The sequence below is a fragment of the Lonchura striata genome, chromosome 9, assembly GCF_050655825.1.
Source record: "Lonchura striata isolate lonStrDom1 chromosome 9, ASM5065582v1, whole genome shotgun sequence".
Taxonomy (NCBI): domain Eukaryota; kingdom Metazoa; phylum Chordata; class Aves; order Passeriformes; family Estrildidae; genus Lonchura; species Lonchura striata.
In genome coordinates this window covers 4,268,965-4,341,053 of record NC_140711.1, presented here as the reverse complement: position 1 = coordinate 4,341,053, position 72,089 = coordinate 4,268,965, and the positions used below count along the sequence as shown (strand labels likewise).

At 43.0% G+C, this 72,089-nt stretch overlaps 2 long non-coding RNA genes across 3 annotated transcripts in view; both read left to right on the top strand.

The window, feature by feature from the left end:
- The first annotated feature begins 19,923 nt into the window (after window positions 1-19,923).
- LOC146766578 (uncharacterized) lies at window positions 19,924-47,315 on the top strand. Its single transcript, XR_014957159.1, has 3 exons — window positions 19,924-21,262; window positions 36,262-44,329; window positions 44,424-47,315. It is a non-coding gene; the product is annotated as an uncharacterized LOC146766578 (long non-coding RNA).
- Window positions 47,316-59,073: 11,758 nt separating this feature from the next.
- The window catches only part of LOC146766577 (uncharacterized), a 20,102-nt gene continuing 7,086 nt past the window's right edge, over window positions 59,074-72,089 (top strand). The window contains exon 1 of one of the 2 annotated variants that reach the window (XR_014957156.1): window positions 59,074-60,311. This is a non-coding gene — a long non-coding RNA (uncharacterized LOC146766577). The remainder of the gene's footprint in view (window positions 60,312-72,089) is intronic. The other variant, XR_014957157.1, reaches the window with a different exon arrangement.

Below are 72,089 nucleotides of genomic sequence, written 5' to 3'. Positions count from 1 at the left end.
TACCTGCAAGGGATGGTTTCAGTTAGCATTTAACATAGAGCAACAGTCTGATTTTCTTTGTCTTTCAAGAGTATAAAAATTGATTTTTTTTTTCCCCTTTGGCATAATATTAGTAAAATAAACTGCCTTCCCAGTTTCTCAGCTTTACTTACTGCGTTATATTTAAACCAGAAGGCTGAGAGAAGTGCAAAAAATCTGGGGAGTTTTCTGCAATTCTGTAAATCATGAGAATTAAGCTGATGTGTTTGAATGAAATTAAGCAAGGAACAGCTTTCTGGTAATGTGTAATGTGATTACCTGCAAGCTCAGAGCTTAATTTTATTTCTCCCAAGCATTTTTCTGGGCAGGAGACACTTTGCTCCAGTATCTGTGGAGCAGTTCTGGATTTTCTGACGCTGGAATGATTTTTCCTTTTCAGCACAAGTTCACTGAAATGTGGCTATGACTGGACATACCTGTGGTCTGCTTCTCCTTTTTCCTAGAGCCTTTCAAACTGGGCTGTACTGGATATTCCAGAGGCAGCTGAGAGCATCTTCTCCTGTGCCTGAGTAAAAATGCAACGAACCCTGGATCCAGGGAAAAAATTATGTCTGGCTCCAGATCAGGAGGCTGGAGGATAGCTTTATTAAAACTATACTGTATTACATTAATATACTATTCAAATAGATACTACAGTATTCTACATACTTACTTCTTACTTACCTAACTACAAACTCATGACTCTCTGCTGAGAGTCCAATCCAGCTGGATCCATTGGTCACTGACCCCAAACAACTTCACCAGAATCCAACCCAGCCATAACTGCAGGTGAACAATCTCCACACCACATTCCACATGGGCAAAACAAAGGTGCAGAGATAAAGATTGTTTTCTCTTGAAACGTAAACTTTAAGGAATTTAGAGATTTTAGAGGAGCAAAGATTTGAGTTAGAAATAAGCCTTACTAGAGTTAACTAAAATAATAATAATAAATTAGTAGGCCTTGATGAAGTTAGGAGTTAGTAGTTAACTAATAATTGGTTGCTTGTCAGCACAATGTTTAGTTAGCTGGGTTTATAATGAAGAATATAAAAACTGACAAAATAGCTTTTAGGAACATAAGGCAGTTATGGGCCTCCCCTCTTCTGAAACCAATTGAACACAAGAAATGGGGAGTTCTACCAAGAGTTCATTTGTCATATTTGCATTGAAAAGGTAGAAAGGTCAGAAGGAGGAAGACTTCATTTACTTCCTCATTTTGGGACCCCTCCCCATAAAAGGGACACCAACCCATTTCAAGGCTCAAACCACGCATGCTGAATTGCTTTTGGAGTGATTAGCATACGAAGCAGAGAATGGGATGTACCAAAATGATGAATATGTATTTGTATTTTGGGTATTCAATACTTGTATGGATAAAAAGGCTCTGTAATCACCTGGAAGGTGCGGTGTGGGTTTGGGAGCCATCCCACACACTGCCCAGCGTCAAATAAACACACACTTTCTAACTTTAAACTGTTAGAGAGTTTTTGTCCCTCACAGTTGGATATCAGTACTAGATCAATATCCATATTTTTTCAATAAATCACTCTCTGTGCTTCTCCCAAGAGACAGAATTGTGTCTCTCTCTCCAGAGAATATGAATGTCACACCTGGCTGTGGGGGAATGGCCACACAGGGAGTATGTGCAGTGTGGGCACACAGAGAGTCAAGAGAGCAGAATTAATTTCATTTATTGCATTAATTGCATTTTCATTGCATTAAAATGGCTTTTTCAATGGCATCCTGAAGTGTGGAATACCCTCAGCAAGGTTCCTGTGTTCTTGCCCCACTGGAACATTCCAGGTGTGATGGCTTGAGCATCACTCATGGCTTTGGCCATGGCCCTGCCATTCCTGCTGCCCAGGTAGGATTTGGATGTAAATGACAGGAATTTATGATTCTCTGCCTGTTCCCCCTCAAAAAAAAGTTGTTCCACCAGTCAGATGTGGTGATGTCGTATCAAGAACACAGATCACAAGGTGTTGCTCTGTAGGGAACCAACCCCTTGCAGGATGGTTAAGTAGCAGATAGATTCTGTTATGTAATTACTTTGCAGGTTTTGTCAACAGGGTGAGGTTTTTTTTAAATTAAACTTTACATTCAGTAGTTTATAATTTTGACTCCCTTGCTCCCTATACTCCATGAATATTCTATGCACAGATAAGTTTAATTTAAAAAGTCAAGAGATGCCTACCACAAAAAAATATGAGGGATTTGTATTGCTTTTTAAACATAATAATTACTATGCTAATATTTTTTACTATACTAATTGCTTGTACTAGACTGTTTAAAATTATTATTTACAGAGAAAAAGATTTTTGAAGAGAAAGAAATTAGCTTCTGCTTCTAAAGTGGGATACACAAATACAGTCAGAAAGAAATGTCACTGACTTCAAGGGCTTTGGATCAGACCCACATGAATAAAATCTGTAAAGCATGTGAAGTACATGATTAACCTTCAGAATGTGCTCAAATCACTCTCCTCAACAAAGCACGTAAGCACTTGCTTAAATTTCAGTATTTGATTAGCTGTCTGAAGTATTTGCAGAAGAAAGACCAAAGCATTGCCTCTTTTAGCTAATGTTATCTGCCTAATGTTGTCTCCTCAATTGCATCCACATGTGCCTCTTTTTTGTACAAAATGCCAAAATGTCAGTTTTTATGTTCTGTCTTCACGGGGCTTCTAAAGCAGTAACAATTTAAAACAGTAGGGGGTCAGAACAGTTAATACATTTTCATCAAAGCTATTCATTTTTAATTTGATTTCTAATATGTTTCTGTTATTAAAAGAATCTAAAAAGTGAACAGTAAACTTCAGTCAAGACATTGAAATTGAATTTTAAAAGTTAATTTTATCAGAACTCTAAATTTAATTTGAAAACAAATCCAAATTACAACACACAGTCCAAATTAATTTCTTTCTCTGGAAATCTTATTCTCATTGAAACATTTTTCAGCTGGAGAAGTGATTTACTGGAAAATGTCGACTTGACTCTAATGCTGATACATCACAAATCTGTTTTGAAATGAGAGCAGGCAATTAATGTTATTTTAATTCACTGTATTAAAACTGGAACAAAGCAATTGCATTTAGTTTTGCCAGTGATATTTTGGGCATTCATTGTAGAGCTTTAAGCATTTCTTGCTACAAAATATTTATGGAAAGAAGGCAAATATAATTATGTGCTTTTTTAAAGGATCAGTATTCATTTAGAGTTCTGGATAATGATTCTGTGGCTGGAAATTCAGAAAAGAATGATGGTTTAAGCCCAAAGAAACCTCCCAGAACCGCAGTGACACAATTTGAACTGAGCTGCCTGTAGTGAAATAGTGCCATCCTATTTCAGATGGACTCAGACAGCAACCTGCAGGCTGGTGTGAACAGGTTCACCTCTCTGTTTTCTTAGAGAACACAGAAAAGATAAAACCCTTTAGGTGAATGGGAACTTCTTAGAGAAGGAAAACTCTCTTGCCTTTTGCCCCTTTGCCTGCATCCACATGTGCTCACATCCATGGGTGCTGCTCCGAGTGATGCTCCCTCTGATGCCTTGGAGGGGCTGCCTAGAACAGAGGTTGGACAGGATTAAGAGACTAAAGTGGGTATTTATTAAAGGCCTTCACACAGGTCCACCTTGGGCAGTCAGAAGCCTCCAAGAGGCTACACCCAAGGTGGACATTGGGCACCAGTTTTACAGATAATTTTAAGTTTGGTCCATTTACATATCAGGGGTTCATCCTTCAATTCCAGCTTCAGGTAATGAAGTAATTTACCTGCAGTTTGCTCCCTCCAATTCACTTTTGTTTTTGCTTTTTGGTGCCTGAGGCAGTGAGATGTCCTTGATTCCCAGGCCTGGAGAGGAATTGCTGTGTCTGCCCAAAATGTGAAGACAGCAGCTCACACTGTGTGTGGAGTTTAGAGTTATACACTAAAGAACTGCAGGATTACAAATAGATGAAAAACATAAAAGCTGAAATGCTAAAGCCCTGTCCCCAGCACAGAGCTGCCTTTCCAGAGTGACAGTGCTGGTTGTGCAGCGCTGCTGGGAGGGAAGGCAGCCCAGCAGAGCACATTTGTTCACTGCAGGTCTCCTCTCCAGCACTTTATTTGCATTTTCTGCTCTAGACAGACTCCCCATCTGTTGTGAGGCCACATGCTGTGCAGGCAGGTGCTGGTGGCAGCCAGCAGAGCTGCTGTGCTCCCAGGAGAGGAGGAACTCGCCTGTGCCAGGGACCAGCAGCACACAGCCAGCACCCCTGGGATGGCACCAGAGCAGCCTCTGCCCCTGCTCTGGAGCCTGCCTCCCTTTCAGGGATGCTGTCCCCTCATGCAAAGGCTGCCAAAACTGCTCTGGAGGGAAAGCAGCTGCTGAGCCTGGCCACTGGCAGCTCCTGAGCAGCCCATCCATGGGGATGTGCTCGTCCTTCTGGAGAGGAGCCCACCTGGCCATGGCTCTGGCTGCTGGGGTGGCTGCACAGCAAGGAGCAGGCCCAGGAAGGTGAATTGGTCTTGTGAAAAATGATACTCACTTCCAAAAATGTAACATTTTTATTAAAGCCTTATCAAAACACAACAAAAAACTCAATAGAGAGAATATTACAGCACTGGGAGCAGAGGATTTTTCCCACCCACACAATGGAGGTGTCACCTTTTAACCCTTTAGCTCCCCCAAGTTCTGTCCATCTACTCCCCCTTCACTGTCCAGTGCTGGAGATCACTTCTGACATCTTGACTGGAGGTCAGGTTCTGTGGCAAGCACATTTCTCTCCCTCTCAGGATTTTCATAGAGGTGCACAGAGAGAAAGAAAGATAAAACAATTTCTATTTATGCTCCTTGTTTTTCCTATGTGGAATGTGTTTGGAGAATTGTTTGCCTGGGGTGATTGCTTGGTTGGATTATGATGAGGATTGTTTGAGCCTGATGGCCAATCCAACCCACCTGGGGCTGGACTCTGGAGAGAGTCACGAGTTGAGTTAAAGTCAGAGAAAGTAGTATGTAGTTGTAGTATCCTCCTTTCATATAGTATATTGATGTATTTTAGCATAGTTATAATAAAGAAATCATTCAGCATTCTGAATTGAGTCAGACATCAGCATTCCTTCCCATTGGGTTCACCTGAAGTTACAATAAGGTGCTGCCACAGGAAGAAGCCAATCCTCCCAAATGTCCCAAACCCAGGGCACCCCTGATAACAACACAAGGGGTAAAACATAACTGTGAGTCTATAAAACTTCTCTTAACATATCCATAATATTTGCCTTCTGATTGTGAGAGTCAGCCATGGCATTACTCATCTATCACAGTCTGATTGCTTGTATTGATCTGATTGCTGGCAGCCTTTTAAGTAATTTGTTGTGTTTTTCAGCATGCCTGTTGTGCTATTCAAGGATGTGAGAGATTAGGCAATTAGACCCTTACACACACAAAAAGTTGGAATCACAAGTATTAAATTTGTTCTTCCCCTCACTTGACCTTCTCCTTTTTTACTCTGAACTTATTGTACTGGCACACAAACCACATTTTTACTTTTGTTGTCCATCTCTCTCTTCCCTCTTGCCCTTATAAATCTACTACCTGTTTAGTGCAATGTTCCAGCTAAAAATTGCAGACAATGATTTTTGCAACCCCAGCCACCCAGAAACTCCATTTTTCCTGTGTGTTCTGAGAGAGCTAATTTACTTTACTCGCTTCAAGGCAAGCTCAATGCAGTATGGCAATATATATTGAGTTTTTCCATCTCAGTAAATGCAAAAGCCTGAGTTTTGGAACACTTGAAATGGACATAACTTGCTCCCACCAGTCAAGACACTGGGTTGCACCGAATGAGTGTCACATGTACTGATACAGACCACAAAAGGACTTGTCTGGCCCTGAAGGGAAAGCTTCAGCCAGGAAATTTCAGTGGGGTATATCCCTTGATTCCTAACACACATAATCAACATATTTTGATTAAAAGGCGTGAGGAGCTGGAATTGTTTCTCAGCAACTTTTATTCCCCCACCCCCTTTGTCGAAAATCATTATTAGAGAATTACATTGATCCATTTTGACTATGCAATTATAGTTCCCCCAAAATAAAAATCTTTCAGAACCAGCAGCATAAATGGGACAATACTCCTGAAATTTCTGTACAGATTTGTAGGTGTTTTTACGGCTGTCTGTACTTGTAGGTAAAAAAGACAAAAAATCTGATCACCAAAACTTTATGATTACTCTTCTCTTTTTGCTCTAACATAATCTGCATAAGAATTCAACAGCTACTAAAACTTATATTGCTCATTTGAAAGGCCTTTGAATTAATCCAGATGTTCTAAAATACAGGTGTCTATCCCTAGCAGATACTATGAGAACAACCATTACACTTATATCTTGCCAGAGGAACATCTGGATTTCTGATCTCCTGAGGTTTTAAGGTACTCTCTGTCATCACCTGCTAATGCAGAATTATATTTTCTGTCCTTCTTACTGCATGGAAATAGTTACAGAGAAGCTCTTTATCAAGGATGCAAGTCGGGAAATGAGTTTCTTTTGGGACAGAAACTCTTGTGAACCCTTTTGTCTTTTGAACCTGAAATGGAATAAAAGTCTGAAAAATTGCTGATATTACTACATTAATTTTAATTGTTTATCTGTCAGACCAGCCTGGAGGAGAGAGGAAGGAAAAATTACTTTTTACAAAGTTTGACAAAACAGATTTAAATATGGTTCCTTGTTTGGTTGGATGGTTGTTTTTTTCCTAGAAGATTTTTTTTACATTGCATTTAATTACATCTCCATGGGTTCATTTGCTTGGCAAGCTTTGAAAGAGAAAGAGTGAGAGAGCTGTCGTGCCAAGATGGTTTCTCCAAGTTCTTACTAATCCATGCTTCATAGCAGCTTTATCAGTAATTGGTTTGGGTATGTTGGCAATGGTTGATAGCTTTCAGCTGGGATTGTTCAGTCAAACACATTTCACATTTTCATAATCTGCAGAATGTTGTTCTCTTAGATCTTGTTTGTTCTTGAACTTTTTTTTCCCCCAAGCATTGCAATGTCTGGTGCTTGCTGTTCTGCTGTAATAAAATTTACGGCGTAGCTAAGGCAATGTTTAGGAGAGTAAAGCCCAGATGTGTGCTGTGCTTCTTACTAATTACAGAGTTCCACTCAGAACCACTGGGACAAAACAGGAGAACCTTATTATGAAAGGGGAAGTCCTCGTGAAGATGGCCCGGGCCACCTTCATGATGAATATTGTCCTTATAAACAGTATATTGTCCTTATAAACTGACATTTGATGAATACATTTCTGGATCCAAAACCCAGTGTAATGTCAGTGAATCATATAATCAAATCTATTTCATCCTCACTGCTGGTAAGGTGTTTGTTTAGTCAGCAGGTCTAAAAAGTGCTGTGACACACAGCACTAATTGAATTTTTGGGTAATTTCCCATTGCCTACATATGTCAGCCTCTTTCAGTGCTCTGAAAATTGTGTAGCTCAGTAGGAGGAAGTGGCAAAATCCCATTAGCCTCTGCTGAACTCAGTGATGGGATGGTTTGGGAGGAAACATTTCTCTCTATTGAAGATCAGGCTCTGACCATGCAAATAATTTTGGGTAGAGCCAACAATGTAAAGATGCTGTAAAGGGATGAGGGCAGGTTTGGGATTTGAAAGTCCAAGAAAGATGAAACAGAAGGAAGCCATTAATCTTTATGTATGTATAGACTTTGAAAACAAAAGATAAATAAACTGCCCTGCACTTTGTGCTAGGAAAAGAATGTCCTAGGGTAGAACAGGGGAAATCTGGGACAAAGCATTGAGCAGGGGAGTTGTGTGCTGGGATGGATGGCACAGGAAAGCACCACAGAGTTGTGGAATCTCTGGGGTGGGAAGGGACCTCTGGGGATCACCAGCTTCAACCCCCCACCCAGGCACTCAGGTGTGGGTCTCAGATTCAGTCAAAGAAAGAAACTGAGAGTTTCTATCCAGGCAGAAGCCTGGGAAAGAGCTGGAAATGAATGCAAATAATTCTTTATCTCTCTTGTTGTTCACATTGTTTATAGTTAAGTTCTATCACTGTGTGTCAAGCACTCTGCACCAATGCAGTGGGTTGTTTTCACTTCAGGACCAATGGAGTTGGTCCTCACGAAGCTCTGTATAAAAGAGTGGTGTATTTTAAATAAACAGAAGTTTTACTCTCAGCAACCTTCTGAGTCAGAGTCTTCTCATTCCCGTCCTACCTCAACGGTAATGGAGGCAGGCAAGAAAAGGCTGAACACAAGGTTTTAAATTCTCTTTTTGCTGACAGAAAGGGGAGAGCCCATGTTTTGGTGGCAGCCACAGAAGTACCAGGCTATGTGCTGGTTTTCTAAGGCTTCTTAAGTTCCTTGAGTTGATCTCTATTAAACCATAATTTCAGACTTTGTGTGATTAAAATTTTGCCAAAGGCACACTGGGGAGAGGCACTGGCTCCCTCCACACTGGTGGTTTTATCTCAGGCCATGGGCATTACCTCACACCAGAGCTGTACCTCCAAGCTGTCAGCCATATGAGGAGAGAAGCATGCACAAACTGAAAAATTACTTTTATCTGTCTTTGTGGTTACAGAACAAAGCCTCTTTTCCTTCCTAATTTTCTCCTTCCTTTTTCAATTTGACCATTGCTGTGAATAATTCAAATGAGCACTTTCCACCTGAGTTAAGGCTAACTAAAATGTTAAATGGGACTTTAAATGGCCTGTCTACCACCACTTTGTCATGTTACATATTACATCCATCCCTTTTTAACTGGAAAACCCTGTCCTGCTGCTTCCCAGCCTTTGGGGTGGCACAGGCAGAGCTGCATGTGCTGGGCATGTGAGCTGAAGGCTGCAGTCAGAGGGGATAAATGGATGCAGTTATAAATAAATGTGTACATTTAATAGAAATAAATGTGCACATGTGTACAGTAATTTTTGAAGAATATTATAAAGTGCAAGTTGAAGTGAAAAATCAGACAGTTGATGTGAAAAACCAGAAAAATCAAAATGGGAAAAAACAAAATCAAGATGGCCCAAAAATGGGACATCTCTGCAGAGAGCAGCCCCTTTCACTGTCACTCCTTTGTATCACCCGTGGCTGCTGCTCAGCTGCAATCTGTGGTGTTAATGCATTTATAGGGCAGCACGGTCAGCACAGTGGGACCAGAGGAATCCCTATTAGGGGTCTGTTCTCCCTGTAGACCCCTGGCAAGGGGCTTGCAGGACTCTGGCTCTGGGAACAAGCGTGGCTGTGCAGGCTCTGCCCACTCTGCAGTGGGATTTGCCTCTCTGCACGTTCCCCTCTGTGGCAGATGCTGTGCTCCTCCACTGGGCCATAGGCTGGAGATTTCCAGAGAGCCCGAGTGTGAAAAACGCCAATCACTTGGTTTTTTAAAATTTTAAAAGTTTAATAATAATAAAATGGTTATAAAAATAATCATACAATTAGAGTAATAAAGTTTAGAGTTAGGACAATTACAAGGCAATAAAAAGCAAAGAATTATGGACGTCCGGATGCTCTCGGACACTAAGTCACAAAAAGCATGACTTGTGAACAAAGGAATCACCCTTAAACCAATAGACTTGTTGCATATTCATACATCCTTCATGGTTATGCATACATTCTATTCTAAACAAGAAGCTCTGTCCTTTGTATGTCAACTGTTTCCTTTAATGCCCTGGCATCTTAGAGTCTGAGCAAGGCCTGAAGAAATTAGCTTCATCTGATAAGAACCAATAAATTCCTCTCCTTTGGAAGATTTAGGTGTTCCTCAAAGTGAGTATCTCATTCCTAAAAATAAATTTCCCCATATACATAGTCTCTATTTGAACATTATGTTGGAACCTAAAACTATATTTAACACACTACTTAAGAGAATTAATACAGCATAACTTTCTAACATTACACATATAATATTCATTGTAACATTTGTGAAAAGCCCATCATAAAATATGCATTTTTCACACTGAGTGACTTGCGTACCCTGCATAATTCAGTCGGGCTCCTTTGGGCTTCGTGCAAATTCCCTTCTGCTCAAGTTTAATAGCTGACTTGCATTCCCTCCTGTACAGCAGCACAGGCAGTAATGGTACACAAGGCACATTCCTCCCAGGTGATTTTGGCTGCTGAGGCCCTTATCCTTTCCCTTTTGAAAGCACTTAATGGGCAAATGGAAAGGAGGATCGCTGCTCAAGATGAAAATTACCCTCCCTGTTAGTGAGCCATCAAGAACTCAAATCATCAGGAATGCTGATAAATCCGTGTCCCAACAGAGGAAGCAGGAGATGGAGGAGTAGTCAATGGCTGCTAAGGCCACCCCTGGCATTGCAAGGCAGGCTGGCAGCTGCTCAAGCAGCCATCTGTCATTCCAGTGGTGAAAAAGGCTGTGTGCTCCTGGCAGGTTCAGTCTGGGTGCTGCTCGTGCTGCTGAGAGGCTGCTGCCACTCCTACAGGCTCCCAGTGACAGCCAGAGCCTGCATCCAGCAGGGACACGCTCCTACAACCCAGGGCACTGCAAAGCTGCTGCTTTTGGTGTGATGGGATCCCACCTCTCATCTGCAAGTCCAGAGCCAGAGGGAATTCCCTGCGTGGTTTAACGTTGCCTGTTTCATGGTGTTACAGATCATTTTGAGGTGCAGTGGTTAGAGGCTGAAGTAAAGTTGCAGAACACATGAGGGTGTTCTGGAAGTGGTTCAGCTCCACTTACAAGCTCCAAAAACATCACCGTGTGTCACTGTCGAGGCAGGACGGGAATGAATAGACTTGACTCAGAAGGCTGTGAAAGTAAGACTCTGATTTATTCAAAATACACCGCTCTTTTATACAGAGCTTCGTGAGGACCAAATCCATTGGTTCTGAAGTGAAAACAACCCACAGCATTGGTGCAAAGTGCTTGACACACAGTGATAGAACTTAACTATAAACAATGTGAACAACAAGAGAGATAAAGAATTATTTACATTCTTTTCCAGCTCTTTCCCAGGCTTCTGCCTGGATAGAAACTCCCGTTTCTCTCTGACTGAATCTGAGACCCACAACTATGAGAAAGAGGGCCACTCTCACTGAGGAATTTGGAGCCTGATTTAGGGAGCTGTAAAGCAGCTAGAAAGGAAAAAGGTTTTAAATGTCTGATGCATAACAAAGAGAAGAAAGGGAAAGGTGGTGGGTTGTTAGTCATTGACTGGAGATTCAGGGAAAGAAAGTGTAATAGAAGTTGAAATCTAAGTCATCAGCAAGAAATTTTAAGACTTGGGGTGGAGAGCTGCAGGTATAATAAACCACAAGAAATATGTAGCAGTTGCAAAAGTCCATTCCTAGGAAGTGGGAACAGTGCCAGTGAAAGAGGCAATTTTCAGTAGATATTTCTATCTCCCAGTTGAGGAAAGGCAAAATGATGCATCCTCTTCATATGAGAATGCAATGGTTTCATCGCTCACAATGAGGAGTGTGTTAAACCTCAGGTACAGAAATTCCACTTTTTCAGTTTGGTAGATGTAGATTAATTCACCCCTGTAGCTGTAAGAGAGCTGATTAAATACTGAAGTTATGGGGGTTTTTTGCTTGGTTGGGTTTTTTTTGTTTGTTGGTTTGGGTTTTTTGTTTGTTTGTTTGGTTTGGTTTGGTTTTTTTTAGTTTTTTTGTTTGGTTTTTTGGGGGGGATGTTTTTGTTTATTTGGGGTTTTTTTTGTTGTTGTTGTTTTTTTGGGGTTTTTTGGTGTTTTGTGGGGTTTTTTTGCTAGGTTGGTTGTTTTTGTTTTCCAAAGCTCCTAGAACCCTGGGAGAGTTTCAAGGCATGAAAGGGGAGTTACTGTTAAGAACTTGAAGCAGGAATGGATTGATCCATGCCAATAAAATTCGGGTAAATGAAAAATTGATATCTGACTCAGACAAAACAAAAGGAGAACAAATACAGTAATCTTGTAAGAAATGGTTAAAAGTATGTAAGTTCTTTAATAATTGCTGCTTGGTATTGGCTAGTGAAAAATACATCCTCTTACACTAACTTTTTAATAGTATTGTAAACTTACTTGATTAAATTATTCGTTTGTATAATCTACTTTTTCTTGATACCTTGGCATATTTGAGAAGCAACACAAGATGACCTCTGTTCCTATTAAGTTTTATTTCTGGCTGATAGGTGATGAACTCCGAGAGCAATTAAGTCATTACCATGCTGGTGTGTGCTTGTAGCGAGGTCCTGCAATATTTTTTCAGTGACCCAAGAGACAACCTGAAGGTACTGAACAGTCTGCAGATGATCATGGCAGCTCAGAAGTTATAAATAATTAAAAGACAAGACCACTGTTGCAGTTTTAAGAGATAAGAGACAAAATGTTAATTTCTTTGCCTAGGAACAAAACAGCAACCAGTTTGAATGTGAACAGAAGTTTTCTGTTTTGTTCCCTCTTTCCTCAGATTTAAAGCTTGAATATAATTGAATATATATTGAATATAATATTTAGGATTCCCACTCCCATGGCAATGTTTTTTTTCCTGTTCAAGTCCCAAGAGTTCCTTGTTTGGCTGGGGGTACAGCATCCAGAGCCAGCCCTCTGTGGGCTTTGTGCCTGTGCAGGCAGGAGATGCTGTGACAGCCCTCAGGACTGGGGATAAATCCAAAATATTGGGCTGATGTGGCGGTGGGGGAGGAACCACAGCTGTGGGCCTTCTGCTGAGTGGGTGAGTGTTGGAACCCTGGTTGCTGAGAATTTCAGACTTTCTGTGCTGACAGGCACTGACCCCCAGGAGAACACTGCATTGACCTGAGGACATGGAGAAGCTTCCAAAATGGAATGATAGAACTGGGATTGTGGCTGTGGAGTCTGAATAGAAGTGTGTGATATCACATGGTGGAAAACTTAGAGTTTAAGGTTTTAGGATATAGTAATATATATAAAGCAAGTTGGAAGTTTTAGAGCAGAAGCTGGTCCTTCTTCACCTTCTTCTCCATGGGTTTGGGTGGTTTTGTGTAATTGGATAAAAAAGTCCACGCTGCGGGCATGGGTGGTTGGTTATTGGGTTAAAAGTAAAAATAATGTAGGTGTCATTTCTTAATTAGAAATTTATCCTTAAAAAGCCTTATAAAGAGAGAGATGGAGCTCCATTTTTAGTTTGTTAGAGTGAAGTGCTGTAGAACCCAGGGTTTTTGAGACTGTAACATAGATAAGAACTAATAAACATCTAAGCCCAAACAAAAAATGCCATCTCACACTTTTAATCCCAACCCTAACAAAAAAGAAAACATCCACAGGTGAGAATCCCAGTGATCCTTCTGGGTGTGCTGGATGCCAAACTTCTCTTTGGACACCTCTCAGGCCAGTGGCACCTCCTGTCACCACGGTGGCATTTGCACCCACTTTTCCAAGGAGCTGCTGCAATGAGCTTTGGACTGGCAGGGATGGCAGGATGGGGGCACACATCAGCACTGAGACGTTGCTGAAGGGACTGGAAATCCTCCCATTACAGTGTGACTCTGGAAAATTGAGGTTTTAAGTAAAAAGAGGGGAAAGGAGCATGATGTCCCTTTGTGAGTGGCCAGGTGAGGATGCAGTCTTGCTAACAGACTCAAGTTCATACAGTAAATGTAGAAGATGACCCCAAATTCAGTGGTGTGGGAAATGGAAAAACAGGAACTTCCACAGACACAGGAGGGTTTGATCTGCAGCCTTAAAAGAAGCTTGGATTGATGTAAAAATAAAATACACAGACATTAGGCAGAAAAATCATAAACTTATGTTTCTATAGTTGTAAGAACATGCTTTAAGTAAGTGAGAAACTATTGATAAGATGCAGGGTTTATAATGTAGGAGTAATTGGATAGAGTAGCTGAGAGTTTAGAGGTTATAACAGAAACATTTGTGTGCAAGTGAGACAGAAGCCCATTGGATAAAGTATCCCCAGTGCAGGAGAAGTGAGTAAAGGTGATAGGTTAGAAAAGCAAAATAAACTTTGTGGCATCTGTCCATTGGACTAGAAAGTTCTATATTGTCTTGAAAGGAAGAACTTGTGACCACTTTGAGCTATGGCCCAATGCTTGTTCTCATAGATCTCACGACCTCTGATGTTTATCTAAGCAATAAATCATTTTTAGCCTGACTGTGGTCCCATCCCTTCCTTAAAAGTGGCAATTACAATACAGTGTATTTAGCTAGACATGTTAATTTTTTTTTTAAGTTAAAAATGACTGGTATTTATTTAGCAGTAGTGATAGCTAATACCCAGGAAAAAAATCCCTTTAATACTGTGCTTGGGCTCTTGCCTGCTGGCACACTTAAGACTGAAAATGCCTGCTGTGGTCCAAGTTAGGGATTCTCCAGACACAGCCTGAGCAAACACCACGGCCTGTTATGCTGGGAAACATCTCAGTGAGTGCAGCAGACCTCCCTGGCTGCTGGGAGGGAGCAGTGAGGACAGGCAGATGCTGTAATTGAGCCCATCATCCCCATGAATTCTCTCTCCCACTTGAATTGGGAGGGTAGGATGCTTCTCACTGTGATGACACTCCAACTTGGCTCGTCCTCATCAGCGTGTCTGAGGAGCTGTGTGCCTACTCACAGACTCTCAGGGGATGCTAATCAAGGTGTCACCTCCTACCTAGCTGCACTTTTAAGGAGGCACCAAGACAGTCCTTCAACATGTCATTTCTCTTCATTTTTTGGGGCTGTTATGGGACACTTTAAGTTACCAGTTAATACACAACAGTATATCTTGAAAACAGCTGTCTTCCCTACTCCAGTAAAATAGTGGAATGCCAACTCCCATGGGAGTTAAAAGAAAACTAAATAAGAAATTAATAATATTTTTAATTTTCAGAAAATTAAATGAATAAAAACTTGCTAAATTGATAAAATAAATTAAATTTATTAAATTAATAAAAACTGAATCAAGTGTCTCCTGAGCAAAGGACTTAGTCATTGCTTATTGCCTGAAGAGCCACAAGAGCCACACTCCCAGTGTGATCAGTATTCTCAATCTGCTTGTGTTTCTTGGCTCTGCAAGTCCTTAACAAGGTAAATATCAACTCCCAGTTTTTACCAGATATCAACCAGTGTTTTTCAAATAAAGGTTAAATTCTTCAGTGCATTTTCATTTTCAGCTGGATTTGGCTCTGTCCTGCCTTCTTCCATCCTCCATGTGGGCAGCCCCTTAACAGGAAGGGTCTCTGGAAAACTCCTGAGCTTGGTGTTTGCTTATGGAAAGTTTATTTACAGTCTGGGTTTTATGGGGAGAGGAGAGTGCTCCTACGGGTGCAGGAACATAGGGAGATAAGTTTCCTCAGGATGACAGTCAGAAGAAATAAGGAATATGGTAAGCAAAACAAGTGCTGTGGAATCTCCAACTGCTTCGACACAGCTGTGTGCAGTGCAGCTCCTGACACCTGCAGTGTGCTTGGGTATAAATACAATAACCTAGCCCTCCCTTCCTCATGGCCAAGCTTTATTAAAAGCACTGCAGCAAAATCAGACCCTGGCCTGGCCATCCTCACCTCACCCAAACTGCCCAGGTGGGTTCAGTGGTCAGTGTTTGACACAGATTGGTCAGATCAGGAGATTCTGTCAAATCAGATTTGTCAGGTCAGTAGCTTCATCACTCCGAGGCACAGCCCCCACTTGTGCAAGTTCAGAGGGTTTGGGATTGCAGCTGGTTTTGCAGCAGCAGGGCAAGTCCCCCAGGAAAAGCTGAACATGCATGGCTTTATGCAGCACTGGAGGAACCCAGAGAACTCCTCAGCAGCACAGACCTGAATGTGCTGGTGCTCCATTTTAGGGCCTGCAACTGTAAATTGCATTACAAGGTGTTCTCATTCGATCCCAAGGTCAAATGAGGATAAGGCATCATCAGAATAACCTTGAAGAACCAACAAAGCTCATTGTGGCTGCTTCTGTGCACTCAGATCCTGCTGGGAGGCTCCTCCCTGCCTGCTGCAGGGTGCTGGGATGTGGGACTGCTCTGGCAGGAAAGGAGCTTCTGCCCATTTTCTGTTGGGCAGAAAATGAGTGCACAGAAGCTTGGGAAGTTTAAAAAAAAAAAACAGTTTTATTCAAACATCTGGTATTTATAGAATTCCAAAGGTGACCATGGATTGGAGGATGGAATTACCACCTCTCCAAACACACTGGTCCAAAGATTTAAAAATCAGGGCACACCCCAGCTGTGTCCTCAGAGTTTCACAGCACCCCCTGCTCCATTCCGGTTTATATCTGTGAGACACCATGCAAAGAGACACCAGCTCAGACAGACCTAAAAGCAAGACAAAAGTTTCAGGTGCTGTCAGCCAGCTTATCATTAAATTCTAACACCTTGTCTGCTCTTTTTTTAGTTTTTCTTTCATGATATCTGCTGGGCATTTCCTCTAATAACTTGACATCATTTCCAGTGGGTGTTTTGGGCCACATCTTTCTGCCTCCTGAGTTTGGATGAAGCAGATTATTTTCAGTGCAGGTTACCATGGGGGAATGAGGGGAGCCACCAAACATTCTGAATTACAGCACTGCTCCTTAACAGCATTATGAGGTGTAGGCAGCCATTAATCACTCCTGACTCCTAAATTATGAATCACTAATGAGAGTGCAGAAGAAACAGAATGCAAATGAAATTATTAAAGCAACTTCAACTAAATCTCTGTAGATAAGAAAATAAAGTCTGATTTTCTAGACTAAGAAATAATTAAGAACTGTAATTATTAACTTAAAATTACAATTTTACATACATCATTCTCACAAAGAACACAGTGAAGGTTTGGTATTCTCCTTACGTTGTATTTTGAATACAAGAAAAAGCAGTGCAACCTTTCCAGAAATTGGTCAGTGAGGCAAAAGTTGACAACTTGAACCAGCAATTTACTCTTTAAGCAGTGTCCATGATATCAGTGGAGATTCTTTTCCATATAAAGATGGAAATTGCTGGATATGCATAAAGTATCAGATGTCAGATATGAATGGCTTGATACACCGTGATCACATGGTGAGTTCCCGCTGGCCAAATATTGTGAAAATCAAAAAAACAGAAACTTCCACAAACACCAAAAGATTTAATCTATGGCCTTAGAAGAAGCTTAGATTGATGTAAAAATACAATACACAAACATTAAACAGAAAATTCATATAGTCCTATAGTTATAAGTAAGAATATACCTTAAGTAAGTGAAAAAATGTATTAATAAGATAGTGAAGAATTTATAATGTAAGAGTATAATTGTATGGAGTAAGCTAAGAGTTTAGAAGTTATAATAAAACCTGTGTATACATGAGTTAAGAGCCTATTAGACAAAAGTATCCAGTGCAGCAAAAGTAAATAAAAGTGATAAGTTAGAAAAACAAAATAGACCCTGTAGCAACTACTAATTTTGAAAAATATTAATATCAATATTATATATGATTATTAACAACATTCTACATTATATTTAATTATATATTGAATATATATTAATTTAGTTATCTATTTAGAAAGCTGTCTATAAATTTAGAAAGTTATATATTACCTTTTAACGAAAAATTTGTGACCACTCTTGAACTATAACCAACAACTTACTCCTTTAAAATCTCACAACCTCTAAGACTGATGTTTATCTAAGCAATAAATTGTTCTTAAGCCCACAATAGTCCCAACCCTTTATTACAAACAATAACAATAATAAAACTTGAGAATAGGTCCCAGCATGTCCCTGAGGTGCTGTGTGTGGGTGAGCACAGTGGAGAAGTGCCAGCCTTCTTTCTGAGCACGATTAAACTTCTGCATGCTGTACACTGCATACAAAAGTTTAATCATGGGAGCAGTGGAAAGATGAAGCAGTGGAAATCCTTTTAAGTGGAAATCCTTGAAGCAGTGGAAATGCTTTCCTTCTCACAGTGCTAAAGGCTTTGTTGTGGTCACAGCAGTGATTTCAGTGCTTGGAACTGGGGGACACCAGCCCAGCAGAGCTGCACTTCCCACTGCACACACACTGCCACATGTGGGGTCACACTGCCTGCCAGATTGAGCCTTTTCTGACCCAGAGATGGGGCAACTGAGAGGGCTTTTAAAAACTTTTATTCCATTTTCAGTCTCATCAGAAGGGTGAGACAATAGAGATGTCATAATTCATACCATCACAACCAGAAGCCAAATATTTCCTAATTACAATACACTATAAGTGTTTCTTGGCCTATCAGCTTTTGCCACACCATGCTGTAAATGTCTAAAAGCTAATTATCTAAAATTACCCCTCATAGGTACACTACAACACTCCCACTACAATGCATCTTCCACAGTTCTATTTCTCCAAAGTATCCAGTCTTATTTGCAAGGCCATCCTTTGAAACTTTTTTCTAGTTCTCTCTCAGCAGTGTCTGTCCTATTCCATGGCATTTCTAAGTCAGCATTTCTTATCTCGAGGTTGGCATACAGATGCACACTGTGTGAGCCTTCTGTCAGGTTTGGAGAATTCCCCAGAAATCCATTTCCCACAGCAGGGGTCCTGCACTCCCAGTGCCACGAACCAGAGCCTGTGGAAAAGGGAAGCTTCACCTGGAAAGGAGGGGTGAGAGCTGTGTGTGAGCCTGGGAATAGATCTGCAGGAAAAACAGACTTGGCTGCTCTAATAGAACTGCAAGAGAAGAATAAAAATGATGGGAAGAGATGAGGAAGACAGACCGGCAGGATGACAAGTGAGAGCAGAGCAGAGCAGGCAGTGTTCTGCAGTTCATAGAGAGTCAAGGACAGTCATCATGGGAGGGTTTTAATGGCTCCACTATTGACTAAGATTAAGAAATACAGAATGACTGGGGAAGGATTAATGTTTCTGGTGGTTATTTCAGGACTGTTTTCTTGCTGCTTTTTCTTAGGCAATCAATAAGATCAGAAGCTGCAGTGGTTGGAAATGAACACTAAGTGACAAAAGATAGAGCCTTCATCTGAGAGAAAATGGTCATTATACCATTGGATTTGTTTGAGGTACTTAGGAGGAAATGTTCAAAGGCACAGAACACAGAAATATTGGATTTTTAAAAGGTAGATGGGAGTGAACATAAAAAGGCTGGGATGAAAGTGATTGAAAGGACTATTGTAAAAAAATTCCACTCAGGAGCAGTCAGATCTAGGGCCTCTGAAGAGGAACCTTATTATACAAGTCCTTCTACTGTAAATGGTGAAAAAGGAAGCCACCTTGGTGTGACATCCCACTCTTGGCTGAGCAAGGAAATGATTGTTTAATCAGGTGCCAGGCTAGCAGGGTAGGAATTAAGTGAAGAGCATGAGGGAGGGTATTTCACCACAGACTGCCATCAGGAATGCTGAGAGTTCTCATGGAGCAGCAGTGATTTCAGCCTGCCCAGCCCTCCAGAAAGTGTGGAAGTTCTGGGGCACCACGAGGATCACTGATGCCAATCTGCTGCTCCCTGTGCTGCTGCTCACTTGGAGGATTTCAGCAGCCACCATCTGCTCCCAAATCCCAACAGAGTGCAGATTTTGCATCCTGCTAGGCACAGCCTTGGACTTTTTACCTTTTCAGCAGATTCTTGCCCTTGCCTGCAGCCCCCTGCCTGCCTTTCTCAGCTGTCTCTCAACACAAACCTCTGGGACCAGCTGTTTTCTCCCTGCAAAGAGGAGGGAGAAAGAACAATTCCCTCAGTAAGTGCCATCCCTAATGTGCTGTGCTATATCCTGCTCTGCTCTGCTGCACAGGAAGGAAGAAGGATGTAGCTGAACACTCCTCAATGAGCAAAAGAAATGAAGCAAAATAGTTAATATCCCTTTTATTAAAATAAGTGGTGGTTAAAAAAGCGAAGTGGAAATCAAGGTAGCGGATTTGAATAAGTACAAAGTCCCTTTTTACGGAAGATTTCCATTTATAATAAATTAATAAATTAAAAAGAAATGTCTAATATTTTTATAATGTAACTAGCATGTGTTTATAGACCATTATAAGATGATCATAAAAAATGTTACATAGTTACCTGTTGAGGCTATGATGAGCTGTGTGTCTCTTAACAACTGATTATTTTTTAACATCTGCTCCTTTTCTGAATCCCTTAGAAAACCTGTGCAGAATCTTCACATGAAATCAGCCCAGCCACTGAGTGAGGTTTGGATGTGTCCCACCTGCTGCCCCTGGCTCCTGGCAGGTGGAGCTGCTGCTGGAGGCAGACTGAGGATGGGCTGGGTTTTGCTTTGCAGTAGCAGTGTGGGGCTTTGGAGTCCTGGTGGGGGAAAAAAGAGGAACAGTGACATTTCCCCCTCTCTCAGCCCCTAAATTATCAGGCTAGCCCAGAGATCCGAGGCCTTGAGGGGAGGAACATCAGGAGATGGGCAAAGAGTTCCAAAAGAGGCTCTCACCCCGATGTGGTTTTCCAGCTCTTTATTCTATGATGTCCAGGGAAAAGAGCAGGGCAAAGAGAGCAAACAGAAAGGGTCAGGGGTTTATCCAGGCTCTGGACAGGGAGGGCTTCCCTGGTCTCCACCAACCCCGTCAGGGCAGGAAAGAGGGGTCCAGGGTTATCTGATCAGAGTCACAGGGGTCCCAGGGAATGGGGAAAAGCATGGCCCAAATGCACTGTAACAGGACAGGAAGAGCTCTATTGATTAGGTAAAATTCAGTGTTTTCAGCAGACACCCTGAGGGACTGCCAGCACTGGCTCTGCTCCCCTGGGCACAAGCCAGCCTCCCCACCACTGTTGCTGCTAGCACTTTTCTGTCAGACAAAGAGAATGGGCAAAAAGGTTCATGTGGGTAAAACTCACTTTCTCATTGTTTCCTCACAAGCCTGGCTCCCAAGCAAGTGGGAAGAGTAAGGAGCTGGATTCTCTTCCTTTTTAGGATCAAAACACTTCATCCTGGTATCTCTGACTTCCACCAGCCTGTGTCCCCTTTTCTCTTTCTCAGTGAGCTCTGTGTCAGGCTCCATGTTCTGTTCATGGCTGGCTGAATGTTTGAGAGAAGCCCCAATTTGCTCCCCAATCTGGGTTCTGGCTGCTTCTAACCAAGGCCAGGTGTGCTGAGCTGCAGCTCCAGCCTGGGAGCTGCTGGCTCTGAGCTGGGCTCTGTCTCTGGGGGGCTCAGGAGCTGCAGTTAAGCTCAGGTCCCAGCCCAGCTACTTGTCTGTGGTCACACTTGGCTCATTCTGCCCTTGTCCTGCTAAACTGACTTCCTGGCTTGACCCTCAGGCTGAGTGCTGTGGGACATGCCCTGTGATGAGGAGGATGCTGCCCTGTTCCTGCCTTGCTGTCCTCATCCCCCACCCTTGCTGAGCACACCACTTGTGATGAGCCAGGTAGGAAAAATCTGTCTCAGGTTTCATTTTTTTCCCCTCTGTATTTTTGAGTGCTTTCTTTGGCTTGTGCTGAGATACTGGGAAATGGAGGGGGCTACCCCTGTGTCTTCTGGATCGTTTTTTGAGGTGCTTCTGTGGAATGGGATGGCTTATTCCTATTTCCACCTTCAGTGCTCCTCTTCCTAAAATGCTACTTGCTATTGCAGACTCTGTCTCTCTAGCTCTGATTTTTTTGTATTTTTGCCAAAGAGAAAACCAGTCTTGTAGGACAAAGAGCCTTGTCCACGCAGCACAGTCCCACCATCTCTAAAATAATTGTCCCTTCTCCCTTAAGCACCTCTGCTCTGTGCTGTCCAGGAGGGGATTGTTTTGGACAGCAACTTAACCATAAAGCAGATTCTTCAGGAAAGAAATCTCCAAATCAACTTGTGCTCTGTATTTGAGAGTGACTGTAGGAAGGTGGCTGATCCTTGGCCTTGGAGAGTTGTTGGGTGTGGGTTTTTTGTTGTTGTGTTTCTTTAATATATAGCAGAACAGTTGTTTTAACACATCAAATGAATCTGTAGCTTGGTAAAGTAAATCTGTATAAAATACTAACTTTTTATTTATGTAGCCCTTCCTTTGGGCATTTCCTTGTTCATCACTCTTTATGTTATAAAGTGCAAACTGAGTGGCTTTGTACAAATAACCCTCTTTTAACACCCATGATCTCATAGGATAAATTTCTTGTTTCCAGATATTTCCTTGAAATCAGTTCTAGGCATAGTATTTCTAGGATTTGCAATTTTAAAAATCATAATGGTGGATAAGTACATTTTCTGCATTAGGGCAGTGGGTAATACTCACTGAATGTACATTCTCCTACCCATACCACAGCAGTTCATAAAACCACATTTCTGGTGAAGAACAGTATAAACAGGCAAGCAGTGAGAGATGTCTGAACAGAGCTTTGGCTTATTTAACGAGGAGGGAGGAAACCTCACCTGGGCACTGCAAACCTGTGCACTCCTCAGAAAGGAGAGGGGACACAAACTTCCCAGTGGCAGAAGCCAATGTGGCCTCATGGAAATCAATTTGCACAATACAGCTGGTGTTTGCCCTCTGTTTGGGGGAAAGGACAAAGAGGTTTGAAAATTTCCTCTATTTCACAGCAGCATCATCACAGGATACGAGCCCCTGTCCCAGTGTGGGAAATGAACTTATGAACTGGCTTAGAAACAAAAATGTTTCCCAAAAGGATCTGGCCAAAACTGCAGAGCATGATTTAATGCAAGAAGGAGGGCAGGCACTGAAAGGTCAGCGTGATGACAGATGATATTTCACTCTGCTTAGAGTTGTGCAGCTGTTTGCTGCTGCAGGAGGGTGCTGAGGGAAGGACAAAGCCCAGAAGCAGTATATCAATGCAGTGTGTCACAGGGGAGTGTTTGCTCCTGGAGGTTCCCACCTGGCCCTCAAGATGCTGCAGGAATGTGTCTGTCTTGGTTTGAACAGCCAGTTGTCTGCTAAGGAAGGCAGAAATCTCCCTTGAAATGGAAAATGTAAACTCCATCCCTCCAAATTGTTGTTATTTTGAAATTAAGGGGCTCTCGGGCAAAGATACAGGAATAGGAATAACAGTTCTTCATTAGGGAAGAAAATAAAAATATAAAATAAACAGTGCAGTAATACAAAACAACATGGCCAGAGTCAGAACATGCCCTGCCCCCCTGTGTGTCAGGGAGGTGGCTCAGCCCCATCCCAGGGGGGCTCAGCCTCCTGCAGTGCCAGCTGTGCTTCTGCTGGAGCAGGATCCTGCACAAGGGGGGAGTTTTCCTCTGGAGCTCCAGGGCTGGGGGAGATGGGCCTGGGCTCCTCTGGGAATGCAGGGGGAAGAAAGCTGCTCCTCTGGGAATGCAGGGGAAGGAAGCTGCTCCTCTGGGAATGCAGGGGGAAGGAAGCTGCTCCTCTGGAATGCAGGGGGAAGAAAGCTGCTCCTCTGGGAATGCAGGGGGAAGGAAGCTGCTCCTCTGGGAATGCAGGGGGAAGAAAGCTGCTCCTCTGGGAATGCAGGGGGAAGGAAGCTGCTCCTCTGGGAATGCAGGGGGGAGAAAGCTGCTCCTCTGGGAATGCAGGGGGAAGAAAGATGCTCCTCTGGGAATGCAGGGGGCAGAGGCTGCTGTGCTGTTCCCAGGTCAGATTGGATCCAGGTAGGAATGTTGGCTCCTCCCCTGGGCACAGCATCTCCCCATGGATGATGGAATTTTCTCAGCCATGCAGGGACACTCAGTGGCCATGGACAGCAGAGATCTCCTGGAGGGAGGATTGGCTGTGGAAGATAAAGAAAAAACTGCCCCATGAACAGAGGAGAACTGCCCCACCTCTGACAGATAAAATAGAATACTCACCCCCATTTCCAACCTGAAACAGCTTCCATGGGCTCATGCTCAGCACGGGGCCCAGGGGGATTGGAAGATAGTTCATGGAAGAATTTTGTGCATGGCAGTGTCTCTGTTCCACAGCTTTACACACAGCTTGCTTGTATTTTCATAGCAAAGAACAGGTGCCTGTGTGTTTGGGTGAGGCAGCACAAGTAATTCTTTTTGCCATTATCAGTCTATCATAGCCTGCAGAATCTGGTGATTATCTTATTCATCAAAACAGATGACATCTTTCTTAGACAGATTAATTAAGGATAAAGGCATAAGTTGGTGTGGTAAATCACTCTAACAAAAAAGTGACTTTCCTGGAATTATACCTTAGTAAAATATATATGCTGCTCTGACTGATGCAGCTTTTGCTGTTACCATAATTGAAAATGCAGAAGACATGAACTTTTTAATACCCTCAGATGTCATTAAGCAAAGAGGGCACACATTCTTCTGAATTCCAATGATTCCTGTTGTGCACAATTTTGGCCCCTCATTCTTTGGAATTAAAATAGAATTGAAAGTGTGCTACAGATAACAAAAAAAAAAAATGCTTTGAATTTCTGCATTTTGGAAGGAAAAATAAAAGCCCCTGTCAGTAGTTGAAAATCGAATCCTGTCCATATGTTTTCACTAAGTAACTCTCTCAAAGTGCCTGATTTGAGGGAGAGAATCTGTGGAGGCTTCCCTTGAAATTTCTGGTTTTAGCACAGTGTTCCTGCAAACCTCATGGTTTTCTTGCTGCCTCTGGTCTTAGCGAACACAAACAACATCAAAACATAGGAGAAATGAGTTTCTTTAAATTTAAAGGTGGTTTCCTTTACAACCTCTGCTTGGTGTAGCTGTGTCTGATCGCTGTGACAGGAGACCCAGGGAATGCCCCTGACCGTGGGGCGAATTTGGCTAAAGACAAGAGTAAATTCATGTGTGAGATACAGAGCTCAGACTGGCATGAAGAATTCAGGTTTTGAGCTGCTGGTGTGGTCACCTGTGGGTTCTTAATTTCTTTTCTGCCAAGGTCAGGATTAAATGTATGGGCTGGTATTTCTTGTTCAGACTCAGATGTTTATTAATTCTTATCTATGTCACAGTCTCACAAACCCTGAGTTCTACAGTGTTTCACTCTAACAAACTAAAAATTGAGTCCTGTCTCTCTCTCTACAAAGCCTTTTAAGGATAAACTGTCCAGTTAAGAAATGACACCTGAACTATTTTTACTTTTAACCCAATAACCAACCACCCATGCCCGCAATGTGGATTTTTTTATCCAATTACACAAAACCACCCAAACCCATGAAGAAGAAGGTGAAGAAGAAAGACCAGCTTCCACCCTAAAACCTCCATCTTAGCTCTGAATATATTACTATATTTTAAAACCTTAAACTCTAAGTTTTCCACCATGTGATATTACACACTTCTATTCAAATTCCATGTTACAGTGGGCTCATAGGCACTCTGTGCCCCCTTCCACGGGACCCTGTGACTCTGATCAGATATCCCTGGACCCCTCCTTCCTGCCCCAATGGGGTTGGTGGAGATCCAGGGAAACCCACCCTGTCCAAAGTCTATATAGACCCTGACATTTCCTGTTCGTCCTCTTTTGCCCTGCTCTCCCCATGGACATCACAGAATAAAGAGAGATGAACCAACATATCTGGGGTAAAAGCCTCTTTTGGAAATCTTTGCCATCTCCTGATATTCCTCCCCTCACAGCCTCGGATCTCTGGGCTAGCCTGATAATTCTGGGGGCTGAGAGGGGGGTAAACATCAACTCCACACCCACAATCCCAGTTCTGTCATTTCATTCTGGAAGCCTTCTCCACAGCCTCAGGTCAAATGCAGTGTTCTCTTGGGGTCAGTGCCTGCCAGCACAGAAAGTCTGAGATTCTCAGCAGCCAGGGTTCCAACACTCACCCATCTGCCTGTCTGGTAGAGGCATCTGCACACCCTGAGCTCTCGTGTCATGAGTGGGGCTGAAAGGCTCTGGGGGGGCTGTGAGTGGGGCTCTGTGTCTGGGATGGATGTGTCTGTCTCACTTCCCTCTATTGAAGCTCTTGCATTACATATTGTTTGGGCTTTGGGAAAGGCCAAAACAGAAAGCACCAGCATGGTCTAGCATTAGGATGCTCACCTGAGATTTGGGGTGGGGACGTTCCCCATGTCTCACCTCCTCCCCTTGGTGTGGGAAATGACCCTTGTGTTTGTGGGGTGAGGTGGTTGATGCCCTGGGAGGAGAGGATTGGGCATCTCTCAGGAACAGCTCCCATGAGGTAATGTAGCTCCTTCCAGGTGAAACTGTGAAAACTGCTCCTCCTGCCCTGCTTTTGTTCAGAGCTGTTTGTCCAGCTGCTTTCTGTGTCCCTGTGTGGGGGAGAGTCTCCCCACCAGGGCTGGGCGGTAAGGCAGGAGGTGCCAGCTCTGTGTCTGCCAGCACTGAACAGGCAGCTGGGTGTAACTGAAGGGAATTCTGTCTGTGTCCAGGGAAAGCTGGGGTCTCCAACACACCTGACATGGCCAGGCTGCAGTAAAAGCTCTCAGAATTGTGATTTTGGGCTGGAGTTATATGTATACACCAAAAATGTAAAATGTGCATCTCTTTTTCTGGATTTCTTTTCTGGATGAGTGTTTGGCCTCTTCTGATTGCTGTCTCATGTTCTGCTGGGTTGGCAAACCTTTGGCAGAGGCTCTGCATGCTGCTGGGTGTGTTGCTGGAAGGAGAGGACTGTGATAACAGCTGCACAGATTTCCCTGGGATGTATTGGTGCCTATAGGACCACTCAAAAACCGCAGCTAGAAGTTCTGAGACTCACCTTCCCACACACATCAGTGATCCTAAATAAGTAATGAACCAAATGTAGTTAAGATGCAAATGTAAATTATCTTAGTTTCAGCTTGGCTTGCATAAAGCTGTTAATTTCCATTAGCGTTAATGAGAAAATACACCCAAAGGTTTTCTCCAGGCAAGAGTTCTTATCCTCCTAACCATCATTTCACTTTTATAGTTTCTTTCAAATGAGGATATTTGTATTTTGCAAACTTAATTAAGAATTAATTAATTGACATTATCCCTGGAAGGAAGAGCAAATGGCATTTTCCTGATTTTACCAGTGAGTGAGTGGAGGTTGCTCAGTGGGATGTGGGACTCCTGGCTCTGATGTTGACATCTGCCACCATACTTGGCATTCTTACTGATTTGCCATTCTTACTGATTTGCCATTCTTTCTTGCCATTCTTTCTTGCCAGTCTTTCTTTCTTGCCATTCTTTCTTTTTTTCTTACCATTCTTTCTTTCTTTCTTTCTTACCATTCTTTGTTCTTTATTCATACTTACCACTCGTGCCACCATATTGAACTTACTGGGAACTTTGACAAGTTTCTGTCTAATGTCCATCCACTTTCATAATCTCAGATGTTGCTTCTCTGACGGTTGTTTAACTGAGTTGGGGAATGAGAGAGCTGTTCTTTTTAGCCAAGCACCTCACTTGAACACAGCAGTTCTCTTTGTTCTGTTTGCTGTTCTGCTAAACACCCACAGATCTGTTGAGACTTTTGTATCTGCATTTATGGAAGAGCAGACAGCTTCACTAGCTGTCTGCAGAAGCAGATCCCATTTTGGCTGTGAGCTGTGACTGGCACTATGAAACACCACACTGGGACCTTCACCCTGTAATTTCCTACCTCTGTCTTAATGAGCAGCCTTGGTGCTGTTCACAGTGGCTAGCTAATTTCTACACATTCATTCTATGTCATATTTCTTCCTAGCACTCCATCAGATTTGTAAACCAAATTCCCAAATGATGGGGAGTGTGTTTTTCTTTGCAATTAGGCTGATTCACCAATGGCATAACTAATAGAAGAGCAGAAAACTGAGAAATTATACCCTTCTGATGGAGTCTGGGGGTGGAACTTGGGAACAGAGATGGTAAGAAACAGAAAGATTAAATGAGAATGAAGGGGAGAGGATCAAAGTACTAAAAAGAGGCAGGAGGATGTGGAGATGAGACATTGGAACAAGAGAAGTGATTACAGCACACGAGAAAGTCTGGAGAAGTGGCTGTGCATAAACAAAGATATTTCACTTCCCACAGAGGGCAAGAGATGATGAAAGAGGAGCTAGCAAAGTTTGTTACTGTCTGTCTCTGCTCGCTTCTCCACTGCTGTGCAGCCTGTATGTTGGACAATACCATTGCTCCAGGTGTATTTTTATCCTTTTTCCTGCGAGTCCCATCCAGAGAGCTGCATGATCATGTGAATCTCAGTTTTCAGTTCAAGGAGTCTAGCTGGCATGACCTGCTTGGACACTTGAGCAATGGACTCTAAGTTTGAAAGGAAAAGAAAAAATATTTGAAATTGTCATAATGAAGGATGACACAATTATTTTGTTGACTAAGTGAAAAAGAAACAGTCTTGTAGGTTTTGTGGGGTCTTACCCTTTCAATAGCTCTACACTAAAGTTCTTAAATCCCTGTACATGCATTTTAACTTTGCATCTTGAAAGAAATAGGAAAAATAAAAGCCAACCCCTTTCCTACCTGTATCTCTCTTTATCACCTCTTTTGACTTCTAAAATCTTACTTGGAGAAGAAACAATTCCAACCTGTAATAACCATGTCTCTGAGCAGTTTTGTGTTGGATGGAAGTCACTAATCCTTTTATGGCATCCTTTGTGAGGATGATCCTTGTCTAGCCCTATATATTGATTAAAATTAAGCATTACACAAACCCTTTATAATCTTAAAGGATTATTCTTTTTATCTCCTCCTCATTTTTTTGAATTAACTCTTTTGTACCCCAGCTGATCAACGAGATGCCTTTTTTTTTTTTTCTTAAACAGAAATGTTGCAGAGTGAATTGATTTCCTATTTGCTTATATTCAGCTTTAATGAAATATGCAAATGGACAATTTCAGGGCACGATATTGCAGGTTAATCTTAAAATGGACATCCCCATTGTGTAGGATAGGGAGCCAGAGCCCATTTATGCATATAGTGATTAATAGAGAGGGTCACAAAGAACACTGGAATTGTTTCTGTGCCAAAACATTTGTTCCTTTGTTGGTTTATACATGTACAGCTTTGCTGGCTTGCAGAATTGTCCTCACACATAGCCACGATGAATAATCTGGTTTTTTGGATGTGTGGGTTTGGTTTGGTTTTGCATTGTTGAAGACAAAAATTTATTAACTGCATTATTTTTGATGAATCATTTCACGTGATGGCAGAGTAGGATCCAAGTCATACCTGAATTTGGCCTGTGTGGCCAGAAGTATGTAATTTCTATTTTTCCTTTTAGGACTGGGACACAAAGGGCCATCTGTAAAATAACCAATTGCTAGAGGCAACCTCAAAGCACACAATTTTTAAAACAAAGTCCAATGAACTGTCTGGACACATTTCTACTCCTCCTACTCCTCCTTGCAGCCTGGGGGTTTGCTGCTCATTTTAAGAGAGTGCTTATCTGGTACCCTGTGACCCCTCAAAGCCAGTACACTGCACTAACCTTAAATTTACACCAAATTTACTTCTTGTTCCTAGTGACTAAGAGGAGGTGAGGTTGGTAATTCCTGCTGCCAGGTCAGGCAAGGAGCTGTGTTTGTCAGGTGGGGGCCAGCACCTGCCTTGAGGAGCAGCCACGTAGCTGAGAAATGCTCTGTGGCAAATCCTCACAGGCCACAGCAACAAATCCAAATGTTTCAGAAGCCATGTAAGCAAAGGCAGGGCTGTCTGTGCCTGTGTTGATTCCTGTGTTCTAAATAGAGACTTGTTGATCAGGAAACCATAATAGAAACTGGAATTTGGGCCTCCTCCTGCCTGTCTGTGGCTCACCATGGCAGGATGTGACGACTGGAACAGAAGCTGTGTTTGTAGGATACTTGCCCCAGATGTTCTGTGTGCCCCTGCTCTGGGGGTTTTACACTGCACAACTGTCAGAGCTGTGACTTTGTCCAGTGTCTCCCCTTGAGCAGAGCCAGCAGGTGCTTCCACAGCATAAACAACAGTGCAGCACAGAATGCACTACTGTGCACAGCAATGGTGCTGTGCCAATAGCCAACATCAGCTGGCAAAATACCTTGAGTGCTGGTTAAAATTGTTCTCTGAGCACAAGACAAAAGCTTTGACAAGGTTATGAGCTATTAAAATATAAAGTTTCTGCTTTGCCTCAGCAGGTTGCTGGGAAGAGACTTACCCAGGCTACCACTTAATTAGCATTAATGTAGTTACAGGGTTAAGCAATAAACTCTCTTTTGGCTTTCAGCAGGTCAAATTATTCATTAACAACCTCTGGGCAAAGCCTAGCCAGCTCATATGCTTAAAAACCAATTAGATTTATCCCTGGTTTTACTAAGGTTCTCTTTGGTCTTAAAAGGTTCATCAGCAAAGTTGGAAGGGGCTGGACCTGCAGCCAGTCCTTTGGGGCTGGAGATTTCCTTTCTTCCTTCTTCAGGGTTAATGCAGGATTCCTTTTGATACAAATCCAACCTCTTGGATTGTTTGGTGTGGTTTATCTCTCTGTAATTAAGAATTCACTGACAAAACTGGCTTCAAACTGGCTGTTAATTGCTTCTTAACACTGGCTGTTCTTCTGGTGTGCCTCTGTAATATTGGGGGGGGTTGGGTTTTTCACTGAAAATCTAAGCTGTGAAACCTGAGCTCTCCTTTCTGTACCTTTCAACCTACTTCTTGATAGGAGAAACTGCACCAGGTTATGAGTCTATGAGCACTAGTCTACTTTTTAATCTAGAAGTCAAAACTAAGCCAACTTTTCATCAAAAAGTTTTGATTAAAAGAAGTCAAAGAATAACAACTTCTCATCCAAGCCCTAGAATTCCCCTTCCTTTGGCACTAGCAGAATATTGGGGGAAGTAACTGACCCCAAGTCCTTCTCAGAGCCTCATTCACAAGGAGCTGAGGTTTTCCTTTGCACCTGGCTTCAGCAGGGGCAAGAGCTGCTAGCAGAGCACTCATCCCCAACACTTTGGATGGAGTCTGTGATGGGCATGGCCCAGGGCTTCCAGGTTACCACCATGAGCCCAGTGCCCTCCCTTCTCCTGAAGAACTCTTTACCATCTCTGATAATGGAGCTGTCTAGCTCAGTGGTTTTACTTGTTATGAATTTTGCTATCTGAATAGAATTTCTAAAGTTCACAAAGCCACCCAGTGCTGAAATAACAACACTGCTGTGCTGGGAGATGGAAACAGCTTTGAGCCTGTCACTATTATCTCCTGAAGAGGCTGAAGGTAGCAATGGCTAGCTCACATCCCATCATGTGACTCTGGAAACCAAATAATTTTTCAAATAAACCAAATTTAAAATTACATTTTGTGCTTTTATGAGCAAACTGCCATTACAAGGTAATTTTAATTTAATAATGTAAAGCAAAACAACTAATTCCCTAAAGCAATGTAGCAACTTCAGACTGTGGAGGCTGTTCTGCTTTAGTGTGGCAAAAAATGCAGCTGTAACAAACTGGGCAGTGAGGAATTGGATGCACTCCCTGTGAGCACATCCTGCCTAACAGGAGCCAGGGACACCAAGGATTTGGCACAGCCCTGCCTTGCCTTGTGCTGCATCACAGGGTGGGATGGAGGGGTTTGTCCAGGGGTTGGTAAATTCATGGCAGTTACCAAAAGAAGCACTTTGGACCAAGCACTAGGATGTTGAACTTTGGCCAAGCTGCAAGGCTCATTAAATCATTTCTTCCACCAGACAGGGCTGCTCAAGACCTGTCCAGCTTGGCCTTGAACAGTTTCAGCTACAGCTTCCCTGGGGGACCTGTGCCAGGGCCTCACTATGGGAATAAATCACACAGACTCCAGTTTCTTCATGGTGGGAAAAGGCCTTTCTTTAGTCACAGAACTCCTTTTTATACAGACCTCGTATGTGTCTCCAATTGGTCAGTAGTTTTCTTGCCAGTTACTTTATTGGTTATTAACAAGATGTTATTCTGTACTAATTGCTCACTCAAACTCTCAGTGTGTATGTGCAGGAAAAGTTGTTTGCGAGTAATAGTTTTAAATTTTTTATCTAATGGTGTAAAACCAGTTTATACAGGTGTTAGGTGTTTTTTACCCAGGAATAGATTGTTATATTTGTGAACTGCTCACACCAGGATTGCTTTCACGTGGGAACTTGCAAAGGGCTAGCCACCGATTTTAGGAGAGCAGGCTTGATTTTATGAAGCCTTTTTTTATGATTTCTCTACCTTACTTCTTTATGACTTCTCACCACTCTGAAAGGGAAGAATTTCTTCCTATTATTTAACCTAGCCCTGCCTTCTGTCAGTTTAAAGCCATTTTCTCATGTCCTGTTGCTCCATACCTGTTTCAAAAGTCCCTCCCCATCTCCTTTTAGGTATTAGAAGGAAGTCTGAGGTCTCCCCAAAGCCTTCTCTGCTCCAGGCTGAACAACCCTGACTCAGCCTGTCTGCACAGCAAAGGCCAGCTCTGGTCATCCTTGTGCTCACCTCTGGACACACTCCTGCAGATCTTCCTTCTAATCCTGGGGAGTCCCAGAGGTGGATACAGCACTGCAGGGGGGTCTCAGCTGAGCAGAGGGGCAGAATCACTTCCCTTGATCTGATGCTGCTTTTGATGCAGCCCAGAACACATTTGGATTTTGAGGCTTTCATGGTGAACATCTCATCACTCAACACCCCCCTGAATCCTTCCCTGCAGGACTGCTCTGGATCCACTCTCTCCCCAGCCTGGATTTGTTACAGCAATCTTTAAAGCCTTTAGATTTAGGCTGTTAAACTTCTGTGTTGAGAGGATGGAAAGCTGTGTTGGAAGAGGAGCTTCTCTGCAGGTACTTTCCAAAGAAAGGCTCATCCCTGGCTCTCCTACAAGCTTTAACTTCATCACCTCCCATGACAAATGAGGCCAAAGGATGCTGTGAATTTCCTTCCTTCTCTGTTCTTACTGGCTTCCTTCCCAGAATTTGGTGTTGCTCTGACTTTAATTTGCCTCTTACTCTCTTCAACAGCACATTGGTGCTTTTAATATTCTGCTTTTAATATTTACACCATTTGCTGGTGTGAATTAAAAGCCCATTTGCTGCTGCATTGAACGGGTTTGTAGCTGCCAGTGCCTTCTGTGTGAGCTGCTGTGCTGCACTCAGCAGAGTAACCCAGGAGGCTGTGGTCACCTGGGGCTGTGCACCCAGCCAGAGGCCAGGGGAAGGCTGGAGGTGAAGGATCCCTTCTGGCATGCCCACAGCATTTAGGAATAAGGCAGGTGAGACAGAAGGGAAATGCTGCTGCGGGACAGTCCAGGAGCTGAAAGGTCCCAGCAGTGACAGCAGGAAAGTGCTGGTGGGGCTGAGTGCTGGGAGTGCAGACAGAATTCCTGCTCACCCCTGCAGAAAGGAGCCTGTGCCTGCTCTGTGCTGCAGACAGGGCCCATTTCAGCCACGCTTTTGCTGTCACTGCTCAGTGACTTTTGCTTTTTTGTCTTGTGAGCACCGTGATGCTCAATTCTGTCATAGTTGAGATGGAGACAATACAAAGCAACACACTCCATTTCCAGAAGGCTTCAAACTGGCTTTATTCTAGCATGCATGCTTTTTATACATTCATACAAAACTCAAAGTTTACACCTCACTCATTGGTCATGTCAGACATACAAAGTGCTCACTGGAATAGGCAGTTGCAGGTTCCTCTTATTTATCCTTCTTTCTTTCTTGGTTTCTATGTCACTGACCTTGGTAGAAAATTCTTTCAGGGCTGAACATGGATCCTCTTACCAAATTTCTGTCTGGCTCACAGAAATTGCTGTAAAACCTCTTCAACACAATTCTAATCACAGCCAGAGACCTGAGGGGCTTGAAACCATGAGTAATTCAGGAAGAGTGAGAAAACAAATGGGAGGTGGAACAGGGAGCACAGCAGATCAGGATATCCTTACCTTGGTAGGGTACAGGCTGTGAGGTAAGTGACCACGGATAAGAGACTGAGAAAGCACAGCACAGCAGATACCAGAGGCTTTGAAACTGCAGTTTTGTAAGGCTGCCAAGTAACATAAACAATAGGCTGGCTCAGTAACTAGTGGATGTTGTAGGTTAGTAATGGTTGGCTCTCACAATTAAGGGGTGAACATTATATGTATGTTAAGAGAAATTGTGTAGATGTATAGTTATGTTCCTGCAATATATCCTCCTCCCGCCTTGCACTGTTATCATGGGATGGCCTTGGTACTCGGGGCATTTGGGGAGGCTGGTTTGTTACTGTGGCAACACCTGAGCTGCAGCCAAGGTGTAAGAAAGTGATCTCCACCCCTGGACAGCGAGGAAGGAGACACTGACAAAACTTTAGGAGGCACTAGAAGTATAAAAGGCAGAGCATCCATTATTGAGCACATGGCTGGTAGTTACAGAAGCTCCCAGAGTTTCATTTTTCCTTATTTAGTCCTTTTGTTGCACTTTTTATTAAAGTTTAATAAAATTTTAAGAAGTGAGCAGTCGTTTCTCACAGTGGATGTGATTGCTCAGAGCTGTAACTGCTAGAGCTGTAACAGAATAAAACTGCACTGTGAAAACAATATTGGGACTTTAATGACTTCTATACCCTGTACCTCTGTGCTCAGACTTCAATAAACAACTTCAACTCTGACTCCTGCTCGGGCTTTGGCTTTTTTTGCCTGGATTACTTTTAGCCTCTCTGCCTTTCTTTGGAATCCTGTCTCTCAGCCACCCGACAAGGAAGGACTTTCCCGATTGTTGTGTTACTGGTACACATTTACTGAGTTTAATTCAGCAGATCAGGGGAGGAAATGCACACAGGACTGGAGGGCAGGGAAGGTCCAGGGAGGAAGAAAAGAGAAAAAGGCTGAAATGTGTTTTACCAACTTATAAGAAAATTAGATGGTGTGAATTACTTAATTAAAATTAAGCATGACACAAAATTTATAATCTTAAAGAATTATTCTTTTTCTCTCCTTATTTTTTGAATTAATGCTTTTGTACCCCAGCTGATCAATGAGCTGGCTTTTTTTTTTTTTTTTCCTTAAACAGAAATGCTGCAGAGTGAATTGATTTCCTATTTGCTTATGTCCAGCTGTAATGCAATATGCAAATGGACACTTTCAGGGCACAATATTGCAGGTTAATCTGAAGGTAGGCATCCCTGTCCACCTGTGTGCAATTTTTTATCATATCTCACACCAGTGCTTACCAAAGGGAGAGCCCAAAATAGTGCAGCAGCTTCTGTCAGGCAGATTTGACCCTCTGCACCAAAGACTTAAGGGCCTGAAGAAACCTTGTGCATGAGTTAGAGGGACTTTTGGCAAATAAAATGCACATTGTATTACATGTAAGTGAGCAAGGCTGAACCATGGGAAGCTCTGAATGCCCAAGGCACCTGGGAGAAGTTTCTGTTGTACAGTGGGGTGAGCCTGGGAGCTGGGGCAGCCTCTTCTGCAAAGGTCAGCAGCACGTCTCTGCTGGCTGCTTTTCCTTAGAAGCACCATGAGACAATGCAGTGCAGTGCTGCTGCTGCTGCTTTTTGCAGGGTGTGAGTGAAACGTAAATCTTGAGGAATTTAGAGATTTTAGAGGAGCTAAGATTTTAGTTAGAAATAAGTCTTACTAGAGTTAATTAAAATAAATGAGTAGGCCTTGATGAAGTTAAGAGTTAGTAGTGAACCAATAATTGATTGCTTGTCAGCACAATGTTTAGTTAGCTGGGTTTATAATGAAGAATATAGAATCTGACAAATAGCTTTTAGGAACATAAGACAATTGTGGGCCTCTGTTCTGAAACCAATTGAAGACAAGGAATGGGAGTTCTACCAAGAGTTCATTTGTCATATTTGCATTGAAAAGGTAGAAAGGTCAGAACGAGGAAGACTTCATTTACTTCCTCATTTTGGGACCCCTCCCCATTTCAAGGAACAAACTACACATGCTGAATAGCTTTTAAAGTGATTAGCATACAAAGTGGGGAATGGGATGTACCAAAATTATGAATATGTATTTGTATTTTGTGTATTCAATACTTGTATGGATAAAAAGACTCTGTAATCACCTGGAAGGTGCGGTGTGGATTTGGGAGCTATCCCACACACAATAAACACACACTTTCTAACTTTAAACTGTTAGAGAGTTTTTGTTCCTCACAGTTGGATATCAGTACTAGATCAATATCCATATTTTTTAATAAATCATGCAGTGGATAAATAGGAGGTGGATTCATATAGTGAAATAATAGCTGAAAACTGAAGAAAAACAAAGAAAACAAAATTAGGAGGACTTTTCCCAGCTGGATTTTACACTGGTTTGAGGATAATGGTATTTCAGAAATACCCAGAAGACACAACTCTGACTTTCTGCACTCTTAGTTGAAAGAAGACTAATTTGGAAATTGAGCATTGCTCATAATGCTTATGATTTTGATATGTTGGTTTACAGAAGGGAGGCATATATTAAAAATAATTAAGTAGCACTGGCATTTCAGTGCTGCTCAATTACAGCACTCCTCTCTTGAGGATGACAGTCATTAGACTGCAGGTGTGATTATAACCCACTTTTCTCTGGAGATTACTTTTTTGTCTGTGTTTGAAAAACTGTCATCAACTTTGTTGCCTTTGTCTTCCATTTTCTAGCTCTTGGTTTTATGGGAAGGAGGAGGAAAAGGGAAGAAAATAAATGAGAAGAGTGATGATTGCTATTCCAGGAAGGTAAAGAAGAAAGAAGGCCATTCCTGGCAGTGCCCCAGGAAAATGCCACTCAGCCCTGACTGATTCTCCTGGGGTGAGTCGCTTCCCTTTTAGAGTAGTCCCAGAAGATTACTTGGAGAACTTGCATTTACAAGTGACTTCAAGGATGTTCCTTTATCAGGGCTGCACATCAGAAACTATATAAATTAAAGCTCTCATTAGAGCCCATGAGTAGCTACAGTTTGTCTCTTAAGACTCACCTGAGAACATCCCTATTTAAATGTAAATGCAGCTTTCCCACGGGGCTGCAGGGATTTCCCCCACCTAAAGCACAGAAAGGAAGGGGGCAAGTGCAAGGAAACCCTGGATCTGAAGGATGAGGATTTATTTCTCTTCAGGTAAAATTTATTATTTGTGTACTTTTATGCCCTGTAAGTCAATCAAACATAACCCCAAACCATGCAGTTCGAACATACCAGTCAAGTAAAACTAATTCTGCAGTTTCAGAAAAGTCCTTTTTCAGTGGTTATCAGTGCCTGTTTTGATACTGTATTGCCCCAAAAAGTAAACACAGTCCTTTAGGAGTAAAGGACCCAGAGAAGAGGCCAAATTCTGGTGTCAGCTTCACAGAAAACACAACCCTCAAAAGGCCATCACAGTTGTATTTTGAATTTGTGTTCCTTTCTGCTGGCCAGCTCCTGTTCCTGTGCTTCCACACTTAGCAGCAGCCAAAGCTTGAACTGCTGCAAGGCTCCTGTGAAGAACATGTTTGTTTGTCTGGAAACCTCAAAATTTTTTATTTTCAGGTCGCAGAAGAACTGCCCCAACCTGGGCTGGGCAGGACAGGGGTGCAGAGGAAGGAACTGAGGCAATCCCATGGGAAAACTGTGAGAGGCTGGATGGAAAATTTGCCTCCAAGGCTGGGGAGTGCCCCAAGGGAAGGACAGGAGTGCAAGAGCTCTGTCCAGGAGCACTGTGCTGTGCTCACCTGCCTTCTGTTTAGTCACTGAGCTGTTGGTGTTGCAGTCTTTCAAAAAACAAATGCAGAACTCCTTTTGAATAAACTGAATTCACTGGGTCATTGTGCTGAAGGCACAGCCTGAGCTAAGGTAAAAAGTTGCCCCAAAATGAGCCATGCTGGTTATGAGAGACAGGTGAATAAAGGTAAATAGGTGAATAAAGCAGAAATGTTTTAATGTTTTCACATGGTTTTGCCAGAGAAAATTTCTTTCTTAGCTTGAGAAACTGATCACTATTTTCAAACCAGTTCTGGTGCTAGATATATGGCTGGTTTTGTTTTCCAGAACTTCAGGTTTGTGTTTAACAGGCTGCCCTTGGGAGTCAGGTCTGTCCTTCCCTGTCCTCACCCTTCTTTAAGATATTGAGCAACTCTGACATTGAGCATTTATTGTGATAATGATATTATTTCTTATTATCATATAACAATTGATACAAAGCTGTTATTCTCTCCACTTTCCTGAGTGAATTTTGGTTTGTACAGCTCAGCTCAGACTGCAGGATTACCTTATTCTCTTAGAACCTCTAAAAATTGCTTTAGGCCCACTGACAATTGGCACAACTGTTCTTTGAGTCTCTGCAAGACCACTGGAAACAGGCTCTCTGTGGATCTGAAAACCATAAATTAAGAACCACTGAACTAAACAGAGTTCAAACAATTCCTCAGGCAATAATGGATACTTTTATCTGCTTCTCCCTCTCCCAGCTCTGATCAAATCCAGCTTTTCCTGTTTTACCTTAATGGGTAGAAGGCAGCTGAAGCAGTACACTGACAAATAGGACAGCACAATTGCTTCAAGGAAGTTACCCTTCACATGAGCCACTTAAGGGGAAAAAATAAAATTACTTCATATAAAACTCCATGGTTTATTGCCTAAGCCTGGAAAGGGTAGTAAAATAGTACTGAGTTGGAAATTTTTAATTAAACCAATGCTTGATGACTTAAAATTTGTTTATGACTTCTAGCAAAGATTAATGCACAATAGCAAGCCAAACAATTTATTATTTCAGAGCTTGTTGTCATGTAATTTGTAGAACTGAGTGAAAAAGAGATTATTACATTCAAACAAATTTATTGTTCTGTAGCCTGGAGTTTTTCTTTTGGTTATGTTTGGCTGTTTTGTCATAAAGTAAAAGTCCATAAATTACAGCACTGAAGCAACTCCCTGAAGGAGTGGGATACTCCCACAGGCTTCAGACAGAAGCTCTGAACTCTACTGATCAAGGCAGAAGGCTTGGGTTTCCTCGGAGCTGTAATCACATATTGTTAGAGATGTAGACTAGAAGTGGGTAAATCATTTGTCTAATCTTTAAAACAGCTTGTTTATTAAGGGAGAAATTTAGCATATAAAATTGCACAAGAACAAGACCTTTATATCAGTCTCAGATTTTCAAAACTTTATGGAAGATGATTTCTCAGCTACAGGAAACAAAAAACTGCAAAACCCTTCCTGCCAACTTTTTTTTTTTCTAACTAGCTACAGCCACCTCATTAAGGAGACTGTTCTTGATCAAACTTTTCTGTCAGTTTTCTTAATCACCAAATTGAATTTCACCTCTTTCAACTTGAGAACCATTATTCTTCTCCTTAATGACAGGACTTGATTTAAACTATTCCTTTTCATTCACGGTGTTATTACAGTTAAGGATTAAATGTTAAAAAGAAGCCATCCCAAAGCCTCACTGTACAAAACTGGAAATCTTAATTTCACTAAAATAAAATGCCACAAATTGTCAGGGTATGGCTGTATGAAGAACTTCTCAACTCATCTCAAAGTTATTTAGAGGTTTCTTTCAGTTTTCATTCCTGAACCCATATGCCATTAGTTCAGGAGCCCCTCAGTTGTGGAGGGGGTGTGTAGGCTGGGATCTCACTCTGAGCCCCAAAATAATTTCTCTGGCACCACAGAAAGGGTTGGGGAGGAGTGCAGGATGAAGAACATCTTTGCTGCAGGAGACAATGTGCTGAGAGCCACACAGGAATCAGACCAGGTTTAGGCTGCCGGCAGGATTTCACCCTTAATGCTTCCACATGATAATTTGGTGACAGGAAGTCATGGCTAACTGATTACTAGTTGGACAAGATGTGTATGTTGAATGAGACACCTGGGGACTGATTTTCACCCTTCTCAAAGTCCTGGACAAGGCTGTCTGAGTTTGGATGTCCATACAGAGAAGTTAGGCTGACATCAGCTGTAGGATCTTTTAGAGTTGGGGTATGTTTATGTCACTCCAGTGAAATTTCTCAGAAAAATCTGAAAAAAAAATAAAGAAAAATATAAGAGATTTCCCTTTGAAAGGCAGAGGCCACTGTCAGCAAAGCAGCAGTAGCCTTTCAGTCACGGGGCAGCAGAGATGTCCCCATGAGAGTGACGGGGACCTCACCAGACAAGATGTGCCTGGAGCTCAGAGAGGTTTTCCAGCTGCTTCCATGCACAGCAGTGTGAATATCTGCTGTCCCCCTGTGCCTGTACAGGTCCCAGAGCCCTGTTCCCACCTGCTGTGCTCTGAGTGAAGACATGCAGAGTGCCATGGGCTTTGTTTAACCCCTTCTGTGCCACTCTGGGCTGTGAGGCACGGGGTGAGTGCTGGGAGGCTGCAGCTGATTGATTGAAGTTCCTTTGCTGTTCAGCTCTCTAAAGGCACAGAGTGGTCTCGGGGTCAGCCTGTTGGGACCCCAAGAGTGTGAAAGTCCTTGTTCCCCTAGCCCGTGCAGCCAAAGAAGGAGTCTGAACGCATAGGGTTGAGTTTTCAAGGTTTATTTTTCCTTGTCTATAACATGTCTCTGTGGCTTGCCGAGGTCCACCTAGAAACGAAGCTGTGGCAATCTGCCCCCCACCTCAGGTGGAGATTACGTTTTATACTCAAAATTATGTGTATTATATTTACAACACTGCCAATGCCCACCACCTATGTTAGACAGTGAATCTCTACCTTAAACCAATAGAAAAGTGCCACCATCACAGCAAGACATGGAGGACAAGAAGAAGGAGAAGAAGGCCAGGACATGCCCAAATTCCTCCATCTTGACCCCCTGAATTACATTCTAAAAACCTCAAATTTCTACTTTTCCACCCTGTGTTAATCCAAATATCACACTACTCAAACCCTTGTGGTTTGTAATTCCTCATAGAGTTGGCAGCTTTTTTCCATGGGCTAAAGTTGAAGCCACAGATGTTTTTGACTTCATGCCTTGGTCTCATGACAGCCAGGGCAGCCAGAGGGATATCCTGGACTCTGACAGAGTGGGACACCCCAACCATGTCCCAGGGCTTGTGGAAGAGGTTTTACAGTGACTTCTGTGAGCCAGAGAGAAGTTTGGTAAGAGGATCCATGTTCACCCCTGAAAGAATTCTCTACCAAGGTCGGTGACATAGAAACCAAGAAAGAAAGAAGGATAAATAAGAGAAACCTGCAACTGCCTATTCCAGTGAGCACTTTGTCTCTTGTGACCAATGAGTAAACTGTAAACTTTGAATTTTGTAAAAATGTATAAAACCATGCCTGCTAGAATAAAACCAGGTTGAAGCCCTCTGAAAATTGAGTGTGTTGCCTTGTGTTGTGACTGCCTTAACTACAACAAGGGCTCCTATACAAGGTGGCTCTGCTGGGAGCCCCTGGGGCGCTGGAGCAGGGCAGAGGCCCTGGCAGTGGAGTGGCAATCCATGAGATGCTGGAGTTGAGTTCAGTGATAATTTTTGCCCCAGTGCCACGCATGGGAGAGCTGCCAGAACAGCTCCAGCTGCTGTGTGCCATGCACCCTTCTGGATCCCTCCTCCTGTCCTCCCCTCCCTCAGAGCACTGGGTGGCACAAGGGATTTATCCACAGCCACGTCTCCTTTGCTCTAAGACCTTCCTCCCATATTTCTGATGTCCTCATTGTGACCCAGTGCTGCTGCTTCTTTTTGTGCTCATCCTACATCCCCTGGGATTAGGGCACTCTCCTTGAAATTACTAGCTCTTGCTTCTCCTTTGTCTCTCCAGCTCTTTTCCACAAATCCAGTGGAGTAATGGGACGTTAGAGCTTTTTTTGGAAGTGTTTTCATCTTAAGATTCCAGAATGCATAGATTCCTCCCTCCCTCCCTGCCTCCCTCCTTTCTGTAGTACTAGAGGAATGAGTTTTACATAATGCCGTAGGTTCTCAAGCTCAAATAAGAGACATTGGTAAGGAATAAGAAATTAATCCATAGGAGTGGAACAGAACTGCATTTTGCAATCAAAAACATATTAGATGATGCATAAGAAAACAACAACAACAACAACAACAACAATAATGTTTCAAATTATTATTGTCATTTAGCAACCAGGAATCAGAGTTACTGCTGCCATTTCATGGTAGCTCTTGTGGAAGGTGCCCCACATGCATTATCCAGTATTGTGAGTGTTTCTGATGTGCCTCTGGTTTATGTATAGTAATAGAACAGCTGTACACAGCATTTTATGTTTAGCAGCAGGTTTGTGAGGATGAAGAGAAATGCCTGCACACCTGCATTGTTCCCATGGCACCTGAGCACTTAAATGTCTTTTTCTGTTTGACATCCTTCGTATTTTAATAGCACACAGAGGCATCAACAGAGATGGGAGCTCCATTATACAAAGCACTAATAGAACATGAGAATGGCAGCGCCTGCCCCAAGTAACAGACTGTCTAAAACAGGCAAAACAGGCACTAAAAGGTGTATTGTCTCCTTTTATAGGTAAGGCCATGGGATAAATGAAGACTGTGTAGTTACACACAGTCTATAATAGTCGTAGACATTGAACTTCTAACTAGAGAGTTGCACACCTCTGTTTTTTAAAGAGAATAACTGCTGCTGTCTTGGAAACAATTTATGTCTGTTAATCAAACTGTAAAATGAAGTAATGCAGGTATTGAGACAGAAAGGTGATGTGTTCAGATATAACTTCATGGGAATGTTTCACAGGAACGGACATTAAGAAGGAACTAAAGATTTTTTCATTTTAAACATTTTTAAAAGTGCAACCTATAACTAAAATAGAAAGATATGTCTTTGTCCTTCACCACTTTCATGCCTCTGGTGTTCCCTAGATTTACTGGGGGTATTTGGGTTTTAAACTACACTGAGGATAATTCTATATTGTCCCAGAGACTCATTCATTAGGATAAGACCCCAGTGCAGAGTGCATTGCTGAACAGCAGCAGCTTTCCCAGCTTTAAAAGAAATCTTCCAGTTTTTAAATGTATTTACATTTAGTTACTCTACTTAAAATGCAAGAGGAGAAAATACAGTTAGTCTCTCTAATTCCTCTTAAAATTCAAAGGCTAAAAAACCACCATTTCTTCAGACAAGGAAGAGTCCTTTGAGATTATCAGATGCACTGCCCACTATTTTTCAGTAAGATGTGCAGCCCTGACACTTTGTTTTCTGCAGTGGATGAGTACCTGCATGTGGCAAGTTTGTGGGAAATGAATTCCTCACCTTCAGTGAGACTTAAGGAGAGCACTGGTGCCATCTGCACTGATCCCATCACAGCCACTTTATGGGCAGCTGGCATGTCGAGGCACCCACTCTCCTCATTAATCCCCCATTCCACTACACTAAACTTCTGCAGAGATGGCAACACATTGCAGATGGAATTAATCCACCATGGCAGGAGCTAATTAAGAGAACAAATCTGAAGCAGTGCCTTATGGCTTTAATTCCCTTTTTATACCTGCAGGGCAAGGACTGTTAAAAATGAAAAGAAGTTAAGCGTGAGCTGGCGCTGGTTTAACCATGTCTGCAATCTCAAATACTATTGCTCCTGCTCATTTCAGTAAAGCCTTGGATCAGACTTGAAAATAAAGAATTAATGAAGTATGAGGAGAACAGGGGAAAAGGAGTTTTCATTAGGAATGCTCAGAAATCAACCTGAGCACTCTCCTGAGAAAGCTGATACACTTAATCTCAGCATCAAAGCAGAGTTTTGTAAGGTGGCAGATATTTCTAGGAAAGGGTATTCAGACAGATATCAAAAGTCTTTTCAGGAGCAAGTAAAGTATAAATCATTTAAGATTGTATCTTTTAGAGCAAGAAATAGTCCTCCACAGGGTGTTGTGTCAGGGTAGGAGCAACCAGCTGTGCTTGTGTCTTCCAAAGGAGAAATCTCTTTTCATAGATTTTGAAACACATGATCTTAATTTAAAAATAATTAATAATCCTGAAGCCTTTCATTATCTACCAGTTTGACTCTCTTGATGTCCCCTACCAGCTAAAGCCAAAAATGGGGGGGTGATGAAAACAAAAGCCTCTGTACTTGATTTTGTGAGATGGGAGTGCCTGTATATAAATGACCAATAGCAGAGGAAATTAATAAAATGTGCACAGGAGCATATGGGAAATGTTAGAGCTACTGGTGATCTGTGCAGTATTTATGTGTAAAACCTTGAAGTGTGTTTTCTGGAGCAGAGCTTTGCAAAATGTGTTATTTCAAACTTAAAGAGCTCTATTTGTAGCCCGCTGAAGCATGTACTTGGCTTTAAGCACATGTTGAAGACTGTTCTGTCCTTGTCAAAACATTTTGGGCTAAACACACAGATGATATAAGAGTGAGGATTAGTATTATGTGATCTGTCTTAGGGTCCTGTGCTAGCACAGAGGAATTTCCAGTCCTGGTTTTAGACTTGAGGCCCTCTAGGCAGTGAAGTTGTTGGTACCACAAAAACAAGAGAGGACTTGATAAAGACAGCTGTAGGAAATGTTGAGTAATTGACATTTTTCTCCAGGAACTGAAGCAGCTCCTCTGACAGAAAAAACTCCTTTCTTTTCCTGAAATTAATTCCTTATGCCCTTACTTGTCAAAATAGAATGGTGGAAAAAACCAGGTCAGAGCTTGCTTTCATTGGTGATTAGCAACAGCACTGGAACTCCCACCCCATCCCAGATCGGTGGTCTGAGCTGAAATAAAGGTAGGCCTGTGGGAATTGCCTTGCAGCAACATCCAGAGACCTGGCTGCACTGGGATGTTTAGGAAATAAAGATGATGTTGGACCAGGTGTCAGCTACAGCTCTGAGGCTTTTTTTGGAGCCGTGGTTCTGTCCTGAACACTTGGCAATGTGTGAGGCTTGGTTTCTCTGTTCTTTTGCAGATGTGGGCAGTGGGAACCAATGCCAAGGTCCAAGGCAGGGTCACTGTGCCAATGTTGCCTTTTTCAACCTGGAAATGAAACTTCAGTATAGAAGATAATGAAAAAGTGGATCTTTATTTGAAGGTCATCAGGGACAGTTATGGAAGGATGTCCACAAAAGTCCACCTACACAGGGTGAGTACAGTATTAATAGATTGTGGGAAATTAGCATAATTGATAAAAAGCATTGATTAGGAGGACAAGTGGTGATGCAATTCCCCCCAGGTCAAGCCCCTTCTCTGGAGCCACCCCCCTTGGTAATAACTGCACTTTGTCCATGAAAATGTCCATCTGGAAGAGCTGTTCTCAACCTTGCTTTCTGAAAGAATCAAGATAGCACTGGGCCCTTGTACCCCTAGGGCTTGGAGCTCTGGAATTTGTTTTGTCTTCCTGCCATGGGAAAGGGCATGGAGAAATACTGGGAAAACTAGCTGGAATTCATAGGTTACAGAGTGCCAAATATATGTGCAAGGAATGCAGAGAACATAGAAAAGAAAGCAGGCAAAACCCAAGATTGCATCACAAGGCAGTGGGGTGAAAAATCCCCTGCAGAAATCACACTTAGAAAGGGAACTGTGACCTCCAAAGTGAATGGCCAGGAGGGGACTTGGGGCACTGGGTGTCCTAAGGGGAGAGAAGGACAATTGCAGCATCAGTGGGCAAAGCACAGTGCAGATGGAGCCCCACTAGAGCATCTGAGGCAGATTAATGCAGAGCTGTGCCTCCCTTACGAGGCTCTGTGGGCTCTGGGATGCTTCTGGTTCATCTTGCCACAGCTTTTCTGCCTGCTGAAGTCAGTGGGAATTCCGTATCTCCTCCAAGTTCAAGGTTACCCTTAAGCACAGACATTAATTGGATTGGGAACAAGTCCTTTGCCGAGTTAGGGTCAGGCATTCTTACATCCCACATGCAGAGCATCTCATTAAAAGAATGTGTCTGATTGCAGAAAAATAACAGCTTGGGAGCAGAACATCAAATGTGCTTTTCATAAAGGTATTTGTCACTTGCTGTGTGTCTGTTACTTGCAGTGAATTAGAATGATGCATTCTTAAATCCAGCTGAAAGCTGGTTCTGCACAATTAAGATTGATTTTTGTGTATGTACTCGAATAACTTACATAGGGACAGATATCTTAAATACAAGCCTCATTATTTTTCAACCTATGCAAATGTCTTACATTTTACTGCTAGATTATTAATATCCAGTTGCTTATACATGATGAGACAGAGTCTGTATAAATTTTTTGAAAAAGTGCCTCTGAGCATTGGTGCAACAGAAACATCAAAGTTACTACAAATCCTTCAGACAGGGCTCCTAGAGGTTTGGTTTGTCTCAAAGTGAGAAATTTAAGCTTGAACTGCAAGATAGAATCTTTAGAATTGCTATGGGGAAGAGGAAAAAAAATAAGGAGCAGAGATTTTGGCATATGTTCTTTGGTCATAGCTCAAGGAAGACTGTGAGTATTATTGATTGGGGATTTCACCTTCCAATTGTGAAAAAAGATTGAAGACTTAATTTTACTTGTGGCAGGCAAGCATCAAGCCCTGCTTGTGTAACTGTGTGCTCAGCCAAGCTGCCAGGCTGGGCACAGCTTCATTGCCCTCTTCACATCTGTGAGAAGAAATTGCAGAAGGCTGCCACAAAAGTCTGGGTTTAAAAAAGCCCCAGACACTGGAATACTTGTGGAAGTGTTCCTGAGATGAAAGGACGTATCTGTGTTGCTGAAGTAAGTTCTTTTTTTCAGACTGACCCAGGTTCCATTCCTGCTACTTTCAAGACAGTTGATTTGTAGGCAGGAGGAGCTGGACTCTGAATCCTTCTGAGCAGGCAGCTCCTGTGCTGAAGAGATGGAAGTCTTGAAAGATATCTCTAGGCAGAAGGTTCCTATATTTATTTGATCTGTAGGTAAAAAAGAATATTTTTATGATATTTGGTAATTCATGCAAAGGCTTTCAACTTAATTTTTCCCTATTGATATTTTTCCAGCTAGTTCAGATGGCAGGTTACTCTTTCATGCCTCCCAAACTGCTTATCTTCAGATCAAATTGTCACAAAAGCCTAATTCATTAAAACACCCCCAGCCTTCTACAGAGACTTGTGGTAAGGATCAGAATCCTTCTCTTTACCAGTTCTATTTTTCAGAGTCTGATGTTTATAAACCATTTGATACATAACTGCATTAATTCACTTGGTGTCCTCAGCAGTTTTGTCTTGGGATTTTATGTATTTTAAAAGGAAACACTTCTTAGTAAGTCAGCAGTGCAAGAGGGACTTATTTGTGGTTTTGTGGATGAGTGGCAAAACTGTTTTAAAACAATCTACAGTAGTGTCATGGGGAGGAGGGAAAGATGGAGGGAAAAATTGGGAAGGGCTATGTTTATCTTCATTTTTGCCCTCGTGTTCTGCTGGATCTGTTCCTTCACCCCCATCAGAAGTGACCATGCCCTGTAAAATTTGAGCACCTCCTTAGATTGTTCCTGCTCCCATCAGGTAAAGGGCTGATGCCTTTTTGGGCTACCTAAAAACAGAGGCCAGACAAAATTAAGGGAACAAAAATAAGTTCTATTTATTGAAGGGTCTTCAGATACATTTAGAGCAGATGAAGCCCCCCTGGGGCTGCACCCAAAAATGGACCACGGCTCACAGGTCTTCACACTTTTATAAATTTGGGCCATTTGCATATTGAGGGTTCATCTTCCAATTCCAGCTTCAGGTAATGAAGTATTTTATCCCCAGACTGTTCCCCCCAACTCACTTTTGTTTCCATCTCTCTGGCCTGAGGCAGTGAGGTGTCCTTGACTGCCAGGCCTGGAGAGGAATTGCTGTGTCTGCCCAAAATGGGAAAGCAGCAGCTCACACTGTGTGTGGAGTTTAGAGTTATACACTAAAGAACTGCAGGGTTAGAAATAGATGGAAAATATAAAAGCTGAAATGCTAAGGCACCAGGGCAAAGGCAGGAGCAGAGGTTCTGGGAGGTGGTGGCCAGGTGGGACACGTCTGGTCCAGGGTGCTGCATCCTTGCTCTGTCTGCCTGGCCTGGACTTTGTGTCCTGAGAGTCCTGGGGCCAGGCATTCATCCCTGACCCCAGCACACCTGGCTGCAGCTCTGACAATCCAACAGATTTTAGAGTCAGAAGAGCTTTTGAAGAGAAAATTAAGAGTAGAGCTACCCATCAAAAACCTCTGAAAGGCACCAAGGGAGGTTCATAGAAGAGCTGGGGGGAGGGGGGAGTTTCTAGAGGATTCTTTCCTTTGATAGCTGAATAAGGTTTAAGAATTTAAACACTTTCTTAAAATAATGCCTTCAGTTGTGTGGGTGGAAGTAACAAATCTTTCAGCTCATAAAACGGATGCTTCGTATAATTTCCTGATGTTCACTTACCTTGGCTGTTAATGGAAACTTGCATTCCAGCTTAAACTCTGGAAGCAGCAGGAAAGGTTTGTCCCCAGTGAGAGCCAGGGCAGCGAATGCCCTGAACACAGTGGATGGTCCTAGAGCAAACACTGCCAGCTGTGGTGGGCAGGAGCAGATTTTCCAAGATCCCATCTCTCCATGGGAAGATGGGTGATGCAGTGGGATCTGGGATGAGCCTGCTGGGCTGTGGGTGTGCTGTTCAGCCAGGGTGTGCTGGCACCCTGGCTGCTGCATGTGCTCCAAGCTGATGTCTGGCCAGCATTTCTGCCAGCACTCTGATATAGACATCAACAAATGAAAATCAGTTCTCTGATTGTAGATATATTTTATCCTACACTGCTCAGTTTGCTCGTGGAAGAGCCTTGCAGCAGTGTTAGCCATGGGAGTGGAGCTGGCTGTAGCCTCTGAAGGGAGGCACCAGCACAGAGAGCTGGGCTCATGCTGAGGCCAGGCAGCAGAGAATTCTGAGAGATGCACAAGTGACACCATGGGAGCACAGCAGAGTGTGCCAGCAGTGAGAAACACTGATTTGTTTTGGCTCTTGGGGAGTGATAATTAAAGAACCTGGAGTTTATCTGTGCAGGTCAGGGTAAAGCCATACCAGATACCTCATGCAGTGCTCAGGATTTCTATTGCAGCTGTAAAATCATCTGGGAGGATATGTGTGTGTAAATACATGTACTGTGCTTAAATCCAGTGCAGAGTTTGTGCACAACGGGCCAAAATGTAACTTTCTGCCATGAGTGCTCAGCTGTAGAATATCCATATCCAAAGTGCTGCCAGGAATAGAACATTGTTCTTATTTTCTATTTCCTTTCTTGGAGGTAGTACATTAAAAGGGAGATCAGAGTCACCAAGCACCTAATTTGCAAGAGAGGGCTTAACTACTTGTTCCTGGGATTTAAAATGTATTTTGCGAACTTTTATCTGTTTGGATTGAGTTGAACTGATTGGAAGTGACATGGGCAACCTCGCTCCCCACCAGAGCAGGGCAGTAAAGCAGATGGCTGCCAAGGCACTGCTCCATTATTAAACAGATCAGCTAGGAGCCTAGAAAGAAGCTCACTTGGAGCCTCTGTGTCTCACAAGGCCATATATTTTCTCTAAGATGAGGGAAAATTAATATGGCCTCTTTATTGGATGGAAAAGGTTTTTCAATTTAACCTTGAGCTATTTCCCTTCACAAAGAAATTGCATAAAAGCAACAATGAAAAATTTTAATCTCCTTATGGGATAATAGAAGAGACATCATCTGGAGTTTATAAAGCATCACAGTTAATGGATTCATTGTAATAATGACAGGTTTATCCTCCCACATTGGCAAATCTTGATTTTTTTTTTTTTTTTTGAGTGCATGCATCCAGATGACATGTCTTAAAGCACAGAAGGAAGTGTCACTCCAAGAATAATACAAGCACTCTCCTGTCTCTCCTTTGGCAGCTGACATGGGAAGTCCCAGCATTCTCCCTCACACTTGGGTCCATCATTTGAACATTGTCTCTGGCCATCTTTCCTCTAAATTTTAATGTCTGTGCCACAGCTGATTCATACTCAAACCTTTGGTGTGGCCTCTTTTCACTACAGCTCCTATTCTCATCGGGGTTTCTCCTGAGTTCCTACAGTGTTGTTTCCTTCAGCGTTCACAGAGGTGAATTATTTCCTCCAGCATCCATGGAGGTGAATTGTTTCCTCCAGCATTCTCAGAGTTTCTGCACTCAGTTGTCTGAGGTGCTTCCTCCAGCACCTTCTGCCAGCTGTAGAACCTCTCTGTGTGTCCTTTTGCTCTTCCCTTTTGTTGTTTTGTGGGTTTTGGGTTTTTTTTCCTGCCACACCAGCATTAACTGTTTGCCTTACCTTTAAAGGCTCTATCCTATCTCTCCACATCCCCATTTTCCCTTCTCTCCTGCTGCCAGGGCAGTGTCCCCTTTTCAGCCAGGGATGCAGCTGTGCCCACTCAGCCTTACACGTCTGGCAGGGCCCTCCCACGGGAAGTGCCATTCTCCTCTGTGCCATCCCCTGTTTAAATCTTGCTTTGCCACACTGCTAGTGCAATTTCTGGCTGCTGCTAACACCACTGCTGTGTTCTCTCCTTGTTCCCTTGGCTGCCCCTCTGCCCCATGTCCTGCTGCTCTGTGAGCACAGACATGAGAGCCTGCCTGCCCTTCGTGTGCAGCACACAGCTCCAAATGTTCCAAGCCTCCCACCACAGCTCCTGGGCTCTACAGGAATCCAAATAATTACAAGCACATCTTTTCCCTGTCGTCTGGAAATGCTTGTCAGCTTTGTGGCATTTCTTGTAAAAGTTTAGCCAGCCTTGTGAAGCAAAGCTTGAAATCAGGGGGGGAAAATCTATTATCAATTCAGGAATAATTCAACACCGCCCTACACTGAGTGTTCATTTGTCTTTCACTTGCTGAGTACATTAAAATTCTCTAAGTGGGGCCTAACTTTGCCTCAGCAGACACCTTATATGCTGTGCAATTCCTGTCTCAGATGCGCGTGTTTGTTTCTGTCATCAACAGGCATCCTGAGGTATTTGCCAGAGTAATTGGAAGGTGCCAGCTGTGAAGCAAGGTTGTGCTTCTGTCCAACCATTTGGTTGGATCTAATGGGAAAAGGGGGGAAAAAAATCCCTTTTCTGTTCTGGCTTTGCAAAGACTTCCTGAAGACTCAGGATCAATGAGTCTCCTCTGCTCAGCAGCACCTGGGTGGGTAATGGGAGATTTCTGAAGAGTTCCCCAGTGCCTCCTTCAGGACATGAGGAATCCTTAATAGCTCACAACAGGATATGCCCTAAGCAAAAATCTTTGGAAAGGTAATGTGTACTGCAAGTGCTCACAGAAGCCTCCCTTCAGTGCATTTAATTTTTTTCCTCTTCTTAGCATTGCCATTACGGGTAACGTCAGAGCATTTCTGGGGAATTGCACACAGATGGCCCTGTACCCAGCACCCTGTAGCCTTTCCCATGTGGTCTGAGAGGGCAGTGTGATGGACACTGCTCCAGGTCCACCTCTGCTCTTCCTAACCCTGCAGGTCTGGAGGACATTGAAAGAGCAGCTGAGTTGCTAAGTTAAATTTCTGATCATGTTCCCAAGCTTCATGTAATGCAAATTGCTCAGGAGCAAAGCACTCACGTTGAAAAAGCTGTAAGCAATAATTCCAGTGGAGTGAAATAATGATTTTTAAGGTGAATCCTGTGCTGACAATAATGCTCTAAGCTTACAAGCGCAGGAGTGAAGAGTTTAAATTTGCTACTCTTATTTTCAATTTTCATTTGGCTCAGTTTCTCCATTTCCCCTACATTGTCTGAATCGAGGAATTCTTAATAGCCTTGATTTTGTATTTTTCCAAAACTACTTCAGAAATTTAATGTAGGAAAAGCAGAGACATTCTTTGCAACACCAAAGAGTGATTAAATGTACTTCTGTATTTATTAACATTTTCTGGATCCATCATTGTCAAGCTGTATCTTCCAAATCTGCAGTGCAGGAGCAGGAATCTGGACCCTGAACTTCCTTCTGGGAAGTCCAAAGCTAATTTTGGGAGAAATTTCCTCTCTTTTATGACAAACTTGCAGGAGGATTTGAGAGTATATATGGCTGGGCTGCAAATGGTTTTGTAATTGATCCCCCTGGCTTTGCTATAGGCAGCACAAAAATTGCTTCTGTTAGATTTTGGATGGGAATATGGAAACTTAAAAGTGTTTTCAGGGATCCTGTGGTGTTCATTTCTTCCCAGCAGCAGCTGCATTTTCATCAGTCACGTTCAGTGACTCCCACAGCTTTGGCCACCGAGTGTCCCTTGTTGGCAAACCCTACAGCAGACACCAACACTTCAGGTGTGCTCCCTTTCCTTCAAGGCAGAAACATCTCAGAGAAGGCTCCCAGATCACCAACCCAAGCAATTACAATCCTCTTCCCCTGGGATTATTTCATCAGTTTCTTCTGGAGGATTATCCATAAATGAAATAGCTTTGAAATAGATGCCATTTGAACTTTCTCATTGCCTTTCTCATTACCAACCAATGCCAGGCTCCACTGGACTTCACCTGCTAAAGCACTCAGCCAAGAAACAAATTTTATTCTCTGGAGGTTGGGAAGACTGATTCCTACACCCACAATGTTGCTTGTGGTGCCCTGAAGCTCCCTGCAAATCCTGACCCAACAGGTTATTTTCTCTTTCCCCATGGTGAGATGTTAAGATGAAGGGTGTGGTTCTGCCCTTTTAGGTGAAAACACTCTGCTGTAAGGAGCCAAAACCTGCTGCTGGGGCTCTCAGGGCTCTTGGGCTGCCTTAAGGGAGCTCCTCCACTCCACATTGTTGAATGTACACCTGTGTGTAGAGCACAGGGTGCCAGTGCCAGGAGGCTGTGCTGGAGTTACAGCCAAAGCCTCCTGCCCTCCTCTGCTTTTCTCACACAACAGCCTCACAGTTGCTGTGCCATCAATCAGAGATGATAACTCTGCTGTCAATGTTCTGTAGCCTAATGAATAAGGCTTCATTCTCTGTTGAGAGCAAGGTGCTGAATTGGAAGGCAGATTCCCCATGTCCTCTGGCTGTGCTTTGGGAGCCCCTTGGATTCATTGTTTTGGGAGAAGTGTCCAGCTTTGGAATTGCTGTTGGGCATCAGTGTTTCCATTTTGGTTCAGCTGACAAGTTTGCTCATTTGTGAATTTTTTGGAGAGATATATTTCTGTCTCCAAACTGCTAATTTCTCCATGCAATTCTGTTTCTTCCTACTTCTCTGTCATCTTTATCTCATATTGAGGAAAGAGGGGGAAATTTGCTCAAAATAAGTAAATAGCTTTCTTTTTTTTTTCCCTCTTTTTTAGTTCACCAACTGTTAATGAGCAGTTCACTCCCTGTACTCAAATTGCAGGTGTTTTGATTTGGTCCATGACATGTATCACACTTGTGGTCTTCCTTTTGGAGTAGTCTCTCTGATGTCAGCAGAAGCCCTCCCCATCTGTGGCAGCACTAGACCTGAATTAAGCTCAGTATAGATCTTTCTTGGTTACAGAACTTAAGCAAAGCTCCTGAAAATCAATGTAATCTTTGTGTTTGACTGTCAGCCTCGGGCTGCAAGTCATTCTCAACCATTTGGGAGAAAATAAGGAGAACAGAGATAACAATTCCTGCACAGAGAGTGTGAGGGAATGTTGGAACCCTGGTTGTTGAGAATTTGAGACTTTCTGTGCTGACAGGCACTGACCCCCAAGAGAACACTGCATTTGACCTGAGGCTGTGGAGAAGGCTTCCAAAATGGAATGATAGAACTGAGATTAAAAGTGTGCAGTCTGCATAGAAGTGTGTAATATCACAAAGTACAAAATTTAGAGTTTAAAGTTTTAAAATATGATAATATATGTAAAGCAAGATAAAAGCTTTAAAACAAAGCTAGTCCTTCTTCTTCACCTTCTTCTTCATGCGTTTAAGTAATAGTGTGTAATTAGATAAAGAAGTCCACATTGTGAGCCATGGGTAGTTAGTTATTGAGTTAAAAGTAAAAACAATTAAAGGGTCATTTCTTAATTAGGCAATTTATAGGGAACAGGCTTGTTTTTCTGTATGACCTTTCATAGGTTCTTGATCAGTAGCCCATGGATCCCAGTAAATCCTGGGAACCTGGGTAGATCTGGACTGAAAATCATGGGGTTAAATCTGGATGTGAAAGCTCACAGCTCTGAAATGGCTTTGCTCAGGGCTGACAATGTCATTGTGGATGCACTTTTTCTAGAATGTTTTTTACAGTTCTTTAGTCTTTCCTCTCTGCAAACAAGCTTTTCTTGCCACCTTTGATTTCTGTAACAGCTTCTGGTTGATTTAAAAAGGGCTGTATCTCCAAGGAGAGCTTCAGCTGCCATTCTCCTTACACCCTCTTGGGACACACCACTGACATGGACAAACAGAATTCTTATTGCATTTATGAAGCTGAGAAAAAGGTAAAATCACCATTTCTAGTCTACAAACAAGAGTTAAATACCTATCATCAAATGTAAAGAGAAGTAAATATGGTACGAATTATTCTAATAGGTTTGCACAAAAAAGAGCAATTAAACTAATGCAGTTTGACTTCTTTTCAATTAATAATGTACCCAATCATTTTTACATTGTTTGGAAAGACTATGTGCAGATAATATTGTCTTATGGCCTAATTTTTTTCATGCAATTAGTTGCATACATTTGCTGACAGGCTAATTTATGAGCAATTGCTTTAAAAGCAGAACTATTTTGCATTTAATTACGTTGGGTTGTAATCCATCTGTTGACAAATTTGTGTGTTTTGCTATTTATTTGCTAATGCGTTCCACTACTCCAGCATGATCAGTCATACAAGCTGAATATTTTGTTGATTATGTAAATACCATAGGGTAATTAAGGGCCAGATGTATGGCTGGTGGGAATGACTAGTTGTGGTATTTCTTCACCCCCTCCAGTTGAACTTTTTATTGCTGCTCTGTGGAGAGTGAACAAAACTATGATTAAAGCTGGAATGCTGTGGCTGCTGTTTCTCAGCAGCTGGAGCAGGGGAAGGTGGGGAGAAGGGAATCTCCAGATGGGACCCTCCAGTGCTTTGTGCCCAGGGTCTGCTTGCAGTTTGCTTTATCTCAAAAACCTCCTGGTCATGAGCAAACTGATACTGTTGGAGTGGTGATGCCTTGTGCAGGCTGCCCTAGAACAGAGGCTAGATAGAGTTAAAGAATAAAGCAGGGATTTATTGGAAGGATCTCCTCAATGGATCCACCTTGGGCAGCACAAGAGCCCAGCCAGGGCTGCACCCAAGATGACCCAAAATGGTCACAAAATGCACAGCTGCTCACTGGGTCTCTCACTTTGATCAGTTCTGCTCCATTTGCACCTTGGAGTTCATTGTCCAATTCCAGCTTTAGCCCAGGCAATCCCATCCTGCTTGTTTTTCTCTCTTCAGCCCACGTTGTTTGTGCTCTTGAGCCTGAGATTTGGATGATTTGTCCTTGGTGTCCAGCTAGAGAAAGAATTGTTTTGTGTCTCTGCTCTGTGCAGAGAGCTCATCATCCCCTGATATGAAGCCCAGACCCACACACTAAGGCAGCCCAGAATGTGAAAAATATAAAAGTTAAAACCTGAGGCATCAGCGGGCAACCAGGGCAAGGTTTGTGGATTTGCTGTTTTCACTGCAGTGAGAGGGAGGAGAGCTGAGCTGGGTGGCTCATGGGAGGTGCCCTTGGAAGGCAGGAGTTTGCACATGGGAAGCAGGAGCTCTTTGTTTCAGTCAGGCTTCCTGCTAAACCCACAGAGCTGTGGGTGCAGCAAGGAGAGTGGGAGCTGCTGGGAGAATGTTGTTTCTCTTGGCAGCTACTGCTTGGACTTGCTGAAAAGTGATGTTGTTTGGGTGTAAGAAATAAGGGGTTTTCTCTCATATCCTGGAGAGAAGAAAGAGGCATCAAGCTGAGGGGTTTTGAGATGGGTGTGGTACTTGGCTTTTGCATCATCCTTGGGGGTAGAAAGAGGAAGGCTCAGAAAAATGTGGACCAGGTATGGGGTGGGTGTGAGGAGGCCAGAGGCAGAGGAGCTGGCTTGCTTGGGCTCCTTTAGTGGGCTGCTCTTTCAAGAGCAGTTGGTTTCTGTTGCACCTACAAAGATGACAGCAGTGATGGATAAATCTCAAGACAAAGCCTTGGAAAAGTCAGATATGCCTGGAAACCATCAAAGCAGAGTGGGACAAGGGACAAAGTCTTCCTGCAGCCACAGCCACGGGGTGCAGTGCAGGATCCCCTCCGTGGGCAGAGCGCTGTCACCCTTCCCCATTTTGACTAACCCTGCTGAGAAACCTCTTTGGTTTGCAGGAGAATTCCTGGTGGGCTGGGCTGCCCAGGGAAGGGGAGGGCAGCAAAACCCAGCTCTTGGTGATTTTGTTCATTTCAGGATCCAAAATAGTTCTCTTCTTATGCATCAAAAGCAGAGACTGAACAATTGGAGCCTTCAGTGGTGGCAGGGGCAGTACAGATGTGCTCCAGCTGTGACAGAGCAACAAGCTGGGCATTCTTTCCACAATAAAGGTTATTCTAAAGCTTGTGAAGGTGGGTGTTTGTGCTCTGGGTGTGTCTGCACTTAGCTGAGGTTCACATACACAGCAGTCTTCTCAGCCTCTGAGTGGGTTTGAATTGAGTCTTACCCCATTTTTAGCCCAGCAGTTTCTGACTTTGGGTTAAAGGCAAAGGTCAAATTAGAATTCTCTTTGTATGCTCTGTAGGTTGGATTTCTGGTTTGTTTCTTTGTGGTTTTAAATAACTGAATTTCTATTTCTCCAGAGTATTAACAGCTGGCAGCTTTACAGATCATAAGAGTTCAGGCATCTATAAAAATATCAGTTCCTTCTGAAGTGCTTTAAAGCATAAATTATGGTTAGATAATATTCTCAGATGACAATATCAGCCTGTGAAAAAGGATTTTTTCTCCCCACCTCCTTCTGCATTTAATCTGGAAATTAAAGACAATAGGGACTGCAATTATCAAAGATGCCACATAATATTCCCTCTTGGGGGTTTCACCTGGAAGTTCTGGTCTCTGCCCAGTGTATGTTGGGAAGCTCAGTTTGATGTTAAAATATTTTTGTAGAGCTGTCTAACAGTCCCCATAAAGCATGGTGAAAATAGAGCTTAAAGGAATGGGTGGACACTTTGTGAGAGTCAGACAAATAAATTACATGCTTTTTACTCTCCCAAGCACAGATGACTAGATTTGTAACTGACTGAATAATTTGCAGTGATTAATTTGAAGAGATTTTCAAGGTTTTCAGTGTTCTTTGAAAATATGTACATTTAACCAAGAGTATGGTTTATTTAAACAATATTTCACTGTAATTGTTTGGTCTTGAGACTGCTAGCAGGCAATTGTCATCTGAAATCCTCCATATATAAACAAATTCCATAAATTCTGGGATACTTTTGCCTTACATAATAGGGAGTTTCATGAAAATAGTTTTATTGCTTAAATTGCAAGTCACATGTTTGATGCCGATGTTTGCCATTCTGGCCATTTTGGCTAACCATATCAGACAGCCACAGAGAGGAGGTGGTATCCCATAATCCATAGAAGTAGCAGGCTGAAATGTGGATTTTGCAATTGGATCTATTTATTATTGCTATTTTTATGGCAGTGGTTCCTTGTTAGTGTTGTGAACAGGGCAAATGACTGTGTGGGTGTTCCAGGCATCCTTGAAGGCTTCCCTGCACCTCAGATCATGCTTTTTCTGCCCCTGCCTTCTGAACTTCTCTTTAGGAGCAATTGTCTCATTGCAGTCAGTCCAGGTTTTGAATATTGCTTTGTCCTGTAAGCTGAGATGATTAAGGAGAAGAGCAAAATGAGGATTTTAAGAGAACATGAACCCCACCCTGTGCCTCTGAGGGAAGATAAGTCACGACTGAGCGGGAGCCATGGGAAAAAAGCAGCAACCTGCTCGTGTCCCTGTGCTCTCTGTGTCTGTTTGGGATCCAGGGCTGAACTAATGTGCTGTGAAGGGCAGGGGGAAGGGGAAAGCAGTGCAGAGGGAACAGCTCTGGGATTCAGAGCCTCAGCCCATGCTCCTGCTTATGCCAGCTGGCCATGGAGGATTTCTCAAGAGTTTAACACGTCGCAAAATCATGTTGCACGCTGAGTTTCAGAACTGAAAAGAAGCAATTTTCTCCTGAGATCTGTGTGCTGGTTTCCCAGCTGGAGAGGTCCAGAGAGAATTTGTGGAACTGGAAGTAGGGGAATTCTGAAGCGTGATGAGACTCATCTGAAACTTAATCACTGTTGGCCCTGATTTTACATTCAAAATCCAAATAGCTGCAAATATGAGTGTGGGAAACAGCAGTGATTCTATCCCACGTCTTTCATCATGAGATCCTAGTGCCCCCCAGAGTCTGACTGACAAAATCACTGAGATAAAATCACCGAGACCAAGACCCAGCAAATGGGCTCTCTGCTGAAACAGATGGAAATATTTCATGGCCTGGAGCTTGGACTTCCCCAGTTGTCCTATCAGCTGTCCAAAGCAATCAGGTTCAAATGACCAAGGCATGGATACTGTAAATTCTTCCTAAGCTGGAAAAAGAACCCATTGGCCAAATGAGGGCAGGAATTAATTAGAGAGAAGCAAAGGTGTGCATCTGCAGATTTGTGGGGTGTGAGGAAGTGAATACATCCCAACTGCCTTGTTATCTGCTACAGCAGCACAGTTTTTGCCATCACCTTTAGACATCCAACTGAATTGTGTTTGGTGAAGAAGATGAAGTCCCCTCTGGGGTCAGTGGAGGGATCAACACTACCTGAGAGTTGCTCAGGTCACAGAAGTTAGGTGACACAAATAACTTCTACTTTTTTTTTTAATGATTCTTCATTTGACAGTACTCCTGGGCACGTGGTGTGACTCTTGGGGTGCCCTGTGCAGGGCCAGGAAGGGGCTCAGTGATCCTCGTGGGTCCCTTCCAACCCAGCCTGGTCTGTGATGGCTCCTTTGCCTCCCTGAACCCCAAGGCTGTGTTCCCATGCACTTGCTTCTCCTCAGTTGCTGTGGCACTCCCTGCCCAGCAGCTCTCGAAGCAGGAAGGGGCTGCTGCTGCTCAGAATGTTTGTTCATGAGCATGATGATACTTTCTCTGCTATGTCCTGCTAACTTTCTCATTACACTTTATAGCAAACATTAATGTCTAGAAAAAAAACAGATTTTTATTCGTTCCCAAGATAGAACATAAAACAGACATCTAAGGCTCTGTAATGCCAAGAAGTTTTTAGGATGCTTTTCAGAACATGTACTTGACTTCAATCATTCCAAATCTGTTTTATAATTACAAAGTCATTTTATGCTCCTTTGAAACCAATTCTAAAGCCATTTCACATACTGAAAATATCCCATGTACAGAATTTAGACAAACATTTATTTCAGTTCTGTCTCTTCTTTTTCTTTTCTGCTGTACATTAGAAAAAGGAATCTTGCAGAACTCGAGGTGCTCTTGACCATCTCACTGTGACCTCTGTGAAAGGCTGCCCATTCATCTGGGCAGTGTTAGTCCACAAAAAAAGGACAGGAAACTCATAATGTAAAGTTTTAAAGCCAAATGGAGTCACTAACATTTAGTCTCAACTGTGGCACAGGTGATGCTGCTTCAGTGTATCCTTTGTCGAGGTGAGCAGCAGAGGTTTCCCAGGCCACGGAGCTGAGGAGAGCTGTGGGGCAGGGCAGCTGGCTCAGGCTGAGAGGAGACACATCTATTCCCTCTCACCTGCAGCAGAAAAGACAAGTTTGAGAGCACAGCCCACCTACTTCAGGGGCACCATGAGGTTTAGATCAGCACCTTTGCCTGTTGTTGCATTATTTTCTCCTTGATGGTGCTGTGAGGAACACTATCAGGTTTATAAACCTGTCATTGTTCAGCTGTATGTCACCCTGACACTAAGCAGGTGTTCTGAGACTACAAAATAGCATTGGCAAGCACAGATCATCAGGTGCAGCTGATCTCAGACAAACCACAACTTTATTTAGAAGCAGCCATGTCAAAGCACAGATTTCTTATCCATGTGTGGGTCCAGGAGCTGAATAATTAGAAATCACATTGGAAAGTGCATTTAGCAAGCAACCAGCTCACAGCCTAAGTAATGCTCAGTAAGAAAAGCACAAAGCAGAGGGGAAGGTGAAGATCTGCTTCTTCAGAATGAGCATGTTCACAGTGTGGGAGCTATGCACTGAGTCAAAATAATATGCAATGAATTATCAACTGTTATTATATAAAGTGGTTAGAAATAAAATTGATATTACATAAGTAGTGATGTGATACTGCTGCAGTACTCGCTCTGAAAGCAAAAAGGATTCTAAACCAATGTGATCTGGTTCTGATTTGGAATTGGTGGAGTTTGTATCCCCTGAGCATCCTTTTTGGCCTAGGAGGAAATGAGCAGGTTTCCTGCTCCCTGTGTTTGCAGGAGGAGCAGCTGCAGAGCTGTTCTCTCACCCCACTCTCATCAATGCTGCCTTTCATGTTATTAGCTCTCAAGATTGCTCCCGCAGTGATTCAGCCTTTAAGATGTGGTTGTTGTGCTTTTCATAAGCAAATGGAGAAAACCACCAAGGTTGGCTGCATTTCTTCGTGGTGAATTCCTCAGCAGAGGGAGGCACTCGGTGATTGCCCCTGCCTGGGAGTGTGGGCTGACTGATCAATGCATCCTCAGGGCTTCGTTTCCCTGCTGAGAATTCATTGGTAACAGATGCTGAGGGCAGACCACATCTTCCCTTCTGGCCCAGGAGAAGTTAATTAGGTAAAGGCGACCACACAGGCTGGCAAAGTTTCTGGGTTGTCACTCTGTGCAGGGAGGGACACGCTGCCCTGTGCCCACAGGAGTAGCAGGGCAGCCTCAGTGTGCCTGTTGCTGTGCCAGGGGCTCTAAGCCATTTGCCCTCTGCACAAGCAGTCAAGGTGAGTTATTGATGAATGATAAATGGTTTTTTTATTTGTACAACACATCTATTCTCCAGGGTTTTTTGTTTCTTTCATACCAGAAGAAGGTATGATTTTACTGATGATTTCACTGATGATTTTTTCTACTGACATAACTAATTACTTAATCAAGGGCTTCTGCCTTCTGTTTAGAGATAGCTGAGATATTAAGAGATTTCATTAATTCCCTTAGAAACACAGCAAGACTTGAGAAATCTATAAAGATATATTTAGTGGCAAAAATTATTCCATGATAATTTGTCAATTACAGTGCTCTATCAGATAACAAATGCTCAAGATGAAATCTGCTCCAGCTGGGGAAGGATCCATTTTCTGTGCTTTCAGACGTGTCTGGAAATAAAATGCCTTTACTTAACCTTTTTTTTTTTTTTTCTCTTTTTTTATATTTGCTGCATTTGTAGGGTTTGGGTTACAGTTAGCATCCAGGTGGTTTTGTGGAGGGGCAGCAGATGGGTGATAGGTTTTACCAGCACAGAGTAGGCATAAATTGATGTTTTCTGGATCAGTAAAGAATGCCAAGGAAAATGCTTACAAATAAACCTTCAATACTGGTTCGGAAAGGGATGGAATAACTTAGGTTGCCTGGTCTACCCAACCCCAGAGAGCAGGACTAACTCATGTTAAGAGAATATACAACTGTATTAGAATGTAATTTATATTCTCACCAGTGTTTCATTTCCATGTCACTTCTCTGTACTATAGTTTTCTTTTTAAGTGAGGAAAGATGCACATGAAGACATTATAAATTTTTCCTGTGGTTGAGATACTGGAATTTTTTCACAGTTGTTGCTGTTTTAGAGAAAAGAGCACCTGTCTTTGGCAGAAGGGTATTTGCATGTGTTTACAGCACACAGGTTTAATAGCATTTTACTCCTTCCTGCACCTTAATTTTGGATTCTTAGTTTTGGATTCTAGCCATTTCTTGCATAACTGCACCTCTGACACCTGGACATCACTCACATGCACAGGGAGGAGAGTTCCACTCCTTCCTTAATGAATTTCTGACTGCCAGGCTGCCCCTCTGGGGTGGGACCCACGCTGCTGTCCCACAGGCACAAGGTGGGACCTCTCTTTTCAGGCATGCAGACACCAAATTCCACAAGCACCTCTTATCCATTAAGTCCTTCCTCTGCTCTGTATGATTTGTGTACATATACAGGGTAATGTATTGATTGGCTTTCTTATAATTTCTGTCATTTCATCATCTCCTAGTAGTTAGCAGAACAAAGTCAAAGGTTTTTAGCTAAAACCTCACACTCTAGGAAAGCTTGTTCAAGAAGGACTAATGAAAATTGCAGCTATTTATCCACCAAAGCTATGAAATTATACATTATGACTCCCAAAGTGCTGGGTTACTGTACTGTGACAAATAGAACAGTTTCCCAAGTACCCTTGCGTGAGAGCCAGTGTGCAAAAAAGGAAGCTAATACTGAAGATTTTTTCCAACCACTTAGTTGCCAATAGAAGGAGATACAGCTGAAGCTTGTGTTTCTAAAATACCTGTCAGGTGTGGGGGTTAAAAGCTGGTAAAGCAGGGAGTGCTTAGAGCCTGCTGTGTGTGAAGTGGGAGGAGGAATAAATGCAGTTTTGCACCCCCAGAAGGTCCTGGAGCTGTTCCCAGGCTGAGTAAGCCAATAGACTCATGAAGTTCTTGAGGTCTTGTAATTCAGATCTGCTGCAAATCCAAAACTGATGCATGAAGTGAGACCTTTCAGCTGTTTCACCAAATTATCTGTAGAGAACAAGGTGATGCCTTTTAGATTATCTAACAAATTGTCTACTTTGAGTCATCAGAATTTATATGCTTTTACACCACTTGGGGCTAAAATCAGTGCAGCTGAAATCAAGAAGCTCTTCCTCATTATTTTGAAATCTTAAACTTCTTAAACCCCATTCTGTCTAGTCTAGTCTAGCCTCAGTTATCCTAATCCTCTCTGCTTTGCAGTTGGACTCTGGCTCCTTGTCCTCAAGGCACTTCCCAACTTTCCATCATGGGATGGGACACTCAGGGTTAACCAGGCAGTCAGATTTTGTGAAGTGCATGGTGCCCATTTTGACTGTAGCTTCCTGATGATTTTTTATTGCACAGTAAATTTTTGTGAATGGCCTCTGAGCACAGTGCTGAACTGGCCACCTGCGCTCTCCTGAGTCATTGCCACTGGTTTTAGGACATGTCAGTGTGCTTGTGTAGCTCATGTCGTTCAGCCTGTAGTTTGTTAAAAATGTGATCATGAAAATTAGCAAAGGAGCAATCTGTGAACAAATATGATGATGATGATAACGCTCATCATCATCATCTCTGAACTTGTGTTTGTTACACTTTTCAACTCTACTTCTCTCAAAATGCCCATAAAATGCTTCAAGTTGAAGCAGCTGATGAGCTGTGACTCCTGCTCATCTTTCATTTTCTGGTCTGATTGTTTCCTGCTGCCACCACTGCTTCCCCCCGTGGGAGGGGGTTGAAAGCCTGCTGAGGTACAGAGGAGCATTTTCTGACCATGTTTGGTGCTCCCCCTGGGCAAGTCACACTAAAAGCAATACCAGGAAACAGGGATCTTGGGATTACAGTGGTTTAAGGAGCATGAAGCAGCACCTCCACTATCCTCTGCAGAGGACTTTCAAGCAAACTTTTCAGTGAGACATTAAAGGACATCACTCTTTGTCCCTTGCCAAGGTGGGCCTGGAGGCCAAGCTGCAAGTACATTAGGAGATTTCTGACCCAGGGCTCTTTGTTCCTCCCCTGCAAAGTCCAGTAGCTGGAAATCAAAGGGAAGTGAAAGTAGTTGCAAAGAGAGAGAAATGAGTCATTTATTTAGAGATTAAATAAGTGCTCAGTCACTTCAGATCAAGATGAGACATCCACCTGGACAATGACCTGTGGTTTGATCACAAATGAATAGGTCTGATACAGAGGTGACAGGGTGCAGTCCATTGTCTTGAATGCAGCCTGCCAGAGAAGCAGCCTTTCTGACCTGAATAAATGTTCCTTCTACTTCACCCTGTGCATCTGTGAAGCATTTAACCAGATGAGAACAGACAAAAAGCCTGGCAACAGGATCTGTGATAAGTGAGATCTCCTTTCCCTACCTTTCACCTACAGGTGACTTTGCTGGTTGGTGACTCTGACAAGTGGCCTGGGGTTTTTTCTTAGTAGTGAAGGAAAAAAATGGGGCATCAGTTGCTGATGATGACTGTTGTGCAGAGTTTTGAAATAAAACCAGTGGTATGTGGCTGAACCTGCCTGATAAGAAGCTATTTTAATAAAGTAATAATGTCTTCGTCACAGCAATGAGGAGATAAATTACATGTTAAATGGCAAAGCATAGCACTGCATATTTTATACTCTGTGATGACTTAAGAGTTCATCATGATAAATGTTATTAAAATGAGCATGAAAAGAATCAAATGTGATGCTCTTCTACCTGTGCTGAGATCTCTTCAACTCACTTTATTCTTGCTGCCTTGCCTTTTGCATAGTCACTGTTCAATATGCCTTTTAAAGAATGTGAAGAGGCAGAAAAAGTAAGACCTTTTATGATGAAAGGCTGCACAGTTAACAAATGGACAAGGGGAGTTGCCTTGAAGCTTTCCCACTGCCTGTAAAAAATGTGGTTTAGATTTTACACAGGTGGCATTATATTTAAATGTCAGATCTGGGCTTTGTTCCCCACGTTAATAGAAATGTCAGCAGCATTTTGTTGGGAAGTCTTTTTGTTTCACCTTCCACCTTGATAAATTCTGGCTGGCTTTCAGTCTTGCCATCTAACTTTGTACATTCATAACTCTGTTGACCAAAGTTCTGCATCAGTTGTTTTTTTCCCAGAAGCCATTGAATCAAAATTGATGGAATTAATTAATTAGAATTAAATGCAAGTGGTGAACCAGGCATATTCCAAACCAGCAACAGTGGAAAAGTGTTGTAGTGGCAGTGATGAGGGGAATAAAATACCATTAATCCCCCCCAGTCATATCCAAAGCTTCATTAGCTTTATTAGCACTTGGGATACTGGTTGATTATATGAAAAAAGAGGGTTTTCCTTGCTGGGGAGGGAAAGTAGAACCAGTAGCACTCCTGCCTGGAGTGGGTAATGGAATACCAGAGTGAAGAAATAGTCAAACCTCATAAAGACTACCCCATTCTGCTGTTGGCAGAAATCTGTACAAGCTTTGTAAAAACCCCTGATGGTGTCAGAAGATTGGTGTTTGGTAGCTGAGTTATCTGTGCTTCACATCAGTGGGCAGGGGCTGCTGAAATCCCACTGCAGGGAGGAATCCCTTCATCCATCATGAGCTCACAGCTCCTGCCCTTGCTTCCCAAGACAATTCAGTGCCCTCACACCTCCAGAGGCTTTTCTAGCTGCCATCCACCCCAAATAACACACTGGTGGGATGGCAGGAGGGGCCGTTGGCAGTGCTGGTCTCACTGGGGCTGGAGAAAATGCCATGGAAAGTGTCCCCACCTGCTGTCCCTCTCCTTGGCACAGGCACTGGGATGAGGACACCTTTGGTCTCACTCAGTAATGCTTGCTTTACTCTGCTGGCCCTCCAGAGCTGCTGCTACCCCCTTCATTTATATGTATCTGATACTTTAGCAAACAGAATCCCCATTTTCTGTGTGGGTTTTTCCCACTCAAAACCTTTTTTTTTTTTTTTTCCATTTAATGCAAATAGATTAGGCTAATCTGAAATAGCAACAACTTCTTTTTTGAAGAAATTAAATGTTGGTAAAGCCTGTATTTACCATAGAGACTATTTCTGCCCTTCCCTGCTAATGGCAACTATTTAACTTCCCAAAAAAACCCTCTGTGGTTCAGTGTCATTTCTGTCATTCCTAAATGATACTAAAGCAGCCAAGAGTTCTCCTATCTCATCATTCTTTGGATAGCTGACTACTAGCACTTTCAAATGGGAATATATTTCTGTAAAACCTTTTTAAGCTGTCTGTAATGATGCATAAACTGAGATGTAATGTTTTAAGGATTTGCATGAAAACCCACTGTGTTCATGGTACATTGTCCCTGAGTTACAAGGTTTTTATAGCAGCTCTTTAGTGTATTCAGATACTTAAAGATGTTCAACTGAATTCTGTCAGAACTTTCTTGGACATGTTAAATCTCTGCTTTTTCCCATGTTGTAACTCCTGGGAAACCTGAGTGCTTTAAAGGAGCTGCAGAGCCTGTGCAGCTGCTCGTGCTGCCCTGTGAGCAGCAGGAGCAGAGCAGCCCTGGCAGGCACCTTCCCCCTGCTGTGCTCAGCACTCCTGATGCCTTGTTGGGCTACCTAAAAACAGAGGCCAGATAAAATGCAGGGAATAAAAACCAGTTCCATTTATTGAACGGCCTTCAGGTGCATTTTAGGCAGACAAAGCCCCCCAGTGGCTACACCCAAAATGGACCACGGCTCACAGGTTTTCACACTTTTATAAATTTGGGCCATTTGCATATTGAGGGTTCATCTTCCAATTCCAGCTTCAGCTAATGAAGTCATTTACCCCAAGTTTGCTCCCCCCACTCACTTTTGTTTCCATCTCTCTGGCCTGAGGCATTGAGGTGTCCTTGACTGCCAGGCCTGGAGAGGAATTGCTGTGTCTGCCCAAAATGGGAAAGCAGCAGCTCACACTGTGTGTGGAGTTTAGAGTTATACATGAAAGAACTGCAGGGTTAGAAATAGATGGAAAATATAAAAGCTGAAATCCTAAGGTTTCACTCTGGTACCAAACACCTCTCTGGTACAGAAACCTGGGCTGATGAGGACTGGCTCAGCGAGCTAGAGAAAATGAAATACCTTTTTTCCCCCCTACTTTCTCCATTAATGTTCCTTTATGAACTTCTAATGCACCTAATTTTTCAGTGTCCAACTTTAGCCCAAAAGGCTCTGTTGGCACGTCCCTCATCATCACGTTATGTTTACTGCAATTTCATCTCCTTGGACAAAATCCAGATTTTATTCTCCTTTTAGGAGATGGGAGATGAAGGAAGACTGCCAATACTTGCTGAGCCTGAGGTGGCTCTGAGGCTGCAGCTGCTCTACCTTCCAAGCAGGCCAGAGTGCATCAGCAAACTGAAATGCAACTCATGTCCTCACTGGGTAGAAATAAACATCTAAAAAGTGGAAGGAGACTTAGGCCTGGGACACAGAGGAGTGCAGAGCTTGTTCTGCTGTCTTACCTGTGTGTTCTTCATGTCTTTGTGTTAGGAGGCCAACAAACCACACATGGGCTTTGTTCAGGAGAGTTTCTAGGGACCAAAACCACAAGAATTTGTAGGTAGCAAAGAAAAGGTTTCCTTTTTGTACATTGAATCCCCAAAAATGAGTCAAGGTGTGTGAGAGGAGAGGAGAGGAGAGGAGAGGAGAGGAGAGGAGAGGAGAGGAGAGGAGAGGAGAGGAGAGGAGAGGAGAGGAGAGGAGAGGAGAGGAGAGGAGAGGAGAGGAGAGGGAGAGGAGAGGGAGAGGAGAGGGAGAGGAGAGGGAGAGGAGAGGGAGAGGAGAGGGAGAGGAGAGGGAGAGGAGAGGGAGAGGAGAGGGAGAGGAGAGGGAGAGGAGAGGGAGAGGAGAGGGAGAGGAGAGGGAGAGGAGAGGGAGAGGAGAGGGAGAGGAGAGGGAGAGGAGAGGGAGAGGAGAGGGAGAGGAGAGGGAGAGGAGGAAGGCTCTTTAATCCAGTTCCTGCAGACCTCTGAACAAACCTCATGTTGCACCAGAAAATCTCACTGTGTTTGAAGTAAACACCAGGTGTCAGTGCTTTTAATGAGATTTACTGAGCTTTACAAACAGGGAAAAAGGCTAAAGAGCTGTCCAGCAAAAATGCATGCCACAAAGCAAACTGACACACACAGACATTTTGGGGTTGTTCAGACAGACAAGGCTAAGAATGGAGCTAATGCTCTAAGTATGAAACATCAATTTGCAATGGAGCACAAGAAATATAATTTGTGGCATCTAGGTTTTAAAGCACATTTTATGAAAATATATAAAGGCAGTTGTCTGACTAAAGACAGTTGAATTTGCATGCTATACTGTGCTGCTTTTGATTTAGGACCACATGCTTAAGCAAAATAACTGGGGGACATCTCTGGTGTGGGATTTAGTGGGATGGTTTTGAATTAAGGTACCAAAAAATTAGAGTGGCTAAGCCTGTTTGTTAAGGTCCAGTTCTTGGTCTCAAACACTGGTGTTTGCTGATAAAGGGGAGTTAAACTCATAGGCTTTTGTAGTGGTGATAAAAGCTGAAATATAACCGTATGCAAGGAGTGATTCTGTTCCCACATTGCTGTCATGCTGCCAGACTCCTTGTGAAAGAGGGGCTGGTAATTTGTGCTCTCTTTTGCAGAGCAAAGCCCAGATCTGAGCTGGCAAATGCCTGATTCACAGACTTGGAGTGTGCTGAGCAAAAAGGAGCTATAAGAAATTGCTTGCTATAGTCTGAACTCAGCTGAAAGGCTGTTCTGATTCCTAGTCGTCTCTTTTCCATAGTCAGCTTTTTAAAATGTCTTCTGTTGTTAATTCACTGGTCTTAAATATTTCTTTAATAATTTTCTTCGATGCCATTGATAAAAATCTTGGCTCTCATGACTTGAAAATATAACTGGCAAAATAAAAATTCAAAGGCTTATGGTATTTTTATGAATATAAGTTTGTTTAATAAGTATGATGGCTGCTCTTCTTTCATGAGAAGGAAATATGATGCCAGGGCAGCTGCATCTCCTTTTTCTCTGTTGATGTCTTTTCCTTTTCTGTAGCTGAAATTGCTGAATGCTGGAGCTCCTGCCTGTCCCAGCTCCCTCCCCTCTGCTGGCATCTCTCAGCAGCTACCAAAGATCATCCCACCACCTTTCAGTGCATTTCTCTCATGCCTCCTCCTTTTCCATTGTATCAAACTTGAACTCTTTAACTTATCATCTGCATTCCTTATTGTATTCTCTTTCTGTTGTGTGACTGCTGCATTCTCTCCATTCTGCTCGTGGTGGCAGATTCAGTGCCCACTTTTGCTGATTTCATTTTTGTTTACACCAAACAAAAGAAGCACCCCATTTCCTCAGGTTTTATGGGATATAAAGAATCTTTGGTAGCAAATGAGAATCCCCTCTTAAAAATTATATAGGGCAGGGGGTGGGAAAGGTACTTTTTTTGGCAAGCCTTTAAGGCTTTGTGAGCTCCAGTTGTGGTTTTGACAAGCAAATCAGCTTGCTGTGCTAAACAGCTCTTGTTGCCAATATCCCCAGAATTCCAGCTGGGTTTATCTGTGGAGCAGGAGCAGAGAACAGGGCCGGAGAGGGGCAGCCCTGCAAAGCCAAGGTGCTCTGCCAATTGCCCCTGGCTCTGTGTCTGTCTGAGCTGTGCTCTGCAAAGTTAAACATTGACTGTGTTTTTGAGGCAGCCTGAAGAATTTTGGCACCCAGTCCCTTCTAAATCCCCAAAGTGCTGACAGCTGAACTCCTATGGCAATTAGGATTAACTATTGTGGTTGTTAATATCTGGTATTATCACTGCTTTAATTGAGGGGATGGGACCACTGTCAGGATAAAAACAATTTATTGCTCAGGTAAACATCAGTCTCAGAGGCAGTGAGGTTTAAGAGAGCAAACAGCCACAGCTCAGAATGGTCACAAGTTCTTCCCTACAAGACAATATGTAACTTTCTGATCTAACAGACAGTTGCCACAAAGTTTATTTTGCTTTTCTAATCTATCACCTTTACTCACTTCTGCTACACTGGGGACACTTTTTTTTTTCAATGGTTTCTAACTCACAGACACAAATTTGCTTTTATTATCACTTCTAAACTCTTAACTTACTCTGTACAATCACTTTACTATGTTATAAACCCTTTATCTTATCAATACAGTTTTTTACTTACTTAAGGCATACTATAGAGATATATTTTTATTATTTTTTTTCTGCCTAATGTCTGTGTATTTTATTTTTACATCAATCCAAGCTTCTTCCAAGGCTGCAGATCAAACCCTTCAGTGCCTGTGGAAGTTTCTATCTTTCCATTTCCCACAAATATCCACAGAGGATGGAACTGGAACAGGTGTGTGCTGTCCTGGGAGCCTTAAACCCTTCCTGGAGTGTGAGGCTCAGAGCCCTGTCCCTGCTCAGGATCAGGGTCCAGCTGCTCTGATGGGTGCCTTGGGAAGTCATTTCATGAGATGAGATGGGTGAAGCTTTCCTGTTGCACAAAGGTTGGCAAGGCAACTTCTGGTAAAGGTTAGCAGAGAGAGGGAGAGATGCCGAGGCAAGAGGAAGGTGTTGAACTGATTATTAGTGGGCTTGAGGCACAGGATGGACATGGGGAAGTTCAATCAGACAGCTGGAAGTGACTGACACCACCAAAACCTTCCTCCCCTCCTGTGGTGGGGATAGGACAATGTCCTGCAGAATTGGGCCATGTCCCTGCTGTGGATCCACCTGCACAGCCTCAGAGAAACAGCCAGACCCCAGAGAAACCCAAACCCACTGAGACCCCAGAAAAACCCCAAACCCACTGAGAAACAGCCAGAGCCTAGAGAAACCCAAACCCACTGAGAAACAGCCAGACTCCAGAGAAACCCAAACCCACTGAGAAACAGCCAGACGCCAGAGAAACCCAAACCCACTGAGAAACAGCCAGACCCCAGAGAAACCCAAACCCACTGAGAAACAGCCAGACCCCAGAGAAACCCCAAACCCACTGAGAAACAGCCAGAGCCTAGAGAAACCCAAACCCACTGAGAAGCAGCCAAACCCCAGAGAAACCCAAACCCACTGAGAAACAGCCAGACCCCAGAGAAACCCCAAACCCACAGAGAAACAGCCAGACGCCAGAGAAACCCCAAACCCACAGAGAAACAGCCAGACCCCAGGCAGCCTAAAAGCTCCTTCACCTTGGTGGGGTATTGGCCTGTTTATCAGCTCTGCAATTTGCAGTAGAGGGAAAAAGTGATGAGTGAAAAAGGCTCCTATTCCCTCTCCTTTCACCATTTCCAAACAGGTCTGTTCCCCTCTGGGACTGTTTGTTGCAAGCTGGGAAGGGAGGCTGTGACCTGATGGCCAGGAGCAGGGCAGGGGCAGAGAACTCGTGATGAATTTTAAAAAAATTCCAAGAAATGTGGTTATAACCCAGGGAGGAAACTATTCTAACAAAGCAAGCCTTGAGCAGGAAAACACACCCACATCTTGCAGGTCACCCAGCATATGTAAGATAAAATATCAACTCCTGCTCATTAGATTTGGGGTGAGAAACCACTGGGGCTAGAAACATTAAGAATAGGTTATGAAGATATAAATTAAAAGGCAGAATCCAGAGAAAATAAATGCTTCATTCCAGAGTTAATTTAACTGTGTTTAGATTGGGGTGTCCCAAAGGACACTCAGCCTTCTGGTTCTCAGTGGCTGTCATTTTGAAAGGGGGGAAGAGATGGACAGCAAAGGAGGAACCACTTGTGGGAATCCAGAGCTTTCCTCTGGCTTCCCTGGCAGGGCTGGGACCCTGGCAGGGCTCAGGAACCCCCTGGACAGAGCCCCCAGAGACACTGGCTGTGATCTCTGGCCATGGAAAAGAGTTTTCAATCTTACAGCATGAATTACCAGCTCTGAGTGTTTGATAGAAGTCATAATTAAGTGTGGCATGGGTGCAAAAGTAAAATTTTAGGTTTCTAAATTAGGGGTCCAAAGGGGACAAGATGGAGGAAATTGGGTGTGTCTTGTCCTTTTTCTCCTTCTTCATGCCCTCCATGTCTCACTGTGGTGTTGGCATTTTTCTGTTGGTTCAGGCTGGGGACACACTGTCCAACGTAGGTGACAGATATTGGCACGTTCTTGTAAATGCAGCCCAGGGAGTTTCTGGTATTTCATGTTTGTCACATCCCACTGAGGGCAGAGCCCCACACGCTGCCCTGCAGGACAGAGCTGGGCAGGGCAGCAGAACATGTTAGAGATAAACAGAATAAACAACCTGGAAACCAGCACAGACCAATTATGGCTTCTGCTTTGGCAACGGGGCTGAGAGACAGAGACTTTCTACAATCTCAGAATCATCAATAGCACAGATTCCAACAGAACCTCACCTCAAAGGATCTTGCACGCTAAGGCTGAATATTTTTACAATATTTAACTTTTCAGCCTCTTTTCTGTGCGCCGGTGAATGAACCACAATTAGCTGTGCCTCAAGCTAAGGGGCTCAGAGGCTGAGTCACAACAGAGCAGAGGCAGCGATGCATCAGGAGCAGAATTAGTGCTGGTCTGCCTTGAGTGCAGCAGCAGAGGAGCAGCATGAAACTGCTGCCAAGGACAGTTCCCTCCCTCTGACACTCTCCCATTTTGCTGCATTATTTACAGTTTCTGACAACGACCTCTCTTGGCTCAAGGGGATTTTTTTTTTGAAAATTTTTCTATTTAAATTTCATGCGCTGTGAATCTACTCAGAATCTGTCAGGGGTTAGTTCTACATTTGACTGACTTGCTTGAAACAAAAATAGTTCTGGGGAATTAATTAACCCCTTCTTTGATAAGCCTCCATCTTGTGAGTAAATGGTACCTCATGCTAGGAAAGGAATAAAGATTTTCATGGGAGCCTTGATGCCAGAGGAAAGCGGTCCTCACTTTTCAGGGCTCAAACTGCCAGTTCCAAAAATAGTAATGGCTGTAAATAAATAGAAAGTTCTTGGGAAAACTGAGGATGTCTTGACCCACACCGTGCTTAATTAGCCAAAATAAATCATTTTCCCACCTAGGGGTCAAGACTGGTGGAGGATCTGG